Source organism: Triticum urartu, chromosome 4A (genome assembly GCF_056163025.1).
Source record: "Triticum urartu cultivar PI428250 chromosome 4A, HENAU_Tu73, whole genome shotgun sequence".
NCBI lineage: Eukaryota > Viridiplantae > Streptophyta > Magnoliopsida > Poales > Poaceae > Triticum > Triticum urartu.
This window is the reverse complement of record NC_141876.1, coordinates 372,132,619-372,204,707: the sequence shown is the minus strand read 5'-3', so window position 1 is coordinate 372,204,707 and position 72,089 is coordinate 372,132,619.

Below are 72,089 nucleotides of genomic sequence, written 5' to 3'. Positions count from 1 at the left end.
CTTGATGAAGATGGGCCGTACCAGGCCGCTGGATGTGCCACGCCCTGGGCCGCAGGCAGGCAAGCCTTGGTACCCCCGTTCCCAGGACGCCGACATATATGCACTTGAGAATGTGCATGTAGTTAAAATTTTAATTATGCGCATAAAATTCCTGGGAAACCCACTTAATGTATAAAAATGTCCAAACGAACCCTGGAAAATTCCAAAATTAAACACAACACTCCTGTTGTTATATGTTGACACTCGAATTTTTTTTGAAAGCAATAAGAGACCACGAATATCGTGTCGTCCCCAAAGGTGGCATGTTCCCTACCGAAACCATCACGCTTGTAGTGAGTGTCGGATCACGGGTTCCGGGAAAACCCTCAAGGTTCAAACACTGGGTGCGTGCGAAGATCTCCCCCCTACCGATCCACGTCCTAACTCAGCTAAGATCTTACGAACTAACTCAACGAACTTCGCAATACAAATGACACAAGATTTATACTGGTTTGGGCCACCGTTGTGGTGTAATTCCAGTGTGGTGTGGTGGATTGCCATTGGGCTGAGGGTGAATAGTACAAGGGGAAGAACAGCCTCCTAAGGAGAGGTGTTCCTGTGCGCCCTTGGTGAACTTGTGGTTGTCCTGGTCTCTCTTGGTCAGACCGGTCGATCGATCCTCTAGCTACGGTGGTGGCTAGTCCTATTTATAGAGGCCCTGCTCCTCTCCCCAAATATTGAGCGGGAAGGGGGCCAACAACGGACAATTTGAAAGGGGACAGCTAGTATAGCTTATCCTGACAAAAGCAGTCTTCGCCTGCCAAAGGCTCTGGTGGTGACGCCGTCTTGGGCTCCACGGTGACCTCCATCTTGCCGCCCTTCTGGTCTTGGTCTTGTTGCACTAATATGGAAACCTTTGCTTGACGCCTCGGTACTCCACGCCTGCGCCTGCTTCCTTAGCACCGAAGAGGAAACAAGGACACTACCTAGCCTTGGTCATCATGCCTCACGTCACTAGAACCTCGTGAAGTTCACCTGGCCTTGAACTCCCCGCCCCTCGCGAGCTAGCCTGGTGAGGCCACTCCTGAGGAGGTCTTGTGTCGCTCCCCTCGTGAGGCTTGGCCCCTCGCGAGGGTCTTGAGTCCTTGCTAGTGAAGATTGGTCATACGGGGCCGCTCGCAGAGCCACGCCACGGGCCACAAGGAGGCAAGTCTGGGGACCCCCGTTCCCAGAACGCCGACAGTAGCCCCCGGGCCCAACTTGCACTCGGGCTTGGCTTCGAGGCGAAGCCAAAGGCCAAGTGCGGAGCACCGCGGGCCCCAATAACTAGTGGCCTTGTTCGACGCGTGGCGGTTGATTGGACGTGGGTGTCTCCGCTTCCCCACGCTGCCTCGACAACTGCCCGATTGTCAACAAGGTTGGCATAGACAACACTTGCCTTCACTGCTTCCTTTCGCCTTACTCAGGTCCCCTTTCTTGCCCCCTGCCTCCGAAATCTCCAGATCTACATCCTTCCCGCATCGGCGAGCAATGGCGCCCCAGAGGGTCAAGCCCGCCTCGTCGCCGGCTAGGTACGAGCCGGCTCTCGATGCGCCCAATGTTTCGGAGAAGAACCTTCTTGCTTGCTGACGGCGGGGGAAAGCAACGAGAAGGGGAAGACTAGACTCCGGGCTGGCTCCAACGTGCCTGAGCCCGAGGGAAGCACCTTCTACCCCTTCTTCACGAGCAGCATCACCGCCGGGCTGGTTCCCCCCTTCTCTGACTTCTTTTACGAGGTCCTTGATCACTTCGGGCTGCATGCGCTGCATCTTCATCCCAACTCTATCCTTCTTTTGTCTATCTTCGCCTACTACTGCGAGGCGTACCTTGGCGTGATGTCGACCGTAGCCCTTCTGCGCCACTTATTCTTCCTCCGCGCCAAGGAGGGTCACACCTCCGGGTGTGTCAATTTCATCGCGGCCAGCAAGGCCAACTCGATCTCGAAGACGGGGAAGAAAGCCAACGGCTTTCGAAGCAAGTGGGCCATGATGGATGCTAAATGCATCCACCCACGCTTGACGCTGCCGATGAAGAGGCCCTAGTCCGACAAGGGGTGGTCCTACGCGAAGCTCACCGATGAGCGGGCGACGTTGGTGCTGGAGCATATGAAGTCTGACTTGAAGCCTGGCAACATGAAGGCGGCGAAGATTACAGGGGCCATGCTCCTGAGGGAATTCCTGGCGCTGCGTGTGACCCCGCTTCAAGCCTGCATGCGCCCCTTGTGGGAACTTGGGGATGAAGAGGACAAGGTTCGCTTGAGCTCAGAGGCCTTGTCCGACGAGGACCTGACTGCAGCTCTCCGCCTCCTGGTTGGGGATGATCAGGAGTATCCGCCTAATGTCTTTACTCCCTTGTTCTGCCACAAGGATGGGGCGCTGATCGTGGCCTCTAGGCCGACCTTTGACGGGGCCGCCGGTGCTCACCGGGGCCCCTGCGGCGCCGATGCCGGTGGAGTTGTCTTCTGGTGAGTCCTGCGGGGAAGAAGAAGAGGAGGAGGAAGATTCGGAGGTGACCCCCAAAGGGACGGGGGAGACCTCCCCCTTGAGTCAAGCTGACATCCTCCGCGCCTTTCCTGACGACGACGAGGCCGGCGACTGCCTGGAGAGGGGGGTGCCACCCGTTGTCCCAAGTATGGACCGGTCGGCGTTGGTCTCCTGGTACGCTGCTCCTGTTCGGACGCCGCCTGGAGCCACTTCCGGGCCAACCGCCGCTCCTGCTTCTGCTTCTGGAGCTGGCGCGCCCACGCCTCGGGTTGCGAAGCTCTCCGACTTCAAGCTCACCAAGCGGAGGGTGGACTACGCTGCTATAGATCAGTAAGTGTTTGAGCTTCATCTTGTTCTTGCTTATACTGCTGCCTTTTGACGTTTCACCCTTGTCTTTGCTATTCGTGCTTGTTTCCAACTCTTTTTCCTTGTTGTGCAACCAGGCCGACGCCTATGGTGAAGAGGAGGAGGGAGAGCGAGGTGGTGCTGCTTGAGTCTAGGTTGCCTCCTACGACCGCGCCCCTCTCCATGAGCAAAGGTGGGGATGGTGCTCGTGCTGCTCCGGCGCGACCATCCTCACGATGCCAGGTGGAGCATCCTCGGGAGGAGTCAGCCCCGAAGCGCCGTTGGCTCAGGAGGTGCCGGTGTCGGCTCGGGTGCTGAGGTCCAAGAGGCTCAGGATCCTCCTGCCTCTCAGGCCATTGTGACGAAGCCTCTTCCTCCTTCCGCGCCATTACTCCCAGGTTCTTCTGCCTCCTCTACTGTTCTTGAGCGTGCCCTTTCAGAGATGACTCAGCTGCGGGAAGTTCTCCTGAGCGCGGATCCACGCCTAGTAGCCTGGCGCCAGGAGCTGGCCTCCAACTGGCTTCAGTCTAACGCAGTAGTCCGAGTGGCGCTAAGCCAGGCCGTGACGACCTCCGAGAAGGAGAAGCGAGCCGTCGCCCAAGCTGTGGCTGATCGTGATCCGGCGATGAAGGACGCCGAAGCCGCCCGCGACCACTGCCGGGTGCTGGAAGACGAGCTGAAGATCTGGCGTGATGAGCATGTAGAGGAAGCTCGTGGCCGTGAGGCGAAGGAGGAGGAGATGAAAGCCCGGGAGGACGCCATCAAGGACCACGACACCGAGCTGCGGGAGTTGGTGAAGGCGCAGGCCACTGAACGCAGCCGGCTAGAGGAGCTGGAGCAGAAGGTGGAGGCGAAGGGGTGGATCTTGACGCCAAGGCGAAGGTTCTGGCCAAGGACCACACGGCCTTCGCGCTTCTGGAGAAGAGGTCTCGCGAGGCCCTGAAGTCACTCTATGAGACGGGCTTGGAGAAGCCGTTGGCCACCAATGAGGACGGCCCCGCCCAGTTGCTTCCCTACTTGGTCGATGCGCTTGAGGAAGTTGTGCATGGCATCGGACCCATGGCAGAGGCAGAGGCTCGCGTCCTTTCTTCAGCCGCGCTGACGCGCGTCTTCAGCCACCTCCATCTTCACGATCATGTCGCCCGTCTTCATGAGCTGCTGGAGCATGTGGACGAGGAGCGTTGCGTGGCTGCCGCCGTAGCCGTGAAGGGTCAGGTGGAAGCCCTACTGGAGAAATTCGACGCCTTCGCCCCCGCGCCTTCGACTGGTGGTGCAGGTGAAGACGATGCCACCCACGAGGGGGCACCTCTTGTAGGTGCCGGCAGTATCGAGGGATGACTGGTTTGCGGCTTCTTTCCTGTTTGAAACTCCTGTAGCATGTAGCGTGACTCATGGAGGCATTTAAACTTGTGTTTGGTATTCAGGGAACAATATGTCTTGTAATATTTTCTTTGAGATTTTGCGATTTTTTTCCTATTTGCTTTATGTTCTACGTCGGCAGAGCCCGGCCCCACGCATACCTCAACCGCCGTTGGACCGACCGGAGACCAGGACGAACCCAAGGAGTGAGGGGCTACGTGACCAGTTAGGCTCCTGAGTCGTGATGCTCAGGAGTCCCCCTTGACGCGCAAACAGCTTGTGGAAAGGAGATGCAATGGTTGGTCTTGTGTTCTGCGTCGGCAGGGCATGACCCCGCGCATACCTCAACCTCCGTTGGGCCGACCGAAGACCAGGACGGACCAAGGAGTGAGGGGCTACGTGGTTAGTTAGGCTCCTGAGTCGTGATGCTCAGGAGTCCCCCTTGACGTTCAAACGACCTTCATACCTTAGCTCCAGTTGGGAGGGCACGTGATGACCAGGTCCGAGGGACCTAGCGGGGTAGCGTACGCTTGGGCGTGACCCGAGTGCAGCCCCCGTGCCCAGCCCCCTCGCGCGGCTCTCCCGAGGGGAGGCGTTGCCCTGAGGCCAGGCACTGAGCCTGGAGGCTCCCTGAGGTTGATACGGCCGTGAGGCCGCCCTTAGTTATTTATCACCAGGACGGACATTGGCGCTTCCGCACTTGGACGGGCATAGCCGCTCCTCGTCAGTGTCGACTGCCAGCGTGGAGCATGGCGCTTCCACTGATACGTGGGAGGGGACTCCCTACTAAGGAGAGCCCCCGGGGCATGTACAGCCCCGCCCTGACACGTGGCTTGCACGGCAGGGCTAGACGAGGTGTGTCTGGGCACTCGTGACCTAGCGCGGGACTCACGAGGCCCTACCTCAAGGCGGGTTACACCTGGTCTTGATTCTTGTTCGCTGTCTTGGTCCTGCGAGGTGGTTAGACAACCTGCGCCGAATGAGGTGACATGAACGGGGCCGGCCCACCAAACAGAGCTCGGTCGTTAGATTTATCGATGCTGCAGGGAAGGGCCCGAGCATAGACGTCATGCCTAATCCTCTCACGCGAAAGGGTCCTGAAGAAAGACGACTGGCGCGCGGCTCCCGCGATGGGCGACAATCGAGCAGGTGATAGTCATAGATAGATTAAGCATGAAAGGCAACCTAGCTCTGGTAAATGCAGAAACGATACGCGCCACTGGGTCCGGCCCGAGCGGCTTGGGGATGATCCAGCCCGAGGGGCGCCCCCAGCAAGGTAAGCTAAAGACATAAACAAGGAAAGATACATGCCACAGGGATGGACCCACGCGGCCTGGGAATAATGCAGCCCCCTGGGCGCTCCCACCTAAATGAACTTGGAAAATGTCACCTGGTTCCATTGATGAAGGGGTGTTGAGGTAGCTGAATGTACGCGGCGAAGGGGTTGCCCCTCACGAGCCACCGGGGCCCTGAGCCTCGGGAGGCTCTGGGGGTCCCGGCGGTTCCTTGAGGACCGTCTCCATCTCTGGCAGGACTGCGTGGTGCCTGGCCTCCTGACCCGCCATGATGCTCCGCAGGTTGTGCTGGAAGGCAGCGGCCATGCACGGCAGGCCGAACGGCATGCGAACATAATTGTGAGGTGGACCTTCGCAGTGCCCGACACGCCAAGGCCAGAAGCGCTCCCGAGATGCGGCTCGGTTGAGCCCTGGTATGTCAATGCGGACGTGCAGCTCACCACCCTCACCTGGGTGGGGAGCAGCGCTAGGTGGGCAGCAGTCGCCGCGTATTGCTCTTGCTTCCTGAAGCTCCTGAGATACCTTGGTGATGAACTCCTGAGCACCGGGCGCTCCTTGCCCAGTATCCTCCTGAAGGAGACGTGTCGTGAAACACACATCCAAGTGGTGCCCGAGCGCCTCCCTCATGACATTGGCGAGGTCTGAGGCCCTCCAGAAGAGAGCCCCTGAGCCCTGCCCGAGGAGGGCGCCATGCGCGCCTTCCTATGCGATAGAGAGAGGCGCCGCAGGCACGGGCGCTGATCCTGACAAACTGCCACTTTGCGGTGCCGCCCTCCTGAGGTCCGGCACGGAGTTGCTGCTTCTTCTTATTTGGGACGACCTCAGGAGGTTACTGAGCTGCTTTGCTACCGGGGTCTTTGATTGACGCTGCTTGGAAGGTGCGCTCGAGGGGGCACACCGCATCTCTTTGTTTGTAGGGGACTGTGATGATCCTGCCGCTTCCTGGCATCTTGAGGATGTTGTAGCCATGGTGTGTTACGGACATGAACTTGGCCAGGGCCGGATACCTGAGTATGGCATTGTATGGCAGATGGGTGTGGGCGACGTCGAAGTCGATGAGCTCAGTGCAGTAGTTGTTGCGCTGTCTGAAGGTGACTGGGAGGCGGATCTGGGCGATCGGCGTGGTTGAGGCATCGGTCACTCCTGAGAAAGTCTTGGTGGGATGAAGATGATCATACGACACTTGGAGGCTGTAGAACGTCTCGACGGACAGGACGTTGAGCCCTGCGCCGCCGTCAATGAGGGTCTTGGTGACTTGCACGTTGCTGATGACGGGTGAACAAAGCATCGGGAGGACGCCGGCAGTAGCTGCGCACTTGAGCTGGTCTGCTGAGCTGAATGTGATGGCGCACTGGGACCACCTAAGCGGGCGCGTGGCCTGGAGCTTGGGGAGGACTGCATTCACCTCGCGAGCAAACTTCTTGATGATACGCTGTGAGGCTGGGGCTTGAGCTCCGCCCAAGATGCAGGCGATGGCACGTGGCTCCTGGAAACCCCCAGCCCCTTCGTCTTGGTGGTCGTCATTCCTTGTTGGTGGTGGCGGCAGTGGAGGGAGACCGGCGTATCCCTGAGGACGATCCTCACGAGGCTGATCCCTCTAGGCGCTCTCGCGAGGCTGATCCTGCCAGTGGCCCTCACGAGGCCCATCGCGCCACTACTAGCGCGGGCCACGGTCATTCCAGCGTCCGCCACCACGTCCTCCTCCTCGGCCGTAGCCCCGATCGTTGCGCTCAGGGCATCGACCGAAGCATCCTTCTCGAATGGCTCTGAGCTCTTGATAGTCACTGGTGTTGTGGCTATGCAGGTTATGGAAGGCGCAGAACGGACGGCTTCTCTTGGATGACCCAGGCTAGTCCCTGCCGCGCTTTGTGTCCGGCTCCACCGCGAGCACGGCTGCTCCCTTGCGGTTCACGTCTTTGGCCTTGGCTTTCTTCTCCTCTGGGTCCGCAGCCGGGAGCTCGAGGAGGGAGAGGCACTGTCGGTGTCAAAACCGGCGGATCTCGGGTAGAGGGTCCCGAACAGTGCGTCTAGGCCGGATGGTAATAGGAGGCAAGGGACACAAAGTTTTACCCAGGTTCGGGCCCTCTCGATGGAGGTAAAACCCTACGTCCTGCATGTTTAATATTGATGATATGGGTAGTACAAGAGTAGATCTACCACGAGATCAGAGAGGCTAAACCCTAGAAGCTAGCCTATGGTATGATTGTTGTTCTGTATGTTGTCCTACGGACTAAAACCCTCCGGTTTATATAGACACCGGAGAGGGTTAGGGTTACACAAAGTCGGTTACAATGGTAGGAGATTTGTATATCCGTATTGCCAAGCTTGCCTTCCACGCCAAGGAAAGTCCCTTCCGGACACGGGACGAAGTCTTCAATCTTGTATCTTCATAGCCCAGGAGTCCGGCTGAAGGTATAGTCAGCCATCCGGACACCCCCTAATCCAAGACTCCCTCAGGCACCCCTCCTCAGCTCTTGCGCACTTGGTCGCCAGGTTGAACAACTCCACAGATGTCCACAGCTCCTCATGGATGGCGAGATCCTCCTTCATCTTGGTGTCGCGAACGCCATCGGAGAACGTAGAGATGATGGCCTCGTCCGTCACCTTGGGGATCTTGAGGCAAACGTTGTTGAAGCGCTCGATGTACTTCTGGCGGGTCTCTCCTGGTTGTTGCTTGACGCGGCGCAGGTCACCCGCAGCCAGTGGGCGGTCGCGAGTGCCCTGGAAGTTGGCGACGAAACGGTCGCGCATCTCGTCCCAGGAGCAGATTGAGCCTGAAGGCAGATTCAGGAGCCAGGAGCGGGCACCATCCTTGAGAGCCATGGGAAACCAGTTCGCAATGACTTTCTTGTCGCCATTGGCTGCCTCGATGCTCAGCTCGTAGAGCTTCAGGAATCCACAGGGTCGGGGGTGCCATCGTAGCGAGGTGACAGATCCGGCTTGAACTTGCCCGGCCAAGCGACGCTGCGTAGCTCAGGGGTGAAGGCGCGGCAGCCTGCCTTGGTCACCGGGACTCTGCGCTAGTGGAGAACTTGTCCTTGATGGGGTCCGCGCATCGCCACCGCAGGCGGCACGTGGTTTTTCCGTGGTGGCGCAGTGAGCGCGGGGGCATTTTCTCGCGGCCGAGCGACTTCTTGGCAGCTTCTTTCTTCTTGCGCGGGCACCAGACATGGCAGGTCGCACCATGGGGCCACGCTCCTGGGCGCCAAGACTCCGTCTTGGGGCAGAGGTGGTGGAGCCGCTTTGTGGGCAACGCCACCCGCGGCTGGCGGAGGGCGAGGTGGCGAGAGGGACGGCGTAGGGGAGCCCCCTGCGGCGCTGGCAAGCTCGGCGATGCGGTCGAGCCAGTCCTCGTAGAGGTCGTCGATTGGGCGATAGTGCAGGAGCTCGCACACCATGCACAGAGTGGCTTCTGCGTCCATGGGAGCGCGACGAGCGTGGGACGACGAACCGGCCGGGGTCAGCGATGGAGTGGTGGTGTGGCCGTCCCACCGCACCGAGGGGTGCAGCGAGGATGCTTGCTGCTCGTTCCCTGCCGGGCCGGTGGCGGCTTTGGCGGTAGGCGACGGAGAACGATGGGGCGGCCCACCGATGGGAGCCGTCTGAGCAACGCGGACGGCGAGGGCAGCCCGGCGCTCAGCGCGAGCGCGGTGAGCGTCCAACATGGAGACGATGATACGACGGGACGCGAAGCGATGAAAGGGAAGCTTTCGCGCACCCCTACCTGGCGCGCCAAATGTCGGATCATGGGTTCCAGCAAAACCCTCAAGGTTCAAACACTGGGGTGCGCGTGAAGATCTCCCCCCTACCGATCCATGTACTAACTCAGCTAAGATCTTACGAACTAACTCGACGAACTTCGCAACACAAAGGACACAAAATTTATACTGGTTCGGGCCACCATTGTGGTGTAATACCCTACTCCAGTGTGGTGTGGTGGATTGCCTCTTGGGCTGAGGGTGAATAGTACAAGGGGAAGAACAGCCTCCTGAGGAGAGGTGTCCTTGTGCTTGGTGAACTTGTGGTTGTCCTGGTCTCTCTTGGTCAGACCGATTGATCGATCCTCTAGCTACGGTGGTGGCTAGTCCTATTTATAGAGGCCTTGGTCCTCTCCCCAAATATTGAAAGGGGACAACTAGTACATATTATCCTGACAAAAGCACTTCGCATGCCAAAGGCTCTGGTGGTGACGCCGTCTTGGGCTCCACGGTGACCTCCGTCTTATCGTCATTCTGGTCTTGGTCTTGTTGCACTGATATGGAAACCTTTGCTTGACGCCACGGTACTCTGCATCTGCGCTTCCTTCCTTAGCACCAAAGAGGAAACAAGGACACTGTGTGCGCTGGCGCCCGCCTGGCCTTGGTCGTCATGGATAACGTCACTAGAACCTCGTGAGGTTCGCCTGGCCCTGAACTCTCCGTCCCTCGCGAGCCAGCCTCGTGAGGCCGCTCCTGAGGAGGTCTTGTGTCACTCGCCTCACGAGGCTTGGCCCCTCACGAGGGTCTTGAGTCCTTGCTGGTGAAGATGGGTCATACGGGTCCTCTCACAGAGCCACGCCGTGGGCCGTTGGCAGGCAAGTCTGGGGACCCCCGTTCCCAGAACGCCGACAGTGAGGAGCTCTAGTTTGTGAGAAGCTTATACCCAAACCTGCCCAAAATGGGACAAATTTTTTACCATGGCATGTTGATGCCGCTCAATGATAGCATGCCAAGTTTCATGAATTTCAAACAAGTTTTGGATTTACTAGAATTAAAAACCAGGTATCTCAATGTTTGCGGCCGAGTGACGGTGGCAGGGTGTGTGACATTCATTCCCATTTCTTGCATGGGACCTAAGCATGCAACCAAAGACACATATTTGATTTTTCAACCCATGTATACTCGGTGGAGCATGTGCATGTATTTTGAATTAGAATTATGCACCTGAAATCCCTACAAAACCAAGTTAATGTATAAAAACGTCCAAACGAACCCTAAATAATTCCAATTTTTTTACGACACACCTATAGTTGCATTTTCACTGCAGATAAAAGTTCTAGCAATTCAAGCACCATCCTTTATAGCTGTGACCCCATTACGTAATTCAAATCAAGACAATAAATCAAGTAGATAGCACACAGTTTATTATCACCAACTGTGTGAGATGCAGCACAAAATATCTTGGAGCACCGTTGGTGTATAGTACGCCTATGGCTTACGCGAGAAGGTGTGTCAGCTACAGTCCACAGCCAGTGTGTCAAGCATACTAGCTCACTCCCCAAATATCATTTCACTGTTCATTCGTCGCCGGTGAAAGATGGGGACGTGGACCCACGTCATGAGGGAAACTTCGACGGCCCACTCCAGCGAGAGCGCGGCTGCAGCCGCCAGGCGCATGCTAACAAGCTTCGTTAGGGCTACCGCAGTCTCCGTCCAAGCGGCCAAGGCAGCACAAACAACCGCTGTTGCTTCTTAGGCAGCGGAAACATCTGCCTCAGGGACAACAACTGGCAAGAGCGGCACAGCAGCTGTCCGTTCCGCAACGGCGGCCTTAGCCCTGATGGAGGCCGCCCACTACCATTTCGAGGCTGTCCACGCCCAGCTGGTGGTGGTCACTGCACAAATTGAATGAAGCTTCTCCGACAACAGTCGGCAACCCATAGCCGAAGAGTTGGCAATCGCCGATAGAGTTTGAGGAGCCGTCTGTTCCTACGCGGCATACCTTGCCACGATGGAGCCCGCCAAAGCCCAGATCACAGCCACCCACGTGCAGCTCATGGCAACCTATTCCAAAGATATTGCGGACACGGATGGTGAGATGCTTGCCGAGTATGGTGCAATTGATGCCATGGAACCCCTTCCCCAGGAGACCGTCGGGCGCGAGCTAGACATGGAGGCGGTGGCGGAGATCGACGAGCACCAGCCGTAGTAGTACTCCTTGTTTTGTTGAATTAAGAGTGTCAATGTTTAATTTATTAGAGTAATGTTTAGGTCAACTAGCTCTGTTTAATTGCTGAATTCGCTTGATTAAGAAGTTAGTCTCCTTTGTGTGCCCAAGTTATGCAATGACGTGGATGACCATTGTAACCAAGGAAATTCGAACCAAATTTTTTGATGTCCAAAGTCAACACACACGGGTTAAGCTATTTGAATCTTTTGTGATGTTCACATATTGTACATAGTTTTGAATAAGGGACCGTGTCAGATGACACTTTGCGCGCCAGTTTTTTCGCAGAAGCGATTCCAAATTTCCGGCTTCCGCGGAAATATCTACCTCCCCGCCCCTCCCCCTTACCAAAAGCCACATTTCCCCTATTTTCTCCTTCCTTTCCAAGTTGAAACCTTCAATCCTTGTTTGTAGCGTCGCCTCCTCACCGGCGACCCTCCTCCACGCTGCTCAGCCTCAGCTATCCAGGCAGGTAATCCACACACAATCCCCATCCTCCTTCTCCTTCCACATCCCACATGCCCCGAGCCCCGGCGCAACACCTTCCACCCAAATCACCGACCCCTCCAACAAATAAGCGCCGCCATAAGACATGGTGGGCGCAGTATAGGCAGGATCCCAAGGACCATTTGGCGGCGGAGAAGCAAATCGCGGCCGCACGCGCGGATGAGGTCACGATGGCTGCCATTCATGTCGACCCCCAGATCTTGGAGGAGCACCTTGCCGTCGAGGCCACCGTCGATGCCTCGTGCGCCGATGACACGACGCGGTTGGCTGTTTGGTTCAATTCTGCAACGAGATGTTCAATTGTTGTGGGTGCATTCTATTATTGTATACCATGTGAGAAATAAATCAAATTTGGAAACACTAAATACATGAGAAACAAATACAATTTCTATATTTCCATGTTGTTAAGCATGCATGGTTTGGTTAACTGTCTGATCTTCTATTAGGAGTAATGTTATATTGTGTAATGTGGTGCTCAGTTAACGTTTGGTTCATTTGTTGTGGTGTTTAGTTAACTATTTTGTTTGGTTCAATTCTGCAATGCGATGTTCAATAGTTGTGGGTGCATTCTATTATTGTATACAATGTGAGGAATAAATTGAATTTGGCTGTAGTAAATACATAAAAAATACAATTGCTATATTTCCAAATTGTTAAGCATGCTTGGTTTGGTTAACTATCTGATCTTCTATTAGGATTATGTTATATTGTGCAATGTGGTGCTCAGTTAATGTTTGGTTCATTTGTTCTGGTGTTTAGTTAACTGCTTGGTTCAATTCTAGACTGTGATGTCCAATTGTTGTGGGTAGAATTTTATATTCATGTGCATGTGAGGAATAAATCGAATTTGGCTGCACTTAATACATGAGAAACATATGCAAGTGCTATATTTTCTAATTCGTAATCATGCTTGGTTTGGATAAATGGGTTTTCCATGTGGCTTCAATTAATCTGATGAATCTGCAATGTGATTATTTTTCATCAACATATTTTAATGATAGCATGTGAACCCTTACTTAACCTGATGACTAACTACCTTATATGTGTTGTAGGGAAACAATGGCAAGCACTGAGGTTTACAATTGAGGTTAGCACGTGCATGGTCCATTGTCTAATATATGTATATATCACATTATTGTGCAATTGCAGGAGCCATTCTAATATTTAGGTTTTTAACTATTTGGTCTTGCACATGTAGGTCCTGCTGTCAGAGGTTTTGACCATTTTTGCATATTGGGAAATGAGCTGTCCAAGAATATCAGTCAAGTCAAGAAACTCGGAAAGATTGTTAGGATAAAGAAATTAGCGACAAAAAACAACAAGATCTTTGTCTGCACAATGAAGAAGACATCAGTTCACTACAGGATGATACTAACTATTATACCATGCCTTTTTTATTCCTTTGCCCTCCAATATAGAGAAGATATTTATGCACATCCTTGTTTTCAGGCCTTTCCATAGCAGTTCACTAATGATTACCTCTCGAACCACCTGTATGGTCAGGAGGCAAGGAAGGTATTCATACAACACCCATGGTTCAATATTGTAGTGTTCCTGGAGAGGACGAAGGATGGACGGTCAATCATCCACAGGCACGGGCCTAAAGTTACAAAGACCTTCAACATCAATGAAGGCTCAATATTCGCCTTCTGCTTCGCCAGTTTTCCAGATGAGATACATTTGTCTATGGACCGTCTATGAAGCTAATTTCGAAAGGTTATAGATGTTGCATGTGAAACTTGGTCCTGGTGTAGTTGTGTAATGGGGTAGATGATTGTTGAAGCTATATGATGTTGTACTCTGATGTATTTCAATTATGAAAATGAAATATATTATGTGCTTAATATGAAATTTCAATTAGATTAATAAATGGATTATAAATAATCGGATAATTAGCCAGCTAATTTGGTTTTTCTATTGTAAACGGTTATTGAGAAAAGACCGTGTGCGATGCATTCAATAACGCACACAATTTCTAGGAATAAACCGTGTTAAATTAATGAACAATCACACACGACATCCTCTTGAAAACTATTTGGGTTAGGCCACCTGGCGCAAACGTTTACCACATAAAAACTGTGTGTGATGGACAACCCTTGACACACGGTTTCTTCTAGGCACTGTGTGTGATGAATTCAATAACGCAAACGATAAAATTTTTAATACGTGTGCAATGGAAACGCTATCACAACTAATTTAACAGGGAAAATTGTGTGTGATGTACTTGCGAACAGAAACATTTTCCTTGGAGTGACTGTGTGGGATGTATATACGAAAGGAAACGTTTAGCGCTGGTTGACTATGTCGGATGTACTTACGACCAGAAATGATTTCGCTTGTATAATTGTATTTTTTTAGCACTACTGTATGTATTTCTATATTTGGGTGCTCGCCGGTCGCACACGGCCTCATTTTGCCGAGCGTGTGTGCCAGGAGGGCATATCCCTGACGGTTTCTGGGTCGTGTGGGAAGGACCCCCCTATCGCCCACACTCACTTGGCGATGGTTCCCAATGCCAACGCGGAAAGGGGTTAAAACCATTTGTTTAGAACCTCGCTGTACTAGTGACCCATCAGAAGGCTTCAGCGCCCGGCATGTCTCCCATGCCTGTCATGCGACTGGGGGCTAGGCATGGTGGCTATGCTCGGGTCAATCCCAGCAGCGTTGAAAAACCCAAGTTACTGAGCTCTAGGTCACGGGCCAACTCCCATGCACACTACCTCACCGAAGTCCTTGGTGCTTATATCTTCACGTGTGGTACCCATAAGCGACCTCGTGTGCACTCCCGCTAACTCTTCATCCACAAAATCTTCCCGGCCTCCATCTCTACTAATGCAGGATATCGAAGGATCCATGAGCAGCCCTCGCGAGCGCCGTGTTGGTTCCTTCCCCTCAAAGAGCCCAGCCAGGGAGCCTCACAAAGGCGCCAGCGTGTGCCACCCCACTAGTGTTCAATGGCATGCAGCGCACGCCTAAAGAAAGCTAAGTCAAAAGAGCCCCTCAAGTATTGTAGCACCTTTTGGGTTCTCATTTGCTCATGTACCTCTCGAAGCTTATTTGACCCCTAGCACAAGCCGCCTCCGTGTCAAGGGGGGATCCTCAAGCATCGCGTCTCAGGAGCTCCTACCAGCCCAAGGGCCCTACACCTTCTGGCCTTGCCGAGCCCACATGCGAGCATACCAGCAACGTTCGTAGCCTACTCGGGGGCTCGGTCCCAGCGATGAAGCGCAAAAAGGCAATGTAAAAGGGGAAAAGGGGTCTTCAAAGGGTAACGAAGGCGTAACACAAGTATTAAAGGGTATACTAGTACAAATGCCCGTGCGTTGCACCGGGCAAAAAAGCATATAGAGTTCTCTTTGTTAATAAATCAGGCCATATTCACATGCATTGAAACATTTTATAATCCAGACTATGCCAGTTCAAAATTGACACCATGGGTGCCCAAAACTGTAGAGTAGAAAACCAGCATGATATGCACGTCTACCATCATGTACATCTGAATATAGCTCGTACTGTGATGCTTTGCTAACAGGATGAAAAAAATAGTGCAGCTCACTGTTACATATCACTAACCATAAATGACATAGAGCAAGAATCTTGTTCATATTAACAGTGATCATAAAATTGAATTTATATGTACTAATTTGTGGTCACTATAAGAGATGACTACACACCAGAAGAAAACAAAAAAGTATATGTGACTAAACCATATCAGATTGATTACTATTTGTATGGTTCGTCCATCCAATGTATGCCTGATGTGTAACAAAAAAATTTGAATATAGTATATGCTCCAGTTTTCACCACTGGAACACCATATAGGGATCACATTCATATGGTTTGAGGTGCAGGATTCTAGATATTGAATGCAAGCATCATGCCAAATATCAACCAGAGAATCATGTGTTCCAATGCCACAGTACTACTATAGTTTATCCTATTGGTTCTAGTAGTTTATCATATATAGTTCTCACAAAACTAACTGGATAAATATGCACATCATTTTCGATACTGTTGGCATGCAGGCAAAAAGAATCAAATATTCAGTTCTAGATGCAAAAACAATCAAATATTCAGTTCTAGGTGCAGATAAGTGTGATGTATTTTAGCCACCACGACAAAGCAAAGAGTTATTTGTTAAAATTGGCTTACATATCAATATGTTGAGTGAGCGCTGCACCAAAGAGCACATATAATTAGTACAATACTGGAAGCTTTGCCTAAAAAGAAGGTTAACCTCTACTATCGGTCAGGTCTGCTGCACCAGAGAATTACAAACGTGGACATGATGAAATAAGGAACCATATATGCGTATTACAAGCATGAGTGTGAAGCAAACACATCTTAGTTGTGGGCTCTAACCACTGAAAGGAACATGATAAGAGTATTTGAAAGAGATTAAATACTTGAAGCATCTATTTTTTGAACCTTGACATTTTAATTCTCAGCACAACCTCCAAACCTGTTGTTGCAACATAAGATTTGTCTATGATCTCAGCTTTAACAATTCTCTGTTCTAACACAAAATCTACAGCAAAACAACAACAATCAGTTGTGAGTAAGATGAGAAAGACATGTGATCAGCCAAGGGCATATGGGGTGAGAGAAGTACTAACGGAGTGGTAGGGAGATGAACTTCAGGCAGATGGTTTCTAGGAGAACTGCTGTAGGTGTGGATTCCTGAAGAAAAACAAATGGTCCATAACAATTCATGTGCAGCTGTGCAGTGATTCAGCGCTAGGAGATTAACTACCTGTAGATGAATCCACCATGAAGCTGGGATCTGGTAGAAGAGAGATGGGGCAGCAAGGTAGATGGAAGGAGGAAGGACATTAGTGGAAAATATATCAAGTTAGTGGAACCATAGTGTTACACCATGTTGTTCTACAACATAAACAGCAACGAATTATCCAAAGGTTGAGTAAAAATGGTCCAATGTTCAATATAAAAATCCAAAGAAGCTATTGCACCAAAAGTAAACATTTTAAGGTAGAATACTAAGCATAAACTACAGGGTTAAGGTAGCATTATTTTTGGACACTGCATCTTATGCATACTGCAAATTACTTCCAAAAAGTATCTCTGATCTAAATTGATACGCAGAGAAAGAGAAAAATATACCAACCGCCTATATAAGCTGGGACAGAACAAACTCGTCGATATCATGAAGTCCAGTAACTGCAATCATCCAAAGCAAAGTAAGAAACAGAAGTACCATAAACACATGTAAGATGGTTATCGGCCACTTGTCTAGCAATGCAAGCTTACTATCAGGGGCGCCATCACATACAATCAAGTCCGCTTTACATCCATCATAATGCCTGATACCGACGCCAAGGCTGCATCCTTTTCCTTCTGGAGCAGATCATGGTCCGGGACATCATCCGCAGCCACAAAGTCTCCATGAGCTTTGGAAACGTTGGCTAGTTCATGATCCAGCCCATTGTTTGTCCTTCCGACAGCCCTGATGTGATATTTACTCAACGCAGATTTAATATCAACAATAATTGGGTAGGACAATGTTCTGCTTACGAATCAGCCCCAAGCTCCTTTCCCCACTGCATAGTCGATCTCCACCACAAGGGAGCCTCAGAATACGTTATTCAGTCAAACCAGAACAGCGCTGGCTTCGGACTCCTCGACAATTATGCATACGCCCAGCTGCCTATCGGCAAGCAATTTTTGCATTATCTCTGGTATGCCATGCACATAGTTAGTGTGATTATAGCATTGTAGGCAACAAAAAGGAATCCATATGTAATCTGAATCGTCACTGAACTTTTTAGATTTGACCGTATAGGAGCTCGATCACACAAAATTCGACAGCTCAAACTTTTACCCTTACCTGTCCACATCATCCATGGCATATCCTTCACATACTTGGCTTCACATTGAGATGGTTCACCACCTTCATCTCACACGACTTGTCACACTGCATATCCATGAACCAATCCAGTTAATGTTCGACGACTGAGAACAAATTCAAAGTAAATCGATGGATGCATGAATAAATGGATTGATGCATTGCAACGGGAGAAAAAAATCCACACACACACCACCAAGCTCTAGGACCTTTGCCTCCGACATGGCAATCAAGCATACTCGGCGCCCATGGCAATGGGTCCCACGATGATCTTGCCCCCCTGCAGCCCAACCGGCGATGTCGTCGGCAAGTCAAGGCAGTGGTGGAGCAGGCGTGACACGGCTGCCACGAGCTGCTTGGTCGCCTTTCCTCAAATTCAACACAACAACAAAGGGAACTTGGCTAGAGATTGCAATTGAACACTTAGTTGCAGCAGAGATGACTAAAACTTTCAAGAATACAAATTTGGCTGTGCATTACAGTGGGAAATACAGTCTATATAACGGCGAAAACGGGCAAGGAAAAAGAATAGGAAATGATTAAATTTGTATTTACTAGTACAAATGCCCGTGCGTTGCACCGGGCAAAAAAGCATATAGAGTTCTCTTTGTTAATAAATCAGGCCATATTCGCATGCATTGAAACATTTTATAATCCAGACTATGCCAGTTCAAAATTGACACCATGGGTGCCCAAAACTGTAGAGTAGAAAACCAGCATGATATGCACGTCTACCATCATGTACATCTGAATATAGCTCGTACTGTGATGCTTTGCTAACAGGATGAAAAAAATAGTGCAGCTCACTGTTACATATCACTAACCATAAATGACATAGAGCAAGAATCTTGTTCATATTAACAGTGATCATAAAATTGAATTTATATGTACTAATTTGTGGTCACTATAAGAGATGACTACACACCAGAAGAAAACAAAAAAGTATATGTGACTAAACCATATCAGATTGATTACTATTTGTATGGTTCGTCCATCCAATGTATGCCTGATGTGTAACAAAAAAAATTTGAATATAGTATATGCTCCAGTTTTCACCACTGGAACACCATATAGGGATCACATTCATATGGTTTGAGGTGCAGGATTCTAGATATTGAATGCAAGCATCATGCCAAATATCAACCAGAGAATCATGTGTTCCAATGCCACAGTACTACTATAGTTTATCCTATTGGTTCTAGTAGTTTATCATATATAGTTCTCACAAAACTAACTGGATAAATATGCACATCATTTTCGATACTGTTGGCATGTAGGCAAAAAGAATCAAATATTCAGTTCTAGGTGCAAAAACAATCAAATATTTAGTTCTAGGTGCAGATAAGTGTGATGTATTTTAGCCACCACGACAAAGCAAAGAGTTATTTGCTAAAATTGACTTACATATCAATATGTTGAGTGAGCGCTGCACCAAAGAGCACATATAATTAGTACAATACTGGAAGCTTTGCCTAAAAAGAAGGTTAACCTCTACTATCGGTCAGCTCTACTGAACCAGAGAATTACAAACGTGGACATGATGAAATAAGGAACCATATAGGCGTATTACAAGCATGAGTGTGAAGCAAACATATCTTAGTTGTGGGCTCTAACCACTGAAAGGAACAGGATAAGAGTATTTGAAAGAGATTAAATACTTGAAGCATCTATTTTTTGAACCTTGACATTTTAATTCTCAGCACAACCTCCAAACCTGTTGTTGCAACATAAGATTTGTCTATGATCTCAGCTTTAACAATTCTCTGTTCTAACACAAAATCTACAGCAAAACAACAACAATCAGTTGTGAGTAAGATGAGAGAGACATGTGATCTGCCAAGGGAATATGGGGTGAGAGAAGTACTAACGGAGTGGTAGGGAGATGAACTTCAGGCAGATGGTTTCTAGGAGAACTGCTGTAGGTGTGGATTCCTGAAGAAAAACAAATGGTCCATAACAATTCATGTGCAGCTGTGCAGTGATTCAACGCTAGGAGATTAACTACATGTAGATTAATCCACCATGAAGCTGGGATTTGGTAGAGGAGAGATGGGGCAGCAAGGTAGATGGAAGCAGGAAGGACATTAGTGGAAAATATATCAAGTTAGTGGAACCATAGTGTTACACCATGTTGTTCTACAACATAAACAGCAATGAATTATCCAAAGGTTGAGTAAAAATGGTCCAATGTTCAATATAAAAATCCAAAGAAGCTATTTCACCGAAAGTAAACATTTTAAGTTAGAATACTAAGCATAAACTGCAGGGTTAAGGTAGCATTATTTTTGGACACTGCATCTTATGGATACTACAAATTACTTCCAAAAAGTATCTCTGATCTAAATTGATACGCAGACAAAGAGAAAAATATACCAACCGCCTATATAAGCTGGGACAGAACAAACCATATCATGAAGTCCAGTAACTGCAATCATCCAAAGCAAAGTAAGAAACAGAAGTACCATAAACACATGTAAGATGGTTATCGGCCACTTGTCTAGCAATGCAAGCTTACTATCAGGGGCGCCATCACATACAATCAAGTCCGCTTTACATCCATCAAACATACCCTTACCTGTCCACATCATCCATGGCATATCCTTCACATACTTGGCTTCACATTGAGATGGTTCACCACCTTCATCTCACACGACTTGTCACACTGCATATCCATGAACCAATCCAGTTAATGTTCGACGACTGAGAACAAATTCAAAGTAAATCGATGGATGCATTAATAAATGGATTGATGCATTGCAACGGGAGAAAAAAAATCCACACACACACCACCAACCTCTAGGACCTTTGCCTCCGACATGGCAATCAAGCATACTCGGCGCCCATGGCAATGGGTCCCACGATGATCTTGCCCCCCTGCGGCCCAACCGGCGATGTCGTCGGCAAGTCAAGGCAGTGGTGGAGCAGGTGTGACACGGCTGCCACGAGCTGCTTGGTCGCCTTTCCTCAAATTCAACACAACAACAAAGGGAACTTGGCTAGAGATTGCAATTGAACACTTAGTTGCAGCAGAGATGACTAAAACTTTCAAGAATACAAATTTGGCTGTGCATTACAGTGGGAAATACAGTCTATATAACGGCGAAAACGGGCAAGGAAAAAGAATAGGAAATGATTAATTTTTTTTTATTCCTGACAACATCCTTTTGCCCTGCATCACGTATTGTAATGATGTCACAAGCATGCTCTTGACGACAATGATTCACATGTGCTGGAGACCTGCAGAGGATGGAGAAAAGAAGGGCAAAAGAGGAAGGCTTGTATCTATCAAGCATAAATATTTACTGAATAAAATCGAGCTAATCTGTACCAACTTGGGCAGGATTGTCGAATAGCTTCCTCTTATATAGCATATACATCAGAAAATCCAGCACACCAAATATATACATATGTTTAGCAATGACACAAAAATCAGATTGTTTCAAAGATAGTGAGGATCGACAGAGGGTCTTGAAGAATTCTGACAATGTATACCGTAATAGGTTACAACCTCCATCACACATCTAATTTGATCAAATTGACAAGGAAAGTTATAGGAATTGTGGCCTAAAAATTGGTTCCATCTAAATCTTGGTATATTCCTGTTTGAGATCGTTTATAGAATAAATAAAATGTAAGGACATTAGGGAGATTAAGGATCAAAGATCAATTAAGAAAATCATGGATGGGGGAATCATACTTACCTTGTTAAGAATGACACCGATGGAATTAGTGAAGGGATGTGTGGTACGCAGGCCAATGGATCTGTGCGTCCTTGATATACACATCTACATACATGAAGGTTGCTGTGTTGAAACTTGAAAGGAGATTGATTCATCTGTCGACCGCACATACACGAACACAATTTTGTAGATGTTGTCCTGGACCTCCTGTAGGATTTGGAGGAGGTTGTCGGTGATCCAGGCATCGAAGTCCTCCCGCGACGACGACGCTTCACGGGGAAGATGCGGAGGATCTCGGAAAGCGCGGGGCAGCCGGTGTAATCCTCCACGAGGGAGGCTCCACCGCCGCTGTCCGGCGGCGCACGGCAGTCGGCGCAGCCAGCGCAGAGCGTTGCCCGGTGGGCGTGATTTGGCAGCAAGCCCGTCGGTCAGTCACCGGAGCCGCCATAGCCGGCGACTGCCTCCCTCACCCTGCGTGCACCCCTTCTCCTTCTCCTTTCTTCCTCTGTCTCCTCTCTCCCTCAGGCCCTTGTCTCTCCTTCTCTGGATGAGCAGGACGCCGCTGGCACCGGAACAAGCCGCCGCACCACCCGCCAGATCGGTCAACACCGCGCACGCATCTGCCCGTCTTCCTCAAGCCGCCACCGCGCCTCGCGTCGCCCGCCGGCCGCCTGCCGTTTCCCGTGGGTTAGGCATCCATATCGGGTTGGCAGAGGGGAGGGATCGGGGAGGATGGTGGTGGTCGCCTCTGGTGCGAGGCGACGTCGAGCGGCGGGGTGGCCTGCGCCGGTGCCAATCGAGGCGAAGCGGTGGGGGCGATGCACACCTGTTCGGGACCTTTTTTTCTATTGCGAATCGTTATTTCACTTAGGGACGTGAGTGCAGGTTGAATACCTAAAACAACAGGGACTATTTCGCAAAAATGCCGTGACGGTGAACCCGAAGACTCAATCCGTACTTTATTATTAGGGAGAGATAAGTAAAGGTGCCAAAGTAAAGGTGCCAAACGACGTCCTCACACCCCCGCAGGGCCGTACCTACTCTATTACAGATGAAAATCAAGAAAAGGGGGATCTAGGAGGACGTCTCACCATCATCGCCACCTCGCCCGCCGGGAGCCTCATTGTCAGCCTCATCGACGGGCTCGACTTGAAGCATGAACTTGCCGATGTAGCCAGCCACATGGACCTCCACCTTCTTCTCAAGCTCCTTGTGAAGCTCTGTTGGAATGGGTGCCGTCACTTGCTCAAAGTCAAAGCCGCGTCATCGCTTCAGCCAGCAGATCGTGACTGGCCTCCTCAAGGGCAGCATTTGTCTCCTGCACCTACTGCTTGAGGTCACCGATCTCAGTCCAGGCTGCCACCAGCTCGTGTTCCTTCGTCAGCAGGGCCTCCCGCTCCGTCTTCAGCTTGGACGCGGCTATCGCGAGCTCGCGCTCCTGGGTCTGGGCAGCCACCTCATGGGAAGCAACCGTCCCCTGGTGCTTCAGAAGCTCCTCCTCCCCCTTCTCTAGCTCCCCCTGGCTGGATACGAGATGGCCCTCACGGGTATCCGTGGCCTTCTGCCGTGCCTAGATCTAGCGCTCACACTAGGAGGGGTGCTCCTGGAGCACATTTTCGCAGGCCTCGGTGTCCTCGTGCTGCCGCGGGCCTCCAGGGCCTTCTCAAGGAGCTCCTTGGCCTGCTGGGCGATCCAGTTGCCCTGAGCCTGTGCCTAGGCGTCCTACTTATGGTTGTCGTCGTCTCCTCCTGGAGTAGGTGCCACCCCTTCGCCATCCGCTAGTGCTCCACTTCGTGGTGCTTCTCCTTCGCCCGGAGCTTGCTCTCGAAGGTGCCTAGGGCCACCCTGAAGTCACTAATGGCCTCGCCCTTGAGGATGGAGCAGCCCGCCACCAGCACCAAGGCACGGCTCCACCACACTCCTTCATCGCCCCCTGAGCTCGTGAAGTGGGAAGTCTCAGCCCGAAGCTCTCCTCGCAGCTCCGCACCACCTCCACCGGCAGGGGCCGAACTCAGCGTCGGGCATGAGGGGCTTGAGTTGGCCCCTTCCAGCTGCATAGGCGTCGCCGCGTGCTCAGGCTCCACTGCATTCACCATGGGGCTCGAGCGTGCGGGCGGTCACAGGGGTCCGGGCGCTCCCTTCAAGCCCGCGTAGCCACCTACCTCATAGGGCCGCTCACAGCGCCCAGAGCTGCCTCTGTGGACCTCACCTCAGGGCCCTCTGAGGGCACCATGTTTATGAGGACTGCCTCACTCCTACCCTCGAGAGCATACCACGGCCATCCCCCACCTCGTCCTCAGTGCGAGGCCCGATCGCCACGGGACCTTTGCCTTGCGACGCCTGTAGGTGCGGCGGTGAGGCAGGGGCATGACCTTCGTGCGATCTTCCCCAGGTATGAGTCGGTGCTATAACAAACGATTTTTAACCCCTTTCCGCGACGGCCTTTGGAACTGTCGCCAAGTGAGTGACGGTGATAGGGGGTCCTTCCCACACGACCCAGAAACCGCCGGGATATGCCCTCCTGGCACACACAATCGGCAAAATGAGGTCGTGTGTGACTGGCGAGCGCTGAAATACGGTTATACGTACAGTAGTGCTAAACAATACAATTATACAGGTGAAATCATTTCCGGTCGTGAGTACATCCCACACAGTCAGTCCCTGCTAAACGTCTTCGTTCGTATGAACATCCCACATAGTCACTCCAAGGATAACATTTCCCTTCGCAGGTACATCACCCATAATTTTCCCTGTTAAATCGTTTTTGATAGTGTTGCCATTGCACATGGTATTAACAATTTTATCTTTTGCGTTATTGAACGCATCACACATGGTGCGTATAAGAAACTATGTGGCAAAGGTTGTCCATCACACGCAGTTTATATGTGATAAACATTTGCACAAGGTGGCCTAACACAAATAGTTTTCAAAAGGATGTCGTGTGTGAAGTGGAGATTGATCACACATGTAGTGGATCCTAGGAACGTGTCTGATCTCCACGTCTGTCGCACATGTTTTGCTTTCGCAAACCGTCTACAGTGTAATCCCTAATTACTCCCTAATTTAAAAATCACATGTTTTGAAATTAAAAGTAGGCAATCACTTATTTCATATCCAACCATGTTTATTACAAATATAGGTTCAACCACGACTGCACAATTCGATGCACAGGTACATATACTGAAGAACTACAGAAGCACCAAGTAAAGAATGATGAATCAAATTGTACTAAAGACTGTAAAGAGAGAGGTGAAAGACATTCTGGTCGCTGGAGAAGGTGAAGCGTAATGCCCATACTATGCCCTCCTCCATGCGTAATGTGCGCACGACTCTAGGCCAACCCCTTGTGATAGCTGCCCATCCATCCTTCACTGTCTTCATTACGACTTCTCGATGCTCATTGTAGTCTGGATGAAATACTTTGACCTTCATTGCGTGTCCACCAATCATGTACTTTGCGAGGTAATCTTGAGTGAACTTCTTCGGGAACCACTGCGAACAAGAAAGACTCAGACAATGTTGTCTAGCAACTCATTATGGGCAGTAAAAAGAGAAGGCTGCAGAGTTTGTAGTTGCCATCCTACAGCTTAGTGATGTGTTGGATATAGCATAAACAAATAATTTTCTTGCCACCATTCGTATTTTTTTGCTAATAATCCTTATTAGTTTCCTCACTTGATGCTTTTTCATGAATATCTCATTGCCCCATACGCAAAAAGGGTCGATGCGTGGATCCTTGCCAAGGGCATATGTACCTACAAGCAACAAGTCAATATTAGAAGCTAACAAGTGTCCAGGACTAGACCTATATGCACTACATTATGGAATGACGGGGGGAGTACAAGCTGAGGGATGAAGCTAACCTCGGTGGAAAATGGGGGCCACTCCCGTTGTTGTCCTACATAACTAGTGTAAAGGCATGATAAGTACAGCAACCTTAACATCAAACAAATATAGCAAAGGTAAACAACATCATCTCGAAATGATAGCTTGAATGTGTTGGTTTCATCATGCTGTTAAAGCATATATAAAATGGAAGGCAATGTTACCGATAGCAGGCTTAACAGCCATCAAATTGCAATTCAAACTGGTATTGTTAAAAATTAGTAGAATGTATGTAATGCTTAAACATCACACTGGATACATGTGTAAAACTGATATAAAGGGCATGTGTTAACTACGCCAGGCATAACTGGAACCAAATAGAGCCATTCAAACCGGTATGGATGCAGTTGAGCGGCACAGTTCCGACTTGCACATAATGAACAACACATTGTGAATGAATGAAATAAAAAAGGAATAAATGATCAGTATAACAACCAAATCTAGCCATTGAAAACTGGATAGAGTCTCACTACAACCAACCTAACAAGCAAATACAGATAAATAGGGCATATGCTTGAAAACTGGACAAATGCTCACTTCAACCAACCTAACAAGCAGATACAGATAAACAAGGCATCTGCTTGAAAACTGGACAAATGTTTAAAAAGCAACCTAACAACCAAATATAGATAAACAAGGCATTTGCTTGATAACTGGACAAATGCTCACTTTAACCAATCTAAGAACCAAATACATATAAACAAGGCATCTACTCAATAACGGGAAAAATGCTCACTATAACCAACCTAACAACCAAATATAGATAAACAAAGCATCTACTCACTATAAACAACCAAATATAGCCATTCGTGAAACTGAAGTGGACAATTCATACTTAAACATCACAATGCCCTATTGAACAATACATTTTTGCATCACTGAATTAATTAAACACGGCACAGTTAAATCACCGCACGTCAAATGCTACTACAACAAAGGTTACGTGTTGGCAAGCTAGAATAGGTAAGATTTGATAATAGGATGTTGCCTCACATTTCATGGACGGGATCCTTCTAGTTGGAAGAGCACAGACCCATGGTGCGCTCTCTGATGTCACAGATGGGTTGTTTCAACTTGGAAGAACCTTTGCGGGTGACCTCCTCGTAGTCATGGTCGTGGTACATGACATCTGACTTGGCAATTGAGGATCCCAAGCAGCCGTTGTAGAACGTGTCCTTCAGAAATGACAAAATGGGCTCGATGGTGTATAAGGATTCCAAATCCTTGACTGCTTGGTAGAGGAGATCAGCAGCAGGGCTGTCGAAGAGATCGACGGCGGGTTGGGGTTGGACCACTTAACCTGTGAATAGGCCTGCGTGAAGCCGTCACTGTCGATGAGCTTGATGTTGTAGCCAGCTTTCCCGAGATACAGTAATACGCTAGCTCACTGACATGAAACCTTCGCATAGCAATGTAGTCAACGTCTTCACCGGCTTCCGCGAGGACATGTTGCTCCGGGATCGACAGGTCAGGGTGAATGGCGGCCACCTCGCCAACGTCTGCCGGAGAGGCCATGATAAACCTCTTATTGGTTGAACGCTCGTCGGGCTCCCCGGGATACGTGATTGAGCTTAGGCTGCGACATTCTGGAGTAGGGCATGTGGATATGGTGGGGAGGGACACCATAGGCCTCATCTAAAAACTAAGGGGAGTGGGGCGATGGTATGGGAATCATTGGGTAACCTGAACTTTATTATCTAAGCTAGGGTTCGAGGGGGGAGGGGCCGGGTGGGGGCACTATGGAGGGGGGTATTTGAGGATATGCCGCGGCTACTAAAAATTTAAGGAATGGTAGGTGGAGATGGTGGTGGATGAGGGAGGGCGACGGTTCAAATGCCTCTGCTACTGCAATTTTACTACAAGGTCGGTGCTGTAGGAGTGTGGGCGACGGTTGAAGTACAGAGTCTACTAAAATTTGGGTAAAGGAATTGATGCAGGGCGGGAGTTCCCAAGATCGCATGGTCCAATAAGAATATGTGTGTATGATAATAAGGAAAAGTGCCGGAACCGTCGATTTTTAAAACGCTCAAGGCAGGTAGTTTATCTTTATATTTCTAGCTAGATGGTCTATCGCACACGGTTCGTCCTAATTTCCAAATAAGCTTACCCGCCTTTAGCTTGCACAGGTGGTGATTTTACAGCGCACATGCATCACACACGGTTAAGCCAGTACCTCCAACCTTTGGGCGTGCTTGCGCGGTCATGGTCATTTTACAGCGCACTTGCATCGCACACAGTTGAGCCAGTAACTCCAACTTCACTCGTGCTTGCACAGTTGTCATGATTCAAAGCGCACTTGCATCGTACACAATTAAGATATTATACCCATGTCCATTCAGCATCATCAGAGTCTTTGCAGCAAAACAACGTTAGAGATGGTCAGAAGACAACCACACCAGAATGTTGCCCAAATATATATGAGTGAAAAGGGTGGTCTATGATGTTCAAAATTCCAATTCACAACTTTGACCGCGTGGGCCCACGGTTGGGCGCATCGTCGAAGATCAATGAGAGGGGCTAGAAGTCAAGAACCAACTGGAAGTGGCCAAATATACGTAGGAATATTGGGTGTGATGTTTCAAACTTTAAATACATAATGCATAATTTTGGTGGCACCTGCCTCACAAACCCGAAAGCACCCTTGGATATATCTATAATGACATAATGTCGTAGCTATCTAGGATGCTTGGCCCACCACCTCCCACTTCGTGTCAGCGAGGCGGATGCACATATGATACTTTGATCAAACATGCATGCCGCCATGACCTACCATACAACGGACCAATCAATATATCATTTGGTCAAATGACAACTGTTGTTGTCGATAAACCGCTTCGGCAAATAGATTGAACCATCATAAAAATCGCACGAGAGGGACCATAAAACCAAAACCTCTTGCATGCGGCCCAAAATGATGTACGTTGGGAAGGGGTGATGTGTGTTTTCAATATAGAATAATGAACAATTTAGATGTGGTGCCTACCTCCCGATACAGACAACAACCATGAAGGCAAGGTAGTTAAGGACGAGATACGCAGGGTACGATGTAGGTCGAACCCAACAATCCAAGCATGTCGGAGGGAATCCTAACAACGCATGAGATCGAGGTTTGGTTGAGCAACATGTGATGGTGACCGCCCGTAACACGAACTAGGAGGAATCCATTCATGGCCAACACATACCACTCATTATCGGTCAAAGCGATGATATATATACACTCGGGGAGCCCACAAATATGCGTGACATCACAAAAAAATGCACAAGGGAGAGGTGGTCGATCAGAAGACCCCTTATACACTTCATGTCGCCCAAAAATATGTATGGGTACGATGGTGTGTGATGTGTAAAATCCGTACGATGTCGGTTTTCCAACTTCGAGGCGGCAGGGGGGGTCATCTGATGCATGCGCTCATAATTTATTTGGTCTAGTGTGGCACACATCTATATCTATAACCCTATATAGTGTGCGAATAACTTTGAAAGTTGGTCGTTGGATGAAGCAAATCCGGCGGTACAGAGATGGCAAATCTGAGCACTACTGGCCGTTGGATATCATCTACATTTCACCAGATTCTACCACATGTACAATCTAGAAGACTCAATGGTTGAACTTAAGCATAATGCACAAACCTAAAAACACAAGCACTTCTCCTTTGTTCTAGAATCTTTGATATCTTAATTGCGCAAACTTTTTTAAATGAATTGTCACTATTTGTTTTTACTTTATGCTTTACAATGCATAATTCCATGAATCTTAAAATAGATTTTTTTATAAAACTAATTGATTTTGAATGAGATGAACTATAAGAATTAAACGAACATATACATCCTGCATATATGACTCAAAGCTTACATGTTATAGTGTGGTATTTATTCATAATTTGGTTACCAAATCTCATGTGTGCAATGCATGTGTACCTTACTAGTATCAAGAGGAAACCATCATGGTCAAACCCTTCTAATTGTTGGGTCAAAGGGATATATTGTGTGCCCCCCCCCCTCATTGTCGGTATAGGATAGTACATATACCTCGAGGAGCCCACAGATATGTGCAGTGTCTAGAAGCCGCACAAGGGAGAGATGCTCGATAAGAACACCCTGCCCCCAATACCCTGCATGCGACCTGAAAAAGGTTTATATAATCACCATGACTGGTCAAGTCAATCATTCTTTTATTTTTTAGAGCAAAAAATAACCAATAAAAACAGTCTACAAATTAGCAAAACAAGGATCCCAATGTTTATATAATTTCCATGAAAGGTCATTATAAAGATATTTATCTCTATCATCACCGTGTCATGGCATTTAAATGAAGCTTGAGATATGCAACTTCCCACTGGGTCACCCATCCTCGTACTACTCCAGCTTGAGCATGCTTAACTTCTACGTTCTATTCGACTAGGCTAGCGGATGGGAAGCCGCCCCTTGCTGATAGGAATTGCCTCCTTGCCATTAAGGCGTTTCATGCTGGTCACCCTATGGGACCTACTCCCTCCTATCACACACATTTGTGCTTTTAGAAACTATGTGTGATATTTACATGGCCGGTGTGTCGCCGCTAGCCTTCAATGAGCACTAACACTAGTAGCGGGAAAACGATGGGAGAAGAGGCGGGAAACCAACGAGAGGAGTGGCGGGAAATGGTAGCATGTTTAGAAAATGTAGTAGAGAAGGAAGCATGAGCTAGCGCGACGCATGCGCACAGTGCTTACCCATGTACTGCATGTGCTGTCGAAAGGGCTGAGGGTTGTCGATCGCTCTGGGAGCATCCAACGATGCACACGTACGATCCGTGGGGTTTGGGCTCTGTCCAATCAAAATGCACGACTTAGATCGCGCGCACAGCAGGGGGAAGGGGGGCATCGGCCACGGTTTCGTAGGCACACGTCTTTCGTGAGTGAACCATGTGCTATTTGTAAACATTTTGTGAGAAGAATCTTGGTTTTTCAATCCCCATAAATCCAAAAATCACCCGAAAATCGTGAAACCCGGCATGGTGTCACGACATGGCACATATATGTCAAGGAATTTTTTTCATGCATTTTGGTGCAAGTTTTATTACAAGCCTCTTACAAACCTGAGCTTCTATCAAAGAAGCCTCATGGTTTTGATAGGGAAACGTATCCCCCTTGTGGGCGAAACTTATTCGCTGCCTGTTTTCGCCTTGTATTTTCTTCTACAGGCAACATGGAACGATAGTCTATCTGTGCTCAAATTTAAAATTATTTAGGATTCGTTTGGCCTTTTTATACACTAATTGAATTTCGTAGGCATTTAATGTCCATAATTCAAATCAGAACTTGAAATACATGCTCCAGTTCACCAAAATAGCTAGAAAATATATACACATGTCTTTGGGTGCATGTTTAGGTCCCATGCCAGGAATGGGAACGAATTACAACCATACCGGCGCCCTGGCTCATCCTCAAAAATTTGGAATGTTAGTTTTTAAATTCCCATATATCCTAAACTCACTAGAAAGTCATCAAAGGTGGCATGGTGTCACGTCATGGCACACACACACACACACACACACACACACATATATATATATATATATGGTAAAAACATTGTCCAATTTGGGCCAAGCATTATTATAAACCTCTTCCAAACCGGAGCTTCTCTCAAAGAAGCCTCATGGTTCCGATAGGGAAATGTGTTATTTGAAGCAATTTTTAATGTAGGTCATTTTTTTGAAATGATTTATGAGACTTTCCACTTTCCCCAATTCAACTTTCATGAATTTAAACATGATGCAAGAAGATTGATGCAAGGACAAGCAATGACTAGCTAGGGATGTGACAATACGTGTCGGTTCCCCTTCTGTCACTGGGATCAAGCACCGTAAGATCAAACCCAATACAAAGCACCTCTTCCATTGTAAGATAAATAGATCAAGTTGGCCAAACAAAACCCAAATATCGAAGAAGAAATACGAGGCTATAAGCAATCACTACTGCAGGATACTGCTAGCGCGACACTATGATTAGAGACCCTTTGCCGTAACTATGTGTGATGCAATAATCGCAAACGGTGGTGAAAAAACCCGTCAAAAAGGTGCAAAACGTTTGCAATGGCGGAGCCATCAAACACGGTTCATATTTTAGTTGCGTGTGCGATGCAGGACAGACGGTTAATCCATTCAAAATATCTGTGATGAGGCAGAACAATATAAACGGGCAGCCATAACAATGTGTGTGCAATGTAGGACACACGGTTAATCCATTCGAACTATTTGCGATGAGGTAGAACAACAGAAATGGGCAGCCATATCAATGTGTGTGCGATACACGGCATACGGTTAACTCGGACAAACTGTTTTCGATTAGGGAACACAATAGAAATGGTTTAACTTAACAAGATGTGTGTGATATGCGGCATACAGTTCACACGAATGAACTGTTTGCGATGATCCAAACGAACATAAAGGAGTCGTGTAAACAAGATGTGTGTGATACGTGGCAAACAACCGACTCGGATGAACTATTTGCGATGAGAAATTACAACACAGATAGTCAATGCAGTTACTTCGTGTGCGATTCTGTCTCTACAAAAAACTTTGAAAAATGCAAACTAGTTGCTTGCGGTGGCAGAGTATCGCACATGATGCATCTGCGAGTAATCGTGCGCGATGATTAGTATGTTACACATACGTTTTCCTTATGTTAACATGTGTGTGAATTTGCAATATGGATAGTTAATATGCAGATGCCTTTTGGTCATCGGGCACACGCTTATACTCAATGAACTATGTATGATACTAATACTTTCCATGAAAATTTATATGAAATTGGGTAACAACATTTGAGTAACATATATATAGTGGTTACACTATTTGACAAAAGGGGGATCTTCATAACACGGTTTTGACAACCATATGGTCCATATCTACATACTTAACATAGAAACAACTATCACATTTTAAGAGGCTATGTAGATCTTGCCGATTTTTTATTGCCAAAATTGTCGGGTTATAAATAAATGATGTTGGGTCATGATTGTTGTAGACACCGGGTTAATCTGGTCTACTCCAAACTAAGAATTTGAAGATTTTTTCTCCCTTATATGCATATCACCTACAACCCCCAAGTGTCGGGTTGTCATGCTTGAAGCAACCTGGGACTTGTAATTGCCTTATGCTCATGGAAACTTCAACCAGTGTAGCCCCCAAGGGCCGGGTCATTATGCAATAATGAGCAGGGACTTTGTAGATATAACCATGTAAATTTGAATAGCAACGTGTAGCCCCCAAGGGCCGGCTTAGTAAGATAATACTGATCTGGGTATTTGTATGTAATTTATTGATAATAACATAATATAATATAATCTCCACCATGGGGCTTGAACCCACGTCCACAAGGTTAAGAGCTTTGTACTCTACCAACTGAATAGTGGACCGTTCAATATAATGGATTAATGCTTGTTGTAACGCCCTCGATGCGGCTATATCTCCCACGTGTCGAAGCACGACTTAGAGGCATAACCGCATTGAAAGCAATGTCGCAAGTGAGGTAACCTTCACACAACCCATGTAATACATAAGGGAAAGAGATACATAGTTGGCTTACAATCGCCACTTCACACAAATACATGAATAAAGCATTACATCAACCAGATACAATCAAGGTCTGACTATGGAACCAAAATAAAAGAAGACTACCCCAAATGATACACAGATCCCCGATCGTCCCGACTGGGCTCCACTACTAATCAACTAGCATGAAACAACACAAAGGACAAGATCTTCATCGAGCTCCTCCTTGAGCTTGGTTGCGTCACCTGCTCGGTTACATCGGCACCTGCAAACTGATTTTGGAAGTAACTGTGAGCCACAGGGACTCAGCAATCTCACACCCTCGCGATCAAGACTATTTAAGCTTATGGGTAAGGTAAAGGTATGAGGTGGAGCTGCAGCAAGCGACTAGCATATATGGTGGCTAACATACGCAACTGAGAGCGGGAAGAGAAGGCAAAGCACGGTCGAGAATCTATGATCAAGAAGTGATCCTGGACTACTTACGTCAAGAATTACTCCAACACCGTGTTCACTTCCCGGACTCCGCCGAGAAGAGACCATCACGGTTACACACGCGGTTGGTGCATTTTAATTAAGGTCAACTTCAGGTTTTCTACAACCAGACATTAACAAATTCCCATCTGCCCATAACCGCGGGCACGGCTTTCGAAAGTTCAAATCCCTGCAGGGGTGTCCCAACTTAGCCCATCACAAGCTCTCATGGTCAAGAAGGATATTCCTTCTAGCGGGAAGACCCGATCAGACTCGGAATCCCGGTTACAAGACATTTCGACAATGGTAAAACAAGACCAGCAAAGCCGCCCGATGCGCCGACAAATCCCGATAGGGGCTGCACATATCTCGTTCTCAGGGCACACCGGATAGGTCAAGCTACGAGTAAAACCAACCCTCGAGTTGCCCTGAGGTGGCCCCGCAGGCTGCCCGTTTCGGACCAACACTCAGAGGAGCACTGGCCTGGGGGGTTTAAAATAAAGATGATGCTCGGGCTCGCGAAAACCCAAGGGAAGGTTATAGGTTGTTAGTGCAAATGGTAAAACCAAGGTTGGGCCTTGCTGGAGGAGTTTTATTCACGGGGAACTGTCAAGGGGTTCCCATTATAACCCAACCGCATAAGGAACGCAAAATCCGGGAACATAACACCGATATGACGGAAACTAGGGCGACAAGAGTGGAACAAGACACCAGGCATAAGGCCGAGCCTTCCACCCTTTACCAAGTATATAGATGCATTAATTAAATAAGAGATATTGTGATATCCCAACAAGGAACAACATCTCCATGTTCCAACAAGGAACAAACTTCAATCTTCACCTGCAACTAACAATGCTATAAGAGGGGCTGAGCAAAGCGGTAACATAGCCAAACAACAGTTTGCTAGGACAAGGTGGGTTAGAGGCTTGGTTCAACAATACAGGAGGCATGATAAGCAAGTGGTAGGTATCGCAGCATAGGCATAGCAAAAGAGCGAGCAAGTGGCAACCAAAGATAGAAGTGATTTCGAGGGTATGGTCATCTTGCCTGAAATCCCGCAAGGAAGAAGAACGAGTCCATGAAGAAGACAAATGGACGTTGTCGAACGAATCCTCACAACACGACGTTACCGGATTACCGAGACGAAGCAACACCGGAAAGAAGCACACAACATAGTAAACAACCACCACATAAGCATGGCACGATGCGCAAACAAGTATGATGCATGTCCAGTTTAATGAGGCATGGCATGGCAAAGTGCACAAACAATCCTACAAATTAAGTGGAGCTCATTATGCAATGGAGTTGCATATTAAAGAAAACACCACATGACTTATTTAGTTCTCTCTCGTTTATGTACCCAACAATATTAAATGTTGATTAACATGGCAAGAGGTGAGGCATAACAAAACTACACCATCTAAACAATTTAAATGGGGCCGGATATAACAAATAATGAATCCGGCAAATCCCCATATGCATAAATTAGGTTATGTCCTGTTCTGCCCTAAACCATATTTTAGGGTTGTTAAACATGCGAAACAAGTGCACCATGTTAAACTAGGCAAAATTCTACCCATTTACATATAAAGTTTATTAAAAACCGAGCTACGGTTATTTAGTTATGAATTAAAGCATTTTAGCATGTCCATAAAGAAAATTTAAACAAACATCATTTTAAACATGTCAAACATGATTGAAAGTTGGATATTATTAAACTAGACAAGATTCTAAGCATGTTTCATATTAAGTTTGATTTAAACCGATGCACGGTTTGTGCGTTATTATATGCATGTTGTATAGGGACTTTTCTATAAATATGCAGTGCACTGGTTATTAGGAAAATCGCAAAACGGGAAAAAAACCCATATGGGCCGAATCTGCTGGCTGATCCAACAGGTAAGGAAAAAGGAGGGCGCTGGGATGTGGGTGGCTCACCCATGGGCCTCGGCCCAGTCAGCAGGCTGCAGTAGACCGGCTGGAGCTGTGGGCCGTGGTCAACGGCAAAGGGGAGGGAACTGGGCCTAGGCGCGCGGCTGGAGAGGAGATCGACCCGCTCGGGCGGGTTGACGATGCGGTCAACGCGCGCAGGTGCCTGGCATCGCTCGATGCAGAGGCAGCAGACAGAGGAGGCGGCTTGCGGCAGGGCCGGCAGGCGCAAGAAGCGGTTGGTCGCCGATGCGATGCAGCAGCGGCAGGAGAGGCGCAGAAGGCACTCTGGCGAAGAACGGGCAGACGGCGGAGCTGCGGTTCCTGGCGGCGATGTCGACCTGTAGCTTGATGCAGAAGGAGCAGTGCTGGAACGGGGAAATGGCGGTGCCCTCTGCCGGATGAGGATGACGGTCGGACCAGGGACAAGGCAAGGCGCAGATCCGGCAAGGCGGCTCCATTCCCGGCACCATCCGGCGGATCTGGCGAGGTGGTGGTCGTGCTCCTTCAGGAAGCCCCCAAGGCGGTGCTGCATTGAAGACAGAGAGAGACCGTGAGGGAAGGGGAGAGAGGGCTTCAGGGAAAAGGGAACGGGGAGAGGGAGTAGAGGCACGCTTGGTGGTCGAGGACGCTAGCGGCGGCGTGCTCCAGCGAGAGACTTCCGGCGAGGAGGGATCGGGCACCAGGCACTGGTACGAAGCGGTGTGGTGATCCGGGAGGTGCTCGGTGGTTGGTGTGATGGGGAAAACAAGGAGAAGGCAGGTGGCTTGGCTGCACTGGGATCCCGAGGAAGATTTGGAAAGTGGCGGCGCGAGGGGGAAGGATGGGACATCTCTCCTTGATTTTAGGGTTGGACTGATACATATGTAGCAAAAGGATTTTTGGGTAGGGGCTAATCCGTCCCTCCGATCGTAATCAGACGGCCGGAAAAAAAATAGATAGGGAGCCCAAATAAGAAAACGGAGACGTTTTGTAGACGTTTGGGGATGATCCGGACACAACGGTGGCGACTGCCCGGGTCGGGTCCGGGACAGCTTTCGGACGCGCGCGCGAGGATTGGCCACGGGCGGACGAGAGAGGTTAGGTAGGGTCTGACGGTGAGTAGTGGACTGTGGAGAAGGTCTCAGGCTGAGAGAAGAGAAGAGAGGCCCGACGACTGTTTCCGGAGACCGAAAACGTCCAACATTAGACTGACTATATTACCACTATAGATTAACGGTTGGGCTATCCAACGAACTCCGAATGCGATGAAACTTGACAGGCGGTCTATCTACACTATAAAAAGACCACACGCCAACTTTCAACCCAATCTGAGAACATTTTCCAGCCACTTATAAAATAATATTTCGGACGTGCCACGGGCGCGTGCAAGTGTGTCTCGACTCAGAACGGACAACGGAGAGAACTGGGGAACCCGGACGGATGCAAGTTTTGAAAACATGATGATGCAATGCACATGATGACATGACAAGATGCAACACGCAAGTGAATGACAACGCAACAACAGCGAATAACTGGAGGACACCTGGCACAACGGTTTCGGGCCGTCACAACACTCCACCACTACGAGAGGATCTCGTCCCGAGATCTAGGATGGCACCGGAGGGAAAAGGAAGAGGAAGAGAGGAGGTAAAACTAAGTTGCTTCTTTGACAAATGGGTGAAACCAAAGAACCTTGAAAGGTTAAGCCATTTCCGAGAATAGAATAAACGGAGATAAACGAAGTTGAATACACTCCGTTATGAAAGAGGAAAAGAAAGAACAACTTCGGGCAGCACTCTGATTGAAAAGAAATGGAATTGAATAGGAACTTGATAAGATGAGAAGATACTTGATGAAATCACAAAACACTGCCTCCATAACTATTGAATGAATGGAACAAGGGGTAAGAAAGATCTCGGACAGCACTCCGGTTTAAAAGAGATGAAAAATTTGATAAAATGAAAGATCTTGAGCAAAGGGACACAATACTCCGGTTAAAAGGATAAGCACGATCAAAACATGGTCCCGACAAAGCGAGAAGATGGGTTGAGGAGAGCAACATCACAATGCCTTCGGAACAGAGGAATAGAAGATAGATAATTGAAATAGGAGGAATGAGGAGAAAATGCCAACTTCTACCAAAAAGATCTTGAGAAGGCATCCTTAGGAGAAGGGTCGAACGGAGTTGTTGGAAAACCAACAACGAAAAGAATAAGCTTGATATGGTCTTATGGCATACATGTCAAATTTTGAGGTGACAAACTGCCACTCACGGGAAAAGAATTGGATTGGTATGACCGATGAGACGAGAGAATTATTTCACCGGGAGGATAGATGAAGAACTTGGATCATATATTATCACCATTAATAGCAAAATCCTTAGGGAAAGATTTAGGTGAAATATAACCCAAGATAACTCAAATGACGAGATTGATGGATTTAAAATATCTCATTCTTAACAATATGTGAATCATGAAGCATGAACTCAAATTATCAAGAATGACTTTATACCACCTCCAATGATACAGAAGAAAGAATTGCACTCCGGATTGCAAGATGAAGAAAACTTGAGCTTCTTAGAAAAGAATGTCGATGAACACTTCGAGAAGGAATTAAATCCTTGATGAACCCATCATGCAGAACCTTCATGAAGAACTCCGTTAAGAAAAAGAATGATCAAATGGAAGGAAAGAGAAGTTGAAAACACAAGGTGAGTCCTTGTACCGATTTAGATGAATCTCCGTGGTGAAATAATTGAGAGAACTTGGAACTCCGGGAAAAAGAGAAGATGAAACAATTGAATTCAGGAATTTGATGGACCTCCGGAATAAGGAATTAATCACTAGGAAGAAACAAGAATAAGAATTACGTCATGCTTATCCTTCATCAATTTAAATTGATGACGAGCAAACGGATTTGGCATACTACTTATTCTTGTTGAAAAGGATTAAGAGAGATACCAATAACTTGATAAGGTCTTCAACGAAACACCGATAGGATTGAAAAGAACGAAAGAATTGATATGATAACCATGGAAGAGAAACTTGAGCAAACCACCGTAAGAATTGAAAAAGAACGAAGAAAAGATAAATAAACACCGGGAAGAATTAGAGAACGAATTGGGATACTTGAGGGAATTTGATACATGAGAACGAAAGGATCACGACTGATTAGAGAATATTTGAACGATGCACTGGTAAGATTTGGAGAACCATAGCTGAAAGCCGAGAAAGAATAACTCTGAGATGATGGGCTCCGGAGTAAAGAATTGGAAAACAACTCATGAAATGCTCCGAATAGGTGAAAAGAATACTCATAATCAAAACAATTATGAGAGGATGGCAGCAAGCTAGAATCACGAATCTTGAAGAGACAAGAACAAGATTGAGAGAGAAAAAAATCTTCTTCGGTCTTCAAATGATGAGAATGCCAAGGAGAAACACCACCAAGATTTATTGAGGCACACCGGAATGAAGAATAGAAAGGTTGAGCCAACGATGAAAAGAATTTTGAAAGATCTTGGAGAAAGACATTTGACTGATGGTAAATCATTCTTACGTCAAACTTCAAAAGAATTTGAGAATACCTCCGGGAAAATAAGAAGAGTCAGGTAAGATCCTAGGAAAAGACCTGTGGGTTAGGGCCCATTCAAAAGAAACACCTTAGAAGGAGTACTTGAAAGGGAGAATACACCGGTTAGTAATAAATGGCTTGAATGAGATAACATCCTCAAAATAGCTTGAACGGATTAAGAGTGGAAACATGAATCTTCTGAGATATCTTTAGCACTCCGGAACAAAAGAATAGCGAAGAGTGGAAGATTATGAGGTGCACCGGTATGATAAAACTTCTGAAACAAGGAAAAAGGATATGATCAACACCAAAAGCTTGATTTGAATCCACCAGAGAAGAAAATGAATGAAGAGTGACGAACTTAAAGCTCCGTTAGAATCTTCATGAGAACCACCGGGTAAGAACATGAAGGAAAAGAATGGAGAGACTTCAAATGAATAACAAGATACTTGATCTTGCGGATGTTGAAATGATCGGATCCACTTGAAGAGAAGCACACCGGTGAAAAGGATTGATATGACAATCTCAATTATCGATAAGGATTAGTATTCACATCAGAGTATGAGAACACCATTTGGGGAAAGGTATGGAATCCACATTTGACTTCGAAGCAACTCGAATACCACAAACCAAAACAAAACAAAGGATTGGCTTGCAAAATAAGCCGGAACAAACATATGATAGAGATTTCGTCCGAAGTTTTTGTGGTGGGGCCTACACGGGCTCGATCGTACAGCACCATCATGTACAAGGCAGTGCACATGACATACGAAGCGTCCCCGAGTCGGCATAGCCAAGGACTCTTTAAGACACAACGAGACCACTGTAAAACCAACCGTGAATAGGCGGACCACTAGACGTTGAACCCCAATTTCATATCATACATCTGTCGGAAAGATATCCTAACAGCTACTTGAATTCCCACTTATAAACTCCCGAAATTTTCCCAGTTATGCAATCAGGTGTTGGGGATACAGGGGAAGCATAATATCTCACGCAAAACTAGCAAATCCTACATCCAGCTGTATCCATCCTTCAACACATAACCAAGAAACCTTCGGAAATCGACTACCTCAACCATCAAAAAGCATCTGTTATACAAGTTATGGCAATACTCCCAAACTCCCGCCCTAGTACTAGGTGGCATCGAGGTTATCTCACCAACAACTCCATAAAAGAGATTTTCGATGTCGGCGAAACTAAACTCAGGTATTCCAGAACTACAACGATAAAATTGTGACGACAACACCTCGGAGCTCAACTCCCCGGGACACTGCCACAACCCCTAAGTGTCAGGAGGCACCAAGAACAATGTTCTCGTCACAAATCGATCGGAACGATTCCAAGATACCCGCATGATCCTAAAAAAAATTTAGTGAAATTTTGAGAAGAGAAGAGTCAAAACTCTGCGTCAGGAGGCCTCACCAGAGCGACGAAGGGACTGAGGAGTAAAAAGAATTCCTAACTCTCCGATATACATAACCCTAAATGACTCAAAACATTTTTCTAGACTCAACAACGCCAGCTATTCGATCAAGCAGGGGGCTCCTAAGGTCGGCGAAGGCTCTGATTACCAACTTGTAACGCCCTCGATGCGGCTATATCTCCCACGTGTCGAAGCACGACTTAGAGGCATAACCGCATTGAAAGCAATGTCGCAAGTGAGGTAACCTTCACACAACCCATGTAATACATAAGGGAAAGAGATACATAGTTGGCTTACAATCGCCACTTCACACAAATACATGAATAAAGCATTACATCAACCAGATACAATCAAGGTCTGACTACGGAACCAAAATAAAAGAAGATTACCCCAAATGCTACACAGATCCCCGATCATCCCGACTGGGCTCCACTACTGATCAACTAGCACGAAACAACACAAAGGACAAGATCTTCATCGAGCTCCTCCTTGAGCTTGGTTGCGTCACCTGCTCGGTTACATCGGCACCTGCAAACTGATTTTGGAAGTAACTGTGAGCCACAGGGACTCAGCAATCTCACACCCTCGCGATCAAGACTATTTAAGCTTATGGGTAAGGTAAAGGTATGAGGTGGAGCTGCAGCAAGCGACTAGAATATATGGTGGCTAGCATATGCAACTGAGAGCGGGAAGAGAAGGCAAAGCACGGTCGAGAATCTATGATCAAGAAGTGATCCTGGACTACTTACTTCAAGCATTACTCCAACACCGTGTTCACTTCCCGGACTCCGCCGAGAAGAGACCATCACGGTTACACACGCGGTTGATGCATTTTAATTAAGGTCAACTTCAGGTTTTCTACAATCAGACATTAACAAATTCCCATCTGCCCATAACCGCGGGCACGGCTTTTGAAAGTTCAAATCCCTGTAGGGGTGTCCCAACTTAGCTCATCACAAGCTCTCATGGTCAATGAAGGATATTCCTTCTAGCGGGAAGACCCGATCAGACTCGGAATCCCGGTTACAAGACATTTCGACAATGGTAAAACAAGACCAGCAAAGCCGCCCGATGCGCCGACAAATCCCGATAGGGGCTACACATATCTCATTCTCAGGGCACACCGGATAGGTCAAGCTACGAGTAAAACCAACCCTCGAGTTGCCCCGAGGTGGCCCCGCAGGCTGCCCGTTTCGGACCAACACTCAGAGGAGCACTGGCCCGGGGGGGTTTAAAATAAAGATGACCCTCGGGCTCGCGAAAACCCAAGGGAAGGTTATAGGTTGTTAGTGCAAATGGTAAAACCAAGGTTGGGCCTTGCTGGAGGAGTTTTATTCACGGGGAACTGTCAAGGGGTTCCCATTATAACCCAACCGCGTAAGGAACGCAAAATCCGGGAACATAACACCGATATGACGGAAACTAGGGCGGCAAGAGTGGAACAAGACACCAGGCATAAGGCCGAGCTTTCCACCCTTTACCAAGTATATAGATGCATTAATTAAATAAGAGATATTGTGATATCCCAACAAGGAACAACATCTCCATGTTCCAACAAGGAACAAACTTCAATCTTCACCTGCAACTAACAATGCTATAAGAGGGGCTGAGCAAAGCGGTAACATAGCCAAACAACGGTTTGCTAGGACAAGGTGGGTTAGAGGCTTGGTTCAACAATATAGGAGGCATGATAAGCAACTGGTAGGTATTGCAGCATAGGCATAGCAAAAGAGCAAGCAAGTAGCAAGTAAAGATAGAAGTGATTTCGAGGGTATGGTCATCTTGCCTGAAATCCCGCAAGGAAGAAGAACGAGTCCATGGAGAAGACAAACGGACGTTGTCGAATGAATCCTCACAACACGACGTTACCGGATTACTGAGACGAAGCAACACTAGAAAGAAGCACACAACATAGTAAACAACCACCACATAAGCATGGCACGATGAGCAAACAAGTATGATGCATGTCCAGTTTAATGAGGCATGGCATGGCAAAGTGCACAAACAATCCTACAAATTAAGTGGAGCTCATTATGCAACGGAGTTGCATATTAAAGAAAGCACCACATGACTTATTTAGTTCTCTCTCGTTTATGTACCCAACAATATTAAATGTTGATTAACATGGCAAGAGGTGAGGCATAACAAAACTACACCATCTAAACAATTTAAATGGGGCCGGATATAACAAATAATGAATCCGGTAAATCCCCATATGCATAAATTAGGTTACGTCCTGTTTTGCCCTAAACCATATTTTAGGGTTGTTAAACATGCGAAACAAGTACACCATGTTAAACTAGGAAAAATTCTACCCATTTACATATAAAGTTTATTAAAAACCGAGCTACGGTTATTTAGTTATGAATTAAAGCATTTTAGCATGTCCATAAAGCAAATTTAAACAAACATCATTTTAAACATGTCAAACATGATTGAAAGTTGGATATTATTAAACTAGACAAGATTCTAAGCATGTTTCATATTAAGTTTGATTTAAACCGATGCACGGTTTGTGCGTTATTATATGCATGTTGTATAGGGACTTTTCTGTAAATATGCAGTGCACTGGTTATTAGGAAAATCGCAGAACGGGAAAAAGCCCATATGGGCCGAATCTGCTGGCTGGTCCAACAGGTAAGGAAAAAGGAGGGCGCTGGGATGTGGGTGGCTCACCCATGGGCCTCAGCCCAGTCAGCGGGCTGCAGTAGACCAGCTGGAGCTGTGGGCCGCGGTCAACGGCGAAGGGGAGGGAACTGGGCCTAGGCGCGCGGCTGGAGAGGAGATCGACCCGCTCGGGCGGGTTGACGATGCGGTCAACGCGCGCGCAGGTGCCTGGCATCGATCGATGCAGAGGCAGCAGACAGAGGAGGCGCCTTGCGGCAGGGTCGGCAGGCGCGAGAAGCGGCTGGTCGCCGATGCGATGCAGCAACGGCGGGAGAGGCGCAGAAGGCACTCCGGCGAAGAACGGGCAGACGGCGGAGCTGCGGTTCCTGGCGGCGATGTCGACCTGCAGCTCGATGCAGAAGGAGCAGTGCTGGAACGGGGAAATGGCGGCGCCCTCTGCCGGATGAGGACGACAGTCGGACCAGGGACAAGGCAAGGCGCAAATCCGGCAAGGCGGCTCCATTCCCGGCGCCATCCGGCGGATCTGGCGAGGTGGTGGCCGTGCTCCTTCAGGAAGCCCCCGAGGCGGTGCTGCATTGAAGACAGAGAGAGACCGTGAGGGAAGGGGAGAGAGGGCTTCAGGGAAAAGGGAACGGGGAGAGGGAGTAGAGGCACGCTTGGTGGTCGAGGACGCTAGCGGCGGCGTGCTCCGGCGAGGGACTTCCGACGAGGAGGGATCGGGCAGCAGGCACTGGTAGGAAGCGGTGTGGTGATCCGGGAGGTGCTCGGTGGTTGGTGTGATGGGGAAAACGAGGAGAAGGCAGGTGGCTTGGCTGCACTGGGATCCCGAGGAAGATTTGGAAAGTGGCGGCGCGAGGGGGAAGGATGGGACATCTCTCCTTGATTTTAGGGTTGGACTGATACATATGTAGCAAAAGGATTTTTGGGTAGGGGCTAATCCGTCCCTCCGATCGTAATCAGCCGGTCGGAAAAAAAATAGATAGGGAGCCCAAATAAGAAAACAGAGACATTTTGTAGACGTTTGGGGATGATCCGGACACAACGGTGGCGACTGCCCGGGTCGGGTCCGGGACAGCTTTCGGACGCGCGCGCGAGGATTGGCCGCGGGCGGACGAGAGAGGTTAGCTAGGGTCTGGCGGTGAGTAGTGGACTGTGCAGAAGGTCTCAGGCTGAGAGAAGAGAAGAGAGGCCCGACGACTGTTTCCGGAGACCAAAAATGTCCGATGTTAGACTGACTATATTGCCACTATAGATTAACGGTTGGGCTATCCAACGAACTCCGAATGCGATGAAACTTGACAGGCGGTCTATCTACACTATAAAAAGACCACACGCCAACTTTCAACCCAATCCGAGAACATTTTCCGGCCACTTATAAAATAATATTTCGGATGTGCCACGGGCACGTGCAAGTGTGTCTCGACTCGGAATGGACAACGGAGAGAACTGGGGAACCCGGACGAATGCAAGTTTTGAAAACATGATGATGCAATGCACATGATGAAATGACAAGATGCAACACGCAAGCGAATGACAATGCAACAACAGCGAATAACTGGAGGACACCTGGCACAACGGTCTTGGGGCGTCACACTTGTGTACCTTGAATTTTTCACAGGAGCAATTGGTAGCCCCCAAGGGCCGGGTCATTACAATGTGATGAGTCGGGTCTTAAATAAGTTGAACAAAAAGTTACTTTACATTAACCCCCAAGTGCCATGGTGCATGCTGGCAGTGGCATGGGACTTGCATATTTGATGTAATCTCAATTTAAATAATGTAGCCCCCAAGTGCCGGGTCATAAGCCTGCAGCGACTCGGGACTATTCCTTCCATTGTAGAATAAATCATATCTATTGATAAAATAATAGCCATTGCGCCAAAGCGACTTTGAATACCTCATCTGTTGATAAGTAAATCCGGAGTTTAAATACCCAGCGGCTCTTGGCCGATGGCAATTTAATACGCCTCCATTGTAAGCCGAAATTTTTATAACCCGGCGGCTTATAGCCTTTGAGAAAATCAAGAATTGATAACCCTTTTGAGACACCAATTTTAATCTTTGATGATGGGCTTGAACTTAATCATTTATGTAAATCATAGCTCTGTAAATCCTGCACAGAGTTTAAACAACATATTGCCTGGCGACTTAACGTCAAAAGCAGGGCGGGTAACCACCCAAATGTAGTCTTATCCTGCACACAAGTAGATCACAAGATCCCTTGGCGGTTTACTGCAGGGCGAGTCATAATACCTCACATATAACCACTGTGATATTGAATTCGTACTGCCGGTTTACATGACCTGTGCAGTAAGGGTGATAACCCAATCCTTAGAAGCCAATACTTCCAAATATATGATGATTGTCACATGCTGGCGACTTATCGTCCAAAACTAAGCCGGGTGAAATTTAAACCACACTTATACTTAGATCTGAACAAAAAAGTCTCAAGACAAAACCAAAGATTGTTTGCAAAAACTTAAACAAAATAAAAATCGAGGTTTCTGATTCGAATACGATCAGTAAACCGTTCCAAAGGGGTTAAGCTAGGATTCGAATATGATCATGTAGCCCCCAGTGGCTTTGGCAGTGTGCTGATCAAGAGGGTACCGACAGCTATGTTCTCTTTGGTTCGAATACGACCTATGTTTGAACAGGAATCCCCCAAATGACCTTGAGAGATTTTTAACGACCCTGATTCGAATACGATCCAAGTCGGACCCAAAAGGGGTTAAGCTATGATTCTAATACGATCAAGAAGCCCCCTAGTGAGTTTAGCAGTGTGCCGATCAAGAGGGTACCGACGGCTATGTTCTCTTTGGTTCGAATACGACCTATGTTTGAACAGGAAGCCCCCTAGTGACCATAATAAGATAAGCCATAAGGAAGGACACCCATGTTTGAACCGTGCATCGTGGCTACCAGTTCTCTTTGGCAACCTTTAATTTTTCTGAGAACTTGAACTTGCGAGAGATTAATTCTTTTTGAACCGGAACTTTAAACCGGATTTGAAAACTTCAAAACCTTGTGGGATACAGACTGTCCTTGAGCTGGATGTTTGAACCGGATTTGAGAGCTTAAAAACTTTGTGAGAGACAAATTTACCTTGAGATGGATGTTTGAACCGGATTTGAGAGCTTCAAAGATTTGCGGGAAAGAGATGCCTCTTGAACCGGATTTTAAACCGGAATCTTTATTTTGAACCGGCAATTTTTTGACGGCCTTTAAATTTTCATCAATATGGCGGTGTCCTCCGGAACCGAGTTATCTTCCCTCCAATGACCCCGGGTCTTGAATCTCACAATATTTGCCAAGTCATGTCATCGTAGCCCCCGAGTCTTAAGACGACTCGAGAAGTTGGCTTGAGATTCCCCATATTTGACCGTGATATAAACCGGTATGAGTCATTCAACAGCTCAGTGATATAACTTGTCCTGCATTGGAGAACTTGCAAACCAGAGTAATTTCTCTTTTAAAGAAAGTAATATATAATATAAAAATATACTGGATAGATTTCACCTGATATATTAAGCTAGAAAATATCCACCGCTTAGTTGATGATCACCATGGTGAAGCTGAAATCAATCACAGCTGAGTCGGCCGCGGCAGCCGACAGATGAGTCGGCCGTGATGTTCTAAACTGGTACGGACGGGAGAGTCGGCCGCAGCGTTTGTAAGCCGGCATGGACGAGAGAGTCGGCCGCAGCGTTGTAAGCCGGCGCGGTCACGAGAAACGGCCACGACGTTGTAGGCCGGTGCGGGAGTCCGTTGAGTAAGGACGACCACCTGTGCCGAATGATGTTGACGGGCCTCCACCTCCGCGGTACAGTACCACTTTGTAAAGGGTAATTCTCCTCCATATAAAATACCACAGGGCAAGGTAGTTTTGCTCGGATGAATTAACATATACTTAAAAATAGACAGAAAAAATAGCATCTGGTATTTTTATCGCATGAACACGGATGTTGATGATCAAAGACATAACAAATGTCCTGATATAGCTCTTGACGTGAGAAGTAGCAAAAACAATCGATCCAACTTGCCTCTGCCCCAATGTTGTACTGATTTTTACGTGCAGACGCAGCAGTCTTCTAGCTAAGACAACCAGAGATATAGTGGCATGCTGTAGACGCCTCTTTTTTTTTGAACAGCCCTGTTAGCTGGCGCTTCTCCTCTTCGGTTCTCCTTATGACAGCCAACACAGACCGCTGGGGACTCGTGCACCAGTTCAGTTGGCAGAATGGTCTTCAAAGCAATTATGCATGCGTGAACTTCCTTTCCATGTGAATTCTCCAATGGAAACAGCTTTGTACATTGACCAGTATTGTTTTCGCTTGGTTCACCGAGCAGCAATGATGGAAGCCCGATTTTAACAATGACTCAGAGTGCAGCCGTTCAGCCAGGATGGCTTGAAGCAGCTTGATATGAGGCGATGGGCGGCTCGCAGGTCAGCAGCAGGCATGGGGTCATGGAAACAGCGGCGGCTCGCGATGAGGGTTAGGCCCGTGGTGCCGGAGATGTCTTGGTAGCAACCGGCGAGTAAGTGAGGGCCGCGACTCACGTCTGAGTCTTTCTGTAAATCAATATCTTCTGAAGTATTTTATGTATGATAATAGCAGCAAATTTTGAACCTGTGGACTACTACTTGAAGTAGTATTTTCCCTTCTGTCTTTGTGTCAGGAAGTAGCAGCAAATACGTACAGTGATGCCTTGAGTTTTGAAGAGCATGTACATGGTCACACGCGGTGGCAGCTTGGCGTTGACCCGCCGTAGATGAGGCGAGGCCAGCTTTAAGGCGAATCCATGACGGCGTTGGTCATGGAAGCAGAGGCGGCTTAACCACTGCGGCGGGGGCAACTTGTAGCAGAGGACCGCGGCCATGGTAGATGTAACGGTGGCTTGCAACAGATGAAAACGGAGACGAATCGGTGGCTTCTCGATGTGGGGCCCGCATGGGGCGGCTCAATGCGGAGACGGATCCACAGGAAGAAAACGACGGCAAACCGGCAGCCGCTCGCGGAGTCGGCTCAACGCGGTATCGGTGGCTCAGTCACAGCAAAGACGGCTCAATGCAGCAGAAACAACGCTCACGGCAGCTCAGCAACGAAACGAGGCACCGCAAATGTTGGATGTAGTCTGACAGAAAATAACCCGCCTATATGTACGTCTAACTGACGGAAGAGTAGCACCCCATGTGGCCTTCACGACTGCCACGATGACTCATTGCCCTTTTTCCTTATTCCATCCATAAAAAACTCATTTGTCTTGATGAGATGGAGAAACGGCAGTAGCTTTTAATCTCCATGTAGTACTGGCAGTACTATGCAATGTATCAGCAACACCAGTGTTCTGGAATCAGAAAAAATGAAAGCCGCCGCTGTCCCCTACCACCGCAGGAGTCTTTTGGGATTTGGTCCGTGTGTGCGTGACACTAGATTGGAGTACTTGGATTGATGGGAAGTGGCAGCAATATGGCCTCGTAATAGCTGCAGTGTTGATTAGAAAACGAGTAGTAAAACACGAGCAGCACCTGAGCTCCTCGGGACTTGAAATTTCCCTGCCGTATAGCTGCTATGAACGGAGAACATGTGACGTGCTTCCGAATCCTTGGCAGTGTGTTATGGAAATCTAACTAGTCTCAGCGACGCGTGACAGCGTCCCAAGAAATCGATCCGGTTTTGGATTAGACTGCTTGTCGGTCTCGTCAATTCAGTGATTTTGCTGGTTTTCTCATCGGAACGGTCCTCCTTGGTTTTAGCATCTTGCGTCCAACCAATACTATGGAGTCACAGAAATCGGCCGTCTTTGCCTTCTCCGGGATTTATGGTCTTGTCAGATCGCCAGGTGCAGTGCACAGCATCCACCGAGAAAAATTAATCTCATCAACCCCATCATTTGGTGACGCATAGATTGAGTACCTGTCAGTTTCGGCGGATCATCGAACCACGGCAGCAGACGCGAATATCTTAAATCTAATTCTTCTTAAACTCCAATCTCATAGATTATAAGTCTAAACTGATGAACTTGAAGTTGATGTAGATCTTTTCAAACTGAATCTTTATTTGAAAAATTGCGAGCTTCTCGTAACCCTGTGAAAGATCCCTCCAAGAACGCAACACCATCGTGCGCAAGCCCCATGGTGGGCGCCAACTGTTGTGGATTTGTCACGGCAAATGTCCTAGTGTGAGGACTTAGTCGTGAGGCCAGCGCATCTATGTGGTAGCTTGAGAGGGGTTGATCGGGACGAGAGACGCGAGGCGGATCATCACACAAGAAAAGGATTTAGACAGCTTTGGGCCCCGGGAAACATCATCTGGAATAGCCCTACATGTTGTTTGTGGCTAGGTCTCATTATCATCACGAGAGAGTCGCCGCATAAGCCGGCTCCCCCTTTGTGTCTAGCCCTAGATATTGTTTCTTGTTGCTTGTCCATCTTTGGGGAGCCCTGCCCCTCCTTATATATGTCGAAGGGGTGGGTTACATGACTAGTCCTAGTAGGATTAGGATTAACCTATTACAAGTGGAGTCCTAGTCTTGCTTCCTTTGTAGGAGAATATTTCTTATGCCTTTCCTCTTAAACCGGCCCATCATAAACGTGAGTCGGCCTTCTGGGCCTTGGGCCTAGTCTTCTATCTAACCCGCCATTAGGGCCATCCGTGAGTCGCCACTCCGGCGGGTTACCAATGAAAACGCCAAGCCCGGTCGGATCATACTTCCGGCCGGGTCATATCGCGGGGTATATCCCCGACAGGTCAAGAACTTCATCGAGCTCCCATTTGAGCTGGGTTGCGCCACCTGCACTGGTATCATCGGCATCTGCAACTACTTGGAAGTATCTGTGAGTCACGAGGACTCAGCAATCTCACACCCGTGAGATCAAGACTATTTAAACTTATGGGTAGGAAAGGGTAATGAGGTGGAGCTGCATCAAGAACTAAGCAAATATGGTGGCTAACATACGCAAATAAGAGCGAAAAGAGAAGCAACGCAACGGTCGAGAAACTAGAAGTGATCAAGAAGTAATCCTGAAACTACTTACATTCAAGCATAACACCAAAACCGTGTTCACTTCTCGGACTCCGCCAGAAAGAGACCATCACAACTACACACGCGGTTGATGCATTTTAATAAAGTTAAGTGTCAAGTTCTCTATAACCGGACATTAACAAATTCCCATCTTCCACATAACCGCGGGCACGGCTTTCGAAAGTTTATACCCTGCAGGGGTGTCCCAACTTAGCCCATCACAAGCTCTCACGGTGAACGAAGGATATTCCTTCTCCCGAGAAGACCCGGTCAGTCTCGGAATCCCGATTACAAGACATTTCGACAATGGTAAAACAAGACCAGCAAAGCCACCCGATGTGCCGACAATCCCGATAGGAGTCGCATGTATCTCGTTCTCAGGGCAACACCGGATGAGACTAGCTATGAGTAAAACCAACCCTCAAGTTTCGCCGAGGTGGCCCCGCAGGCAGCTCGGTTCGACCAACACTTAGAGAAGCACTGGCCCGAGGGGATTAAAATAAAGATGACCCTCGGGTTAGCTGAACCAAGGGAAAGGTATAGGTTGTTAGGCAAAAGTAAAACCAAGGTTGGGCCTTGCTGGAGGAGTTTTATTCAAAGCGAACTGCCAAGGAATTCCCATAACACCCAACCGTGTTAGGAACACAAAATCAAGGAACATAACACCCGTATGACGGAAACTAGGGCGGCAAGAGTGGAACAAAACACCAAGCATAAGGCCGAGCCTTCCACCCTTTACCAAGTATATAGATGCATTAATTAAATAAGAGATATTGTGATATCCCAACATATCCATGTTCCAACAAGGAACAAACTTTAGCTTCACCTGCAACACGACGGTTTGCTAGGAAGGTGGGTTAGAGGCTTGACATGGCAATATGGGAGGCATGATATAACAAGTGGTAGGTAGCGCGACATAGCGGTAGAGCGAACAACTAGTAAGCAAAGATAGAAGTGATTTCGAGGGTATGGTCATCTTGCCTGAGATCTCGCAAGAAAGAAGAACGAGTCCATGAAGAAGACAAACGGACATAGTCGAACGGATCCTCACATCTCCGGAACGAAACCGAAGCTAATGAAAGAAACAACCCGGAAAGAAGCAAACAACATAGTAAACAACCATCACATAAACATGGCATGATGCACAACCAAGTATGATGTGTGTCTGGTTTAAAGAGGCATGGCATGGCAAAGTGCACAAGCAATACTACAAATTAAGTGGAGCTCAATATGCAATGAGTTGTATACTGACGCAACACCACATACAATCATTTAGTTCACTCTCTTTTATGTACCCAACAATATTAAATGTTGTTAAACATGGCAAGAGGTGAAGCATATGAAAACTACCTATCTAGGCAAGTTTAAATGAGGCTGGAACAACAAGCAAACAAGTCCGGAAAATCCTCATGTGCATATTTTAGATTTGGTACTGTTCTGTCCTAAGGCATATTTTAATGTTGTTAAACATGCAAAGTAAGTACATCATGTTAATCTATGCATTTTTCTACCCCATTTACATATAAAGTTTATTAAATTTGGAGCTACGGTTATTAAGTTATGAAATAAAGCATTTTTAACATGGCATTTGAGAAAATTTAGACAAACAACAATTTAAACATTTTAAACATGCATGAAAGTTGGATATTATGAAACTACACAAAATTCTAAGCATTTTACGTATATGAAACATTTTAATCCGATGCACGGTTATTTATTTGTGAGCATTTCAATATGAGGGCATATCCTGTAAATATGCAATGACCAGGTTAAATGATAAATTCACAGAACGAAAAAAACATATCGGACCGTAACGGGGACAAGCCCAACAGTGCACAGGGGCTGCAGGTGGCTCACCCTGGGCCAAGGCCCGGTCGAGCAGAGGAGGGAGCAGCGGACGGCTCTCATCTGGGTCGTGGCCCACGCGGGCGCTGGCGTGGAGCTGGGCCTTGCATGGCCCGGCTGGCCCATGCATGGAGGCGAACGGAGCTGGGGGTCGCCGTCCTCCTCTGCTCGATGCAGAGGCAGGAACAAGCGTGGCGGTGACTGCCGGCGATGTGGAACGACGGCGAGGCGGGGAAGAGCTCCGGCAAGGTCGTGGATGGATGGATCCGGCCTTGGGGCGTCGGATCTGGCCTGAGTTGGACAAGGACGGCAGCTTGCGAGGCTCGGGCACCTGTGGCAGAGAGAGAGAGAGGTTAGAGAGATAAGAGGAAGGGAGACATGGGTGAAAAGGAGCAGGACGGGGCGCTGCTCACCTGAGATGGTGGCGGCGCTCGCCGGCGACGACGAGGGCCGGTGGCCGGAGGCGGCGGGGCTGACGTGGTGGTGCGGGCGCCGGGTGCGGGAGAGCGGCGGCAGGGAGCGGCGGGGCGACATGGCGGCGTCCGGTTGGCCGCCGGCGTCGGCTGCGGCAGCGCGGCCAGTGGTAGCGCACCACTTGGCGGTGGAGGGCCGGCCGGGTGCGGATTCCGAGGAGGGGGGCAGCGGCTACAGGTAGGAGGTGGCTGGCGGCGCGAAAATTGAGGAGGGGGTAGGTAGAAGTAGGTGGAGGGTGTTAGGGTTCCAAAAATGGAAGTGGAAGGTCTATATATAGACACAGGGGCTAGGTTAGGGGGATTTGGGGGCTTCCAAAGCCCTCCGATCGAGGTCCTAGGTCCGGAGCGGAGGGGGGTGTAGGCGGGCTGCAGGTGGGCTGATGATGGGTTGTGCAAGTGGACTAGTGGGCTGAGAAGAGAGGAAGATGGGCAGCTTGGCACATGTTTCCGGATACCGGAAACGTCCGACGTATGACCGGCTATAGTGCCGCTATATGTTTAGCGGTTGGGCTATCAAACGAGCTCCGAATGCAACGAAACTTAACAGGTGGTCTACCTACACTATAATAAGACCGCACGCCAACTTTCATCCCATTCCGAGAACATTTTTCGGCCACTTATAAAATAATATTTCGGATGTGCCTCGGGCGCGTGCAAGTGTGTCTGGGCTCAGAACGGACAACGGAAGGAACTGGGGGAACCCGGACGAATGCAAGTTTTGAAAACATGATGATGCAATGCACATGATGACATGACAAGATGCAACACGCAAGCGAAAGACAAGGCAACAACAGCGAATAACTGGAAGACACCTGGCTCATCGGTCTTGGGGCGTTACAGCGAGGGAGACAGATCTCTCGGTGGTGTACACCATCGACCCGGCCGTGGTGGACGACTACATCAACAACGTTGAGCAGTTGCTTGCTAGAGACAAGTACAACGTGGTCGGCATCGACCTCCAATACACCGCCGGTCGTCCCGGCATAGATCAGAAGGTTTGCCGTCGCCGAGTTGTCTGTGCACCATCATGTCCTCATCTACCACTACTGCATGGCCACAGATCCTTGCGACCGTTTCAACAGGTTTGTCAACAGCACCGACTACAAGTTCACCACGGTGGAAACCAAAGACGATGTAAAAGCACTCAGTGTTACGGGCTTGGCCTGCAAGAACCTTGTCGAAATCCATGACCACTACAGGGTCTAGGGCAGCACGAAGCAGGACTACCTAGTCGAACTCGCCTCGGCCATCATCGACCCCTACTACGAAAAGATGAAGCAGGATGCCCGAAGAACAGGTCCCTTATCCTCGCGCAAGGCCTGGATGCGGCATCTGGATGAACCTCACCTCAGGTTCGCGGCCAAGAATGTGTACACATGTGTGACGCCCGAATAGTTAAGCTACAGTAACCCTCCGATAATGATGCCACGTCACCACGATTACTGTTGCTAATCTCGTATTAGTTCGAAACCGATTCTAATTCAAATCCAAAATCGAGCAAACAATAAATGTTTTCAAATATTAAAACTAAAATGTTCGGAGTGATCGAAGTATTGCCTAGGTAATTAAGGTGGAGAAACCACACTTTTATAAAATGTTTGGATACTCTAAAATGATTAAAACAGTAGCAAAAACTATTATTTAAACGCTTTAGAAATATTAAAACAAATGAAAACTATTTTATTTAATGTTCCCAATTTAATGTGGTTGTGGTATATTTAGAACTAGCAATTTAGGATCTTTGGAATAATTAATAAAACTAAATAAAATTAAGAGATAAATGAAAACAGAAAAGAAATATATAAAAGGAAAATTAACAAAAAAGTAAAAGAGGGGGAAAAGGCTCCAACCCCCACCCTCGATGGGCCTCGGCCCAGCTAGCCGCCGAGCTGGCCGGCCCACCACGGCGCACCCTTAACCACCCACCCCCGGAACCCTAGAGCCCACCGACACACCCACTCCCCCTGCACGATCCCCTCGATCCCCCACCTCTTCCTATCGCCCCCCGATTTGGATCGGGGGCACCCGAGCCCGCCGCCCCAGCGCGACCCCCGACCTCGCCTCTTCCCCCGACGGCAGCCGGCTTCCCCATTGCCGCGTCGCAGGTGGACCTCGTCTGCACCCCGCCGACCGTCGCCACCTCGCCGGACCACCACCTCGCCCTTGCCACCCCGACCAGGACTACCTCGACGCCGTCGCTCGCCGTCCTCATCTTGTCGCCGGTCGCCATCGCCCCGCAGCTCCGGCGCCTCCTCGACCCCTCCCCGAGCCTGCTTAAGCACACCTACAGGGCTCAGTGAGCTCTGCAGTTCGTACCCCCCCTTCTCCTCTGCTCCCGTCGCCGTGCAACGCCCGTAGTCGCCGCTGGCCGCCGCCTCTGTCGGCGCGCTCACCGCGCCTGTAGCCGTGCACGCCCGCTCCTCGACACGCCCGGGGCACGCCCTGCAACAACCGCCCATGCCCCGTGGCCTTACTGCTCGCACACGAGCCCCGCCGCTGCGCTTTGCCTCTTCCCCCGCTCCCTGCTACGAGCTGCGGCTGGATGCCGGCAACTCGTCCCGGCCGCGCCCTCCTTTGGCTGCCCCGCTCGCGCCGCACACCGCCATGGCCCGTGCCTCGCCCCCTGCTGCAGCTGCTCTGCTTCTGCTTGTCTCCGCCACGACTGCCCTCGCGCCGACATGCCTCACTCACCGGTCGTGCCCCTCAATTGGCATGCGCCCGCGCCGCCTGCGTCTTGCTTCGCCGGCGCTGGTGCCCCACCGCTACCTGCCTCCGCCCGCGCTCCCCAGGAGCCCCATGCGTGCTCGGTTTTCCGCCGCGGCCTGCTGCTACTTTGCCGGCGCCCGCGCCCAAAACCAGCACCCGCACGGCCTCGCCTCGCTACCAGGGTGGGCAGCGGCTTCGCCCGCTGCCCTCTAACCCAGCGCTCGTAGCGCCCGTTAACCCGCATCGGCCCCAGGGCCCTATGACAGGGGGGTCCCACCCCCAAACGTTTTAAGAAAAAGATATTAAAAAGGGGGAATTAAAAATAAATAAATAAATAAATAAATAAAATTAATAATTAACTTAATTAACTTAATTAAAGAATTAATTAAACTAATTAATCCTGTTTAATTAATCTAATCAATTAGTTAAGTTAATTAAACCCTAATTAGGCTAAGCAATGTATGACATGCGGGACCCACCTGTCAGGTTGACCAGGTCAACTGTTGACGTCATGCTGACGTCATGATGATGTCAGCAAACACTATTCTGGATAATGTTGATTTAATTAATTAAATAAATCCTAAAAATGATTTAAATCTTTTAAAATTAATATAAAATAAACCGTAGCTCGGATGGAAAAACTTTGTACATGAAAGTTGCTCAGAACGACGAGACGAACCCGGATACGCAGCCCGTTCGTCCGCCACGCATCCCTAGCATAGCGAACACGCAACTTTCCCCCTCCGGTTCATCCATCCGAAAACGCGAAACACCGGGAATACTTTCCCAGATGTTTCCCCCTTCACCGGTACCACCTCGTACCGCGTTAGGGCACACCTAGCATCACGCTTTGTCATGTCATGCATCGTCATACACTTGTTTGCATTATATTTATTGTTTCTTTCCCCTCTTCTCTCGCTAGACACCGAGACCGACGCCGCTGCTACCCAGTACGACTACGGTGTTGACGACCCCTCTCTCTTGCCAGAGCAGCCAGGAAAGCCCCCCCTTGATCACCAGATATCGCCTACTCTTCTCTATACTGCTTGCATTAGAGTAGTGTAGCATGTTACTGCTTTCCGTTAATCCTATCCTGATGCATAGCCTGTCCTTGCTACTACTGTTGTTACCTTTACCTACAATCCTAATGCTTAGTATAGGATGCTAGTTTATCATCAGTGGCCCTACACTCTTGTCCGTCTGCCATGCTATACTACTGGGCCGTGATCACTTCGGGAGGTGATCACGAGCATATACTATATACTTTACATTGTTACATTACCGGTGATACTGTTTGGAGATGGGGGCTGAAGGGGCGGGTGGCTCCATCCAGGTAGTGGTGGGCCTGAGTTCCCGACGGCACCCGACTGTTACTTTGAGGCGGAGCGACAAGGCAGGTTGAGACCACCTAGGAGAGAGGTGGGCCTGGCCCTGGTCGGCGTTCGCGGTTACTTCAAAATAACACGCTTAACGAGATCTAGGTATTTGATCTGAGTCTGGCAATTGGCCTATACGCACTAACCATCTATGCGGGGACAGTTATGGGCACTCGACGTCGTGGTATCAGCCGAAGCCTTCGTGACATCAGCGACTGAGCGGCGTGCGCCGGGTTGGACCGCGTAACGCAACTTCCTTTGTAATGGAGGTTGCTAGGTCTGCTCACCGGTCGCGTTCGCAACGTGTAGGTGTGCAATGGGCGATGGGCCCAGACCCCTGCGCCATAGGATTTAGACCGGCGTGCTGACCTCTCTGTTGTTCCTAGGTAGGGTTGCGACGTGTTGATCTTCCGAGGCCAGGCATGACCCAGGAAAGTGTGTCCGGCCAAATGGGATCGAGCGTGTTGGGTTATGTGATGCACCCCTGCAGGGAAGTTAATCTATTCGAATAGTCGTGATCTTCGGTAACAGGATGACTTGGAGTTGTACCTTGACCTTATGACAACTAGAACCGGATACTTAATAAAACACACCCTTCCAAGTGCCAGATACAACCGGTGATCGCTCTCTCACAGGGCGACGAGGGGAGGATCATCGGTTAGGATTATGCTATGCGATGATACTTGGAGGACTTTAGCGTACTCTCTTCTTCTGCTGCAAGATGGAGGTTACTAGAAGCATAGTCTTCGATAGGACTAGCTATCCCCCTCTTATTCCGGCATTCTGCAGTTCAGTCCACATATAATAGCCTTATTCCAGTTGATACCAATGCATACATATGTAGTGTAGCTCCTTGCTTGCGAGTACTTTGGATGAGTACTCACGGTTGCTTTTCTCCCCCGTTTCCCCTTTCCTATACCCGATTGCTGCGACCAGACGTTGGAGCCCAGGAGCCAGACGCCACCGTCGATGACGACTACTACTACACTGGGGGTGCCTACTACTACGTGCAGCCCGCTGACAGCGACCAGGAGTAGTTTAGGAGGATCCCAGGCAGGAGGTCTGCGCCTCTTTCGATCCGTATCCCAGTTTGTGCTAGCCTTCTTAAGGCAAACTTGTTTAACTTATGTCTGTACTCAGATATTGTTGCTTCCGCTGACTCGTCTATGATCGAGCTCTTGTATTCGAGCCCTCGAGGCCCTTGGCTTGTAATATGATGCTTGTATGACTTATTTTATTTGTAGAGTTGTGTTGTGATATCTTCCTGTGAGTCCCTGATCTTGATCGTACACATTTGCGTGTATGATTAGTGTACGGTCAAATCAGGGGCGTCACAAGTTGGTATCAGAGCCGACTGCCTGTAGGAATCCCCCTTCCACACTCCTTTAGCCGAAGTCGAGTCTAGACATTACAAAACTTTTTACTAACATGGCTGTGTGCCTTACGGGCCCACGTCGCCATCTGGGTGGTATTAGGATCTTTTATTCCTCATCTATACTCTGGGACTCTGATCTCTCTTCTATTCGGGTTAAATGATTTTACTAAATCTGACGCTAGGTTCTCGTAACTACTTTCTCCCGGAGAGCCCCTTATCACAGATGATCGCATGCTGCACCAGAAGATTCCGAAGATACTCTCCGATGTTCTCTTGAGACTTTGTGCCCGCCGCCTTTGCAATTCCCTGCCACCGAATTATCCCTATGGATAAATAGATACACCAGCCGTCCTTACTTTTATTCCTAGCTGATCTTGTTATTGCAAGATACCCCGAAATTCTCTCTATTGTTCCGAGAATACTTTGTGCCTACCACATTGCAGTTCTTTGCCGCCTGAATGCCCCTATGGATAAATTCTCGCACCTACCGAGTATCCGCTCATCCCCAGTTGTTTATGTGTTTCACTAAGGTCTTCGAAATAATATTCGATCTTCTGAAAATCCTTAGCAGCTTATTGCCCTTGAAATTCTTGCTTGCTTGCATTATGGTTAATCCCATAAGTCTCGTAATCATTATTGGCATCCCTTGTCATTGTCATTTTGAGTCTTTGATCCAATATGGTTGCGAATGCTTGCAATCCTCAGGATTTATCCTTCCGGCTCAGACATCATTTTAAACATGAGCTGATTCTCGACCAATCGGATTGCCATCGATTGTACCCCTAAGCATATGCAACTTATCCATCCTTAATCAGAGTGTTTGCTTCTGATCCCTTGGTCGGAAACCATAATTCTTTTGCATTTGATCTTTGAATTAGTCAGTTGTTTCTATAGTCTGATCTCCTTGCAATGTTTCTTCCTCTGATTGAGTACCGGTGCTCACATCAGATCCTTTGAGGACCACCGGATCCTTTGTTGGATTTTATCTGATAGCGTCCTTCATATTCAATCCCTTTGGAAGTTCTTTCTCCATTGGTAAATCATATCCTCTGATTGACCAACCATGCTCTGCTTTCGAGCTTGTGGTATTTACTATTGAAGCTTGTGGTATATGTTTCCATGATACCCTGATGGGTTGAACCTATGACTTCCTTAATATGTGTGAACTCGAAAGTTTTCACGAGTCATACTCTTCTAGTATTTTGCCAGATAAAATTTCAACACTACAACTTCATCGAACGCGAGAAGTAAATGAAAGGTTATGCATTGGAGAAGTGGGAGTCGACCTTGAACTTTGTGTTCATGCCCATGGACACGATGTAGATCCTTCATGGAAGCTTCTTGTAATAATAACTATTTCCTTGATAAACATCATCTGGTAACTGTGAATTGATCCTTTGCAACCGTGGTTCCAACCATAATTGTTCCCCTTTGATTCTATTTCTCGGACAAGTTAAAGTACTTGCCTTCTGCAGATCAGTACGCCTTCCCAACCTCTATTTTGTTCTACCTTCGAGTATTACCCCCCTGGTATCTCAAGATTATCATGGAACTGCATAACTTCTTATGAGTTCTCCATCAAGTGCTACATTCTCACTAGTTCCAGTTTTTCATGGGCCCTGAGTTATTAAACACTCGAGAACACCGTTAAGTGAATCGATTTCGCACTACGATTCAATAACTCTAAGTAATTTTCGTTGCTTATGATTTAATAACCCTTCAAGTTATTCCTAGCTTGATCGGCTATATCATTATCGTGCAACTTTTTAATTGTGCTATCTGGTCCTTCTTTCTGAAGCACAATTTTCGACGATGAGCTAATCTTACGTCGATCTTCCTCGTCATATCATTTCTCTTTGAACAGCAAACTTGATTTCGAGTTTGTGTCGTACCCATGGTTTTAATAACTTTGCGCTTCATCATTCCATTGGCTTGATGTCATCGCCAATCGGTTACATCTTCATGAAACCTCTCAACAAATGTGTCATGATCATCATCAACATTCTGAGGTCTTGCAGGATATCAATTGAATTCTTGATGGGTAATACCATCCTTGCCCCTCGATGATTCGTGTATCATCGACCACTTTATTGCCTTCCGTTCAACACAAACTTGTTCGTGTTTTGTGTTATACCTTGAGTTCTTTGCTATCCAGCATTTTTTCTTCTTTACCTTGGAGTACTACCATCTTTTATGTCAAGAATGTCGTGAGAATTTCACCATCTCCTAAGAATTCTTGATACAAGTAATACTTATCACCATCACCTTTCTTTCTTGGTCCCCGTGTTGGATCTAACCGTGATACCAATAGGTGAACGGTGCTGATTGGATTCTGCCCTTCTAGCAACCCTATTGCTTTGAAGTTAATGGTCGAACGTTCATTCTTAGACTATTGATCACTGAATCACCATTCTAATATTTGATCATGCTACCTAAGGCCATACTTTGGGCACCCTTTTCAACTAATGTTTAATTGTGTATGTTTTTCCTCGAGCATACATCATTATATCATTTGATCCGACAAATGTTATCTCCTTGTTCACATAACTGTGGAAATCCATCTTTTTGGATAACTCGTTGAATTATTGCTGAGTCCATCAGCCACCTCCTCATCCTCTCCTTGGCTTAATGATGAATCCCTTCGTGTATCCAGAGTCAGACCTTTGATTGAAGACCATGTCAATGCTATCTCGAAGCATGTCTATGGTACTCTGATTTTCAAAGAGAACATTTGAAGCCCAATGCTAAATGTTTCCTGCTCAATTACCCAAACACCACTGTATGGGTAATGTCATGAGATCCCCCCCTTACCTAAAGGGTTTTCTACGTTATATCCTGTCATAGATATCATGTTCTGCTTGTCCTTGGGAAGGATGTACCCCTGAAATGTGTGTTTAAACACATTTTACTTTCCATTGTTCTATTTAGTCTGATAATCACATTTTCCTTTCCATTGTTTTGTTTAACCTTCTTGAGGTTTATATGATCTAAGCAGTAATGAGTCACTGCTTTTGTAAGCACCTCGGTGTACAACTCTGTCAGTAAGAACCTGTTACTATTGTTGATGACATTCCGGTAACCACCGATGGACGAGAACTTTGCCTATTGGTCCGCCTCGTTCAACGAGCAGGAAGATGGTTCTCTTCATTCCTTGCCCTAGGTACCGTTGTTGTTGCCGACATAACTGACAGGCTATCCTCTGACATGCCTTGCTTACATGATTGTGCAAGACGTCACCGTCCTTCCTACTTTTAATCCACATGGTGGGCCCATAACCCACAGTTCCACAGGATCGAAACCTAACTCTCCTACACACCCCCTGTTTCCTAAATTATTCCACGCGCGTGGCCTCATATGTAATTAACGAGCCACCTTCCGAGAGATCGTCAATTCTGGTATCAAACACAACACTAATTCTTGTTGCTCTGAACCCCTTTCACGCGCTGTTTCAGGCAACGACGATTGTCTATCTGCTTGAAACTGCTTATGGTACCTTCTTACTTTGCTCTTGATGTGTTTCATTTGTTCAACTCGAGAGATACTCATGTGTTCATTCTTGGGATACCCCCAGATGATTTTCCCTTATAACATCCTATCGTTGTAGAGCTGCCCCTTACCTCTTCGTCACTACGATGGAGTTCCGCGAAAAAGGGATGACAACTTCATCATGATGCATTGGAATAAAGAATAGATGACATCAACGAAATCGATTAACTTCTTCGAGAAGAGCAACCAAGACCGAGATGATTCGTTAGACTTTCGTGACCAAATCCCTTCCCCCTTACTCCTGCTCCTAAATATCGGGACGAGATTTCTTGTAGTGGAGGAGAATTGTGACGCCCGGATAGTTAAGCTACAGTAACCTTCCGATAATGATGCCACGTCACCACGATTACTGTTGCTAATCTCGTATTAGTTCGAAACCGATTCTAATTCAAACCCAAAATCGAGCAAACAACAAATGTTTTCAAATATTAAAACTAAAGTGTTCGGAGTGATCGAAGTATTGCATAGGTAATTAAGGTGGAGAAACCACACTTTTATAAAATGTTTGGATACTCTAAAATGATTAAAACAGTAGCAAAAACTATTATTTAAACGCTTTAGAAATATTAAAACAAATGAAAACTATTTTACTTAATGTTCCCAATTTAATGTGGTTGTGGTATATTTAGAACTAGCAATTTAGGATCTTTGGAATAATTAATAAAACTAAATAAAATTAAGAGATAAATGAAAACAGAAAAGAAATATATAAAAGGAAAATTAACAAAAAAGTAAAAGAGGGGGAAAAGGCTCCAACCCCCACCCTCGATGGGCCTCGGCCCAGCTAGCCGCCGAGCTGGCCGGCCCACCACGGCGCACCCTTAACCCTCCACCCTCGGAACCCTGGAGCCCACCGACACACCCACGCCCCCCGCACGATCCCCTCGATCCCCCACCTCTTCCTCTCCCCCCCCCCAATTTGGATCGGGGGCACCCGAGCCCGCCGTCCCAGCGCGACCCCCGACCTCGCCTCTTCCCCCGACGGCAGCCGGCTTCCCCGTCGCCGCATCGTAGGTGGACCTCGTCTGCACCCGGCCGACCATCACCACCTCGTCGGACCACCACCTCGCCCTTGCCACCCCGACTAGGACTACCTCGACGCCGTCGCTCGCCGTCCTCATCTCGTCGCCGGTCGCCATCGCCTCGCAGCTCCGGCGCCTCCTCGACCCCTCCCCGAGCCTGTTTAAGCACACCTATAGGGCTCGGTGAGCTCCGTCGTTCGTACCCCCTTCTCCTCTGCTCCCGTCGCCGTGCAACGCCCGTAGTCGCCGCTGGCCGCCGCCTCTGCCGGCGCGCTCACCGCGCCTGTAGCCGTGCACGCCCGCTCCTCGACACGCCCGGGGCACGCCCTGCAACCACCGCCCGTGCCCCGTGGCCTTACTGCTCACACACGAGCCCCGCCGCTGCGCTTTGCCTCTTCCCCCACTCCCTGCTGCGAGCTGCGGCTGAATGCCGGCAACTCGTCTTGGCCGCGCCCTCCTTTGGCTGCCCCGCTCGCGCCGCACACCACCATGGCCCATGCCTCGCCCCCTGCTGCAGCTGCTCTGCTTTTGCTTGTCTCCGCCGCGACTGCCCTCGCGCCGACGTGCCTCACTCGCCGGCCATGCCCCTCATTTGGCATGCGCCCACGCCGCCTGTATTTTGCTTCGCCGGCGCCGGTACCCCACCGCTACCTGCCTCCGCCCGCGCTCCCCAGGAGCCCCACGCGCGCTCGGTTTTCCACCGCGGCCTGCTGCTACTTCGCCGGCGCCCGCGCCCGAAACCAGCACCCGCACGGCCTCGCCTCGCTACCAGGGTGGGCAGCGGCTTCGCCCGCTGCCCTCTAACCCAGCGCCCGTTAACCCGCATCGGCCCCAGGGCCCTATGACAGGGGGTCCCACCCCCAAACGTTTTAAGAAAAAGATATTTAAAAAGGGGAATTAAAAATAAATAAATAAATTTTATTAATTAATTAACTTAATTAAGTAATTAAAGAATTAATTAAACTAATTAATCCTGTTTAATTAATCTAATCCATTAGTTAAGTTAATTAAACCCTAATTAGGCTAAGCAGTGTATGACATGCGGGACCCACCTGTCAGGTTGACCAGGTCAACTGTTGACGTCATGCTGACGTCATGATGATGTCAGCAAACACTATTCTAGATAATGTTGATTTAATTAATTAATAAATCCTAAAAATGATTTAAATCTTTTAAAATTAATATAAAATAAACCGTAGCTCGGATGGAAAAACTTTGTACATGAAAGTTTCTCAGAACGACGAGACGAACCCGGATACGCAGCCTGTTCGTCCGCCACGCATCCCTAGCATAGCGAACACGCAACTTTCCCCCTCCAGTTCATCTGTCCGAAAACGCGAAACACCGGGAATACTTTCCCAGATGTTTCCCCCTTCACCGGTACCACCTCGTACCGCGTTAGGGCACACCTAGCATCACGCTTTGTCATGTCATGCATCGTCATGCACTTGTTTGCATTATATTTATTGTTTCTTCCCCCTCTTCTCTCGCTAGACACCGAGACCGACGCCGCTGCTACCCAGTACGACTATGGTGTTGACGACCCCTCTTTCTTGCCAGAGCAGCCAGGCAAGCCCCCCCTTGATCACCAGATATCGCCTACTCTTCTCTATACTACTTGCATTAGAGTAGTGTAGCATGTTACTGCTTTCCGTTAATCCTATCCTGATGCATAGCCTATCCTTGCTACTACTGTTGTTACCTTTACCTACAATCCTAATGCTTAGTATAGGATGCTAGTTTATCGTCAGTGGCCCTACACTCTTGTCCGTTTGCCATGCTATACTACTGGGCCGTGATCACTTCGGGAGGTGATCACGAGCATATACTATATACTTTACACTATTACATTACCGGTGATACTGTTTGGAGATGGGGGCTGAAGGGGCAGGTGGCTCCATCCAGGTAGTGGTGGGCCTGAGTTCCCGACGGCCCCCGACTGTTACTTTGAGGCGGAGCGACAGGGCAGGTTGAGACCACCTAGGAGAGAGGTGGGCCTGGCCCTGGTCGGCGTTCGCGGTTACTTCAAAATAACACGCTTAACGAGATCTGGGTATTTGATCTGAGTCTGGCTACTGGCCTATACGCACTAACCATCTACATGGGGACAGTTATGGGCACTCGACATCGTGGTATCAGCTGAAGCCTTCGTGACGTCAGCGACTGAGCGGCGCACGCCGGGTTGGACCGCGTAACGCAACTTCCTTTGTAATGGAGGTTCCTAGGTCTGCTCACCGGCCGCGTTCGCAACATGCAGGTGTGCAATGGGCGATGGGCCCAGACCCCTGCGCCATAGGATTTAGACCGGCGTGCTGACCTCTCTGTTGTGCCTAAGTAGGGTTGCGACGTGTTGATCTTCCGAGGCCGGGCATGAACCAGGAAAGTGTGTCCGGCCAAATGGGATCGAGCGTGTTGGGTTATGTGGTGCACCCCTGCAGGGAAGTTAATCTATTCGAATAGCCGTGATCTTCGGTAACAGGACGACTTGGAGTTGTACCTTGACCTTATGACAACTAGAACCGGATACTTAATAAAACACACCCTTCCAAGTGCCAGATACAACTGGTGATCGCTCTCTCACAGGGCGACGAGGGGAGGATCATCGGTTAGGATTATGCTATGCGATGATACTTGGAAGACTTCAGTCTACTCTCTTCTTCTGCTGCAAGATGGAGGTTACCAGAAGCATAGTCTTTGATAGGACTAGCTATCCCCCTCTTATTCCGGCATTCTGCAGTTCATTCCACATATAATAGCCTTATTCCAGTTGATACCAATGCATACATATGTAGTGTAGCTCCTTGCTTGCGAGTACTTTGGATGAGTACTCATAGTTGCTTTTCTCCCCCGTTTCCCCTTTCCTATACCCGATTGCTGCGACCAGACGTTGGAGCCCAGGAGCCAGACGCCACCATCGACGACGACTACTACTACACTGGGGGTGCCTACTACTACGTGCAGCCCGCTGACGGCGACCAGGAGTAGTTTAGGAGGATCCCAGGCAGGAGGCCTGCGCCTCTTTTGATCCGTATCCCAGTTGTGCTAGCCTTCTTAAGGCAAACTTGTTTAACTTATGTCTGTACTCAGATATTCTTGCTTCCGCTGACTCATCTATGATCGTGCTCTTGTATTCGAGCCCTCGAGGCCCTTGGCTTGTAATATGATGCTTGTATGACTTATTTTATTTGTAGAGTTGTGTTGTGATATCTTCCCGTGAGTCCCTGATCTTGATCGTACACGTTTGCGTGTATGATTAGTGTACGGTCAAATCGGGGGCGTCACAACATGCTACGAGATGCACAGGTGGATCGTTGACATGAGGAAGTGCCTCGTTACCCAAATCGATGAGCCCGTATCGATCCACAAGCAGAGCAAGCATCACAAGAAGTAGATGATGATTAGATGATCGTTTATGCTAGTTAATCATGCATGTAATATATAGTTTACTTTATTGGTGTGTGTGGAAATGTCATGTGTGTAGTAGCCACCTATGTAATTATGCATGTAATAGTATACTTTGGTGTGTGCAAATGCCATGGTTGTAGTAGCCACCTATGTAAGTGGATGTTTAATTTGGTTATGCAAGCATGTCCTTATAAGTGTGTGTGTGTGTGTGTGTATGTTGTTGTTCTATATGCAATCCCATCGCACAACACACACGTCTTATTAGCAGCAACCGTCTGTGTTATTATCGGTCTTCACACACATTTCTGATTACAGACCTGTTTGCCGTGTATCACACACATCTTGTTAAGTTAAACCGTTTCTGTTCTCATGTCTCAACGCAAATAGTTCATCCGAGTGAACCGCATGTTATATATCACACACACCTTTGATCTGGCTAACCGTTTCTTTTGTGTTGCCTAATCACAAACAGTTCATCCGAGTGAACCGTATGTTGTGTATCGCACACGCCTTCATCTGGTTGCCCATTTCTTTTGTTCCTCCTCATCGCAAATAGTTCATTGAACTGAACCGTATGCCATTCATGGCACACGCAAAAAAACCTAAACCATGTTTGATGCATCCGCCATCGCAAACGTTTTATACATTTTTGACGGTTTTCATACAACACCGTTTGCGAATATTGCATCTCACACAGTTTCTCGAAGGGTCTCTGATCGTAGTGCCGCGTTAGCAACATCCTATAGTAGTGAAACTGAGAAGATGCAATTTACCCTAATTAGAAGCATTACAAGTTAGACACCATATGCAACATGCAACCACATATCACACTGCGAAGTTAGAGCAAGCACCTACGATGGTGGTGTAGGGGAAATGCAGTCTTCAAGTATAGAGCTACGTTCAATATCTTCATTTAGACATGTTGTTTCTTGAGAATCATGTGGGGAGGATGAAACTGCACTCTTTATAAGAGTAGCGCATCTCATACTAACCCACGGGCGTGACTATCTCATCATAAGTGACAGATGCAGGATACACAAGAACAGTAGTTTGATGTAAGAACATGGTGTGATAGGCAGATGTAGTATGTACCAAAAACAGGAAGGCGTTTCATATTCACATGTATAATGCGTAAGCTAAGGAGATGCAATTTAACAAATTAGGAGCAATACAAGCTAGGCACCATATGCAACATGAAACCAGATATCACACTGCCATGTTAGAGCAAGCACCTGGGGTTGTGGAGTAGGGGAGATGAGATTTGAAACTTGCACTGCAATAGGAGTAGCAAGAGAATCTGCAGAGATCATCTGTTTCGATTGCTCCAGAGGACCACCATCATTTCGTGCGTTCGTCCTTTTAGATTTTTCCTTGTCAAGTAAACACACAAGAAAAAGGAATAAATTCGGTCTTCCAAATTCGTTGATGCGTGATACTGACGAACACAACTTTTATGTAAGGCAACCACATTGTAGGAGGATGGAATATGTACAGAAAACGCAAAGCAGAAGGCATTTCAACAAATTGGAAGCAATGCAAGCTAGACACCATATGAAACATCCAACCAAAATCACTCTACCAAGTTAGAAGTGTCCCATTATAAGTGACATTTCAACAAATTAGAGGCAATACATGTTTGAAATGATATGCAAGATGCAACCAATATTACACTATCAATTTGAAGGTGTCTTGTCAGAAGTGATTGATGAGGGATACACAAGAAAAGTAGTTTGATGTAAGAACATGGTTAATAGAAAGACATAGTATGTACCAAAAATAGGAAGGCATGTCATATTCACAGGTATAATGTGTTAACTAAGCAGATGCAATTTACCCTAATTAGAAGCATTACAAGGTAGACACCATATGCAACATGCAACCACATATCACAGATTGGCAAGTGAGAGCAAGCACCTGCGATGGTGGTGTAGGGGAATTGCGGTCATCAACTAGAGAGCTACGTTGACTATCTTCATTTAGCCTTGCTGTTTCTTGAAAATCATGTAGGGAGGATGACACTGCACTCTTTAAACGAGTAGCGCGTCTCACAGTAACCCATTGGGGTGACTGTTTCATCATTAGTGATTGATGAGGGATACAAAAGAGCATTAGTTTGATGTAAGAGGATGGTTAATAGAAGATGTCATTATCAGGAAGGCATGTCATTATCAAAGGTATAATGTGTAAAGTAAGCAGCTGTAATTTAACAAAATTGGAAGCAATACAAGCTAGACACCATATGCAACATGCAACCACATTTGACAGCGCGAAGTTAAAGCAAGCACATAGGATAGTTTTGTGTGGCAATTGAGATCATCAATTGTAGAGCTATGTTTACTGTCTCCATCTGCTGACACTACACCCTTTAGAGCGCTGAAACGCTTAGTGCTTGTCTTCGAATTACACTGGAGTGACTTCTGTCTTTTCTTTTGTGTATTCATCAACAATGCGTCAGAGTCGGAAATACCCATGCATAAAAAAACAATAGTGTGAGTATGGGTGAAGTGTGTGCACAAGTAGTACAGTGTAAAAGTAGCAGATAGTAGGCGGGTGAGAAATAAATGACGGGAGACATATGATAGCTCTACAACATGCATGGCACACGAAATTACTAGATTCTAGAATTTTGAAATATAAGCACATGGATGGCTGGGAAATGCAGATGCTCGTCCAGCACACCACAAGGTGTGGTCCTATGAAAATAACAGTCGACTGAAAAAATAGGTCAGTCCATTTTTTCTGCACCGTCCAATGTACAAAGAACGGGCGGATCGCCTTCATCTACCTCCAGCCAGTCAGTCTTGACGATCTTCCTCAAAACGCCAGTGGCCACCGGCCCAGTCCCCTGCCTCCTCCCTCCCCTTGACCTCACTGCACCGCCGTTCTTGGCACCGTCCTCCGGCCATCCCTTCAAGCCCTGCCAACCTCTAGATCGGTCGCAAGCAGCTCTTGCGCCCCACACCCCTATGATAGACACTGATGCGCCGCTTCCCCAACGAACAGGTGGACTAGGTGCTCCGCGCGCCTAAGCGGGTGTTGTTTCTTTTAATTGTGAATCAACTGACCCTGAATTGAAATTCAGGCGGGCGACTGACCTCTAGCTAAGGTGAAATAGTAAATTGGAGGAAACCTGGTGCATTTAGTATCACGAAGAAGGTGCGGTAAGAAGCGCTCAACTAGTTTCTTTTGTGGGATGAATACAGTGTGAGCAGAGACGTAAGATTTGCACGAATAAGGGAAGAGGAGTACCTCTTTCTGCTGGCAGTGGTGTGTCCTCCATCTATTTTTCCGACGATCTCCTTATGGTTCGCCGGAAACGATAAGTTCTGGAGGACGGTGGATCCTTGGATGAGCTCGTGGCCAAGTTGTTGAGTGTGGTGCGGTGGCCATCTGTCGGTGGTGGGGAACCAGATCCGAGGTGGAAAACGACAGTGTAGCGGGAACAACTCCGGTGCGGTGGACCGTTGCGATAGTGGAGCGGCAGCGGTGAGGCGCAGGACGGCGTGGTCGAAGTGGTTCTGGTACAACGCAGGTATGTGTCAGCATTGTGGAGGCACGTTGTGGTTGCGGTTGCGTTGGACGACGACGTCGGGGTACCGGCTCTGACGTGGAGGAGGTCGGTGGTGGATTGGGCGCGATGGGGTGGAGGACGGAGGAGGGCGTTTTGGCTCCCACTGAGTATGAATGGGGAAATGGAGAGAGGGGGAACAATGTTTCGGTTTGGGACGCGCTTGTTTGAAATTTGGGGAAAGTTACAAACTTTGCCCCCATCTAAAATTTCGAACATATTGCGGGTCAGGGGTAGGACAGTAATCTCAGGTGTCCCAAATGGTGGGCAGGATAGATTTCGGCCGAGCGCATGGGTGTTTAGGCACCCATGATGTATGAATGCTTCTCAGAGGCGGTTGAGATTGCCGTATTGGTGAAGTTACAAACCTACCCCGGTTTAGGCCTTTGGACATCGGGCCGATAGGCTACACGGGTCAGTGCCAGGACAGTAATTTCCTAAACATTAGTCTCGCGCGGATTCGGGTGACCAGAGGCTTATTTGGCGCTTCGTTCAATATTTGGGAGCAGAAGCATTAACTTTTCAGTTCTCTTGAATTGAACTTTCAGGATTTGTCAAACTTCACAAATCTTGACTCTTCAAAATCCTAAAACTATGATTTTTTTGGAATGGAGGGGGTACATTTGAATATACATTGTACACGAGTATATATTAAAAAATATGCAACTTACCTCAATTCATGCATGATTCCATATATAATCTCCTTGGTTGCAAAAAAATAGTTAGACACGCGTATGAATATATAGCATGTTCAAACGCACAACAAAGATTGATGCCCCTTTTACATCTGATTTACAAATGTCATTATCTCGGATTCAAATAGATGAATGCACTTCCAATGAATTCGAATCTTCGAAACCCCCTTTATCTTGAATTCAACATGTATTCTATTTTGTCGCTAGCAATTTGGAATGTATTCATGTAAGTGACAAATGTATAAAGTGCTTGACACTAACAACATGGAGTGCACTAATTAATGTTTGTATATGAATTGCAAAAGCAAAGCATTGTCTGGATTTCAAACCACTCTCACTCTATGGATCGATAATATGAAATAAACCCATGAACATGCTAGAATTCAATAGAGTATGGGTGTCTGATAGACCGATGTTCATTCATACGCAAATTGCAAAATTCATGATCTCATCCAAAAATAATAATGTCATTTATATTTTAATTTAATGTGTAGAACCGCCTTTTACAATTAGATGCACTATGCCTCGGCCCGTTCTCACACACGCGTTATATATCTCTCTATCTGACGCATAAGTGCACACACTTTATATACATCGGCATTTCTCTCTCACACATGCTCACAATCTCTCCCGGGGTGTCTCACGCACACCCTCGATCTCTATATATCTCCCTCTCTCTTTCTTACTACTATGTACCACTCTTTTCACTAATCTCAGTTGGAAAACACTATTTCTCTCACATGCATATATACACAAGCACGGTCTCTACTAGCCCTCTATAGTTACATATATGTGCCTATGTGTCTCCCGCACACACATTATCTTTAGCCCTCTCGCACACATTGCCCCTCCCCCACACCTATCTCTTAGTGGTTGGCAGATAGAGAGGTTATCCAACGGCAGTTCACCTTGCATCCTGTAGTAGATACTCACATCAGGTTGACGGACCTCTGGGTAGTGTACATCAACGACCCATTCTGGGTGGAGAACTCCATCAACATTAGGTAGCAGTTGCTTCCCGAGGACAAGTACATAGTGATCGGGTTCGACCTCGAGTACACTGGCGATCGTGTCAGGTATGATCAGAAGGTCGTAGTCGCCCACTTGTGCGTGCACCATCACATCCTTGTCTACCACTACTGCCTGGCCACAAGGCCTTGCGAGCGTTCCGCTAGGTTGTCAACAGCCCCGACTATAGTTTCGGTATGGTGGGCACCATCAACAATGTAAAGGTGCTCAAGACTTCAGGCGTCGCCTACCAGAAGCTTATTGGTATCTAGGGCCAGTACAAGATCTAGGGCAGCAAGAAGAAGAAGGACTCCCTGATTGACCCCGCCGAGGCCATCATCGACCCCTACTGCAGAGACATGAAGGATGCATGCAACAAGAACATGCTTGCCTGACACAGGGCCTGGGTGGAGAAACTGATGAAGATCACGTCAAGTATGTGGCCAAGGAGGCGTACACAAGCTACAAGATGTAGAGGTGGATCGTTGACATGAGGAAGTGCTTCCTTCCCCAAGACGGCGAGGGATCGATCCACAAGCGGGGCAATGGCGGCAAGCATCACAAGAAGTAGATGATTTGATGATCATTTCCACTAGTTTATTATGCATGTAATTGTTTATTGAGGTTTGCAAATGTTATCTATACTCAGTTACTTTGGTTATATATATGTTGTCGTTCTGTAGACATAGTATAGATGTTGTGCAGACAGATCAAATCACATCGCATATGATTAAACTAAGGAACCCATCGGTGATGATTTCATCAATAGCTGGCAACTATTTATTAGCAAGCATTTGCCCACAACACACACAACTTACTAGCAGGAATCGTGTGTGTTCTTATCGGTCTTCGCACGCAGTTCTGATTACTGGCCTGTTTGACATGTATCACACACATCTTGTTGTGGCGAGTCATTTGTGTTATTCTGCATCATCATAAACACTTCATCTACGTGACTTGTATGCCGTCTATCGCACACATCTTGATCTGGATAACCGTTTGTATTATTTTGGCTCATGGCAAATAGTTCATGCGTATTAACTGTATGCCACATATTGCACACACAACTCTTGTCTGAATCGTGCTTGATGGATCAACCATAGCACACAGTTCATTTTCTTGGACACGATTTTATTAC